This window comes from Drosophila ficusphila, unplaced genomic scaffold (assembly GCF_018152265.1).
Source record: "Drosophila ficusphila isolate 14025-0441.05 unplaced genomic scaffold, ASM1815226v1 contig_791, whole genome shotgun sequence".
In the NCBI taxonomy this organism is placed as follows: domain Eukaryota; kingdom Metazoa; phylum Arthropoda; class Insecta; order Diptera; family Drosophilidae; genus Drosophila; species Drosophila ficusphila.
The window spans coordinates 144932-213264 of NW_025064737.1; the positions used below are offsets into that span (position 1 = coordinate 144932).

General features: G+C 39.2%; 10 protein-coding genes across 11 annotated transcripts; 6 read left to right on the forward strand and 4 right to left on the reverse strand.

The window, feature by feature from the left end:
* Positions 1-6836: 6836 nt before the first annotated feature.
* Positions 6837-10839, reverse strand: LOC108096136 (arrestin domain-containing protein 17). The gene is made up of 3 exons (XM_017197515.2): positions 10656-10839; positions 8823-9872; positions 6837-7229 (listed from the first exon to the last, which is right to left on the reverse strand). The coding sequence occupies exons 1-3, from the start codon at positions 10768-10770 to the stop codon at positions 6985-6987; spliced, it is 1410 nt and encodes a 469-aa protein (XP_017053004.1). The 5' UTR covers positions 10771-10839; the 3' UTR covers positions 6837-6984.
* Positions 10840-11330: 491 nt separating this feature from the next.
* LOC108096137 (arrestin domain-containing protein 3) lies at positions 11331-13541 on the forward strand. Its single transcript, XM_017197516.1, has 5 exons — positions 11331-11492; positions 11636-11785; positions 11849-12057; positions 12502-13096; positions 13291-13541. Exons 1-5 carry the CDS (start codon positions 11381-11383, stop codon positions 13539-13541), a joined length of 1317 nt encoding a protein of 438 aa, XP_017053005.1. The 5' UTR covers positions 11331-11380.
* A 512-nt stretch (positions 13542-14053) lies between these two features.
* Positions 14054-15897, forward strand: LOC108096135 (arrestin domain-containing protein 2). Its single transcript, XM_017197514.2, has 5 exons — positions 14054-14236; positions 14338-14487; positions 14563-14771; positions 14917-15487; positions 15545-15897. The coding sequence occupies exons 1-5, from the start codon at positions 14122-14124 to the stop codon at positions 15712-15714; spliced, it is 1215 nt and encodes a 404-aa protein (XP_017053003.1). The 5' UTR covers positions 14054-14121; the 3' UTR covers positions 15715-15897.
* A 40-nt stretch (positions 15898-15937) lies between these two features.
* Positions 15938-18350, forward strand: LOC108096133 (arrestin domain-containing protein 3). The gene is made up of 5 exons (XM_017197513.2): positions 15938-16225; positions 16810-16953; positions 17013-17224; positions 17290-17860; positions 17920-18350. The coding sequence occupies exons 1-5, from the start codon at positions 16111-16113 to the stop codon at positions 18174-18176; spliced, it is 1299 nt and encodes a 432-aa protein (XP_017053002.1). The 5' UTR covers positions 15938-16110; the 3' UTR covers positions 18177-18350.
* A 463-nt stretch (positions 18351-18813) lies between these two features.
* On the forward strand, positions 18814-21662 carry LOC108096108 (arrestin domain-containing protein 17). The gene is made up of 5 exons (XM_017197485.1): positions 18814-18979; positions 19453-19581; positions 19646-19863; positions 20177-20771; positions 21331-21662. Exons 1-5 carry the CDS (start codon positions 18865-18867, stop codon positions 21513-21515), a joined length of 1242 nt encoding a protein of 413 aa, XP_017052974.1. The 5' UTR covers positions 18814-18864; the 3' UTR covers positions 21516-21662.
* An 11027-nt stretch (positions 21663-32689) lies between these two features.
* Positions 32690-33593, forward strand: LOC108096110. Its single transcript, XM_017197487.1, has 3 exons — positions 32690-33025; positions 33086-33208; positions 33268-33593. Exons 1-3 carry the CDS (start codon positions 32736-32738, stop codon positions 33410-33412), a joined length of 558 nt encoding a protein of 185 aa, XP_017052976.1. The 5' UTR covers positions 32690-32735; the 3' UTR covers positions 33413-33593.
* Positions 33594-39720: 6127 nt separating this feature from the next.
* LOC108096109 lies at positions 39721-40819 on the reverse strand. The gene is made up of 3 exons (XM_017197486.2): positions 40400-40819; positions 40214-40336; positions 39721-39956 (listed from the first exon to the last, which is right to left on the reverse strand). Exons 1-3 carry the CDS (start codon positions 40702-40704, stop codon positions 39821-39823), a joined length of 564 nt encoding a protein of 187 aa, XP_017052975.1. The 5' UTR covers positions 40705-40819; the 3' UTR covers positions 39721-39820.
* Positions 40820-41847: 1028 nt separating this feature from the next.
* On the reverse strand, positions 41848-45052 carry LOC108096138 (serine protease 7). The gene is made up of 5 exons (XM_017197518.2): positions 44800-45052; positions 43811-44194; positions 43639-43747; positions 42872-43158; positions 41848-42212 (listed from the first exon to the last, which is right to left on the reverse strand). Exons 1-5 carry the CDS (start codon positions 44885-44887, stop codon positions 41908-41910), a joined length of 1173 nt encoding a protein of 390 aa, XP_017053007.1. The 5' UTR covers positions 44888-45052; the 3' UTR covers positions 41848-41907.
* A 447-nt stretch (positions 45053-45499) lies between these two features.
* Positions 45500-47110, reverse strand: LOC108096139. 2 transcript variants are annotated; one of them, XM_017197519.2, is made up of 3 exons: positions 46133-47100; positions 45961-46083; positions 45500-45704 (listed from the first exon to the last, which is right to left on the reverse strand). In XM_017197519.2, the coding sequence occupies exons 1-3, from the start codon at positions 46435-46437 to the stop codon at positions 45569-45571; spliced, it is 564 nt and encodes a 187-aa protein (XP_017053008.1). In that variant the 5' UTR covers positions 46438-47100; the 3' UTR covers positions 45500-45568. The 2 variants fall into 2 exon arrangements, with proteins under 2 accessions (XP_017053008.1, XP_017053009.1); XM_017197520.2 differs by lacking the exon at positions 45500-45704 and having other exon boundaries at positions 45960-46066; positions 46133-47110.
* A 7429-nt stretch (positions 47111-54539) lies between these two features.
* On the forward strand, positions 54540-56991 carry LOC108096107 (beta-ureidopropionase). Its single transcript, XM_017197483.2, has 4 exons — positions 54540-54730; positions 55448-55710; positions 55936-56555; positions 56651-56991. Exons 1-4 carry the CDS (start codon positions 54627-54629, stop codon positions 56822-56824), a joined length of 1161 nt encoding a protein of 386 aa, XP_017052972.1. The 5' UTR covers positions 54540-54626; the 3' UTR covers positions 56825-56991.
* The last annotated feature ends 11342 nt before the right edge of the window (positions 56992-68333 follow it).

The window sequence follows — 68333 nt, forward strand, 5'->3', positions numbered from 1 at the left end:
AACCAAAAAGATTCTTCTTCTTCACTAAATATTTTCTCATTAGTTAAAGGAAACAATTAGGAACATTTGAAAAAAATTTGATGACGATTGGTTAACCCCAACGCCTTCAATTACTTCCGTAAAGTCCGAAAACGTGGTTCCGAGATAAACGCGTTTAAAGTTTTGGCTTCCAATGGCCGGTGCAAGGGTATATAAGCTTCGGCTTGCCGAAGCTAACTTCCTTTCTTGTTTTTTTAATTCATTATAAATTCACGTGTACTTAAATGCTAACATATTTTACACCTACCCACGGTACCGAAGGACTGAATACATGAAACATTAAGCAATAAATAATAAATAAATAGAGTGTAATAAATAATAAATAAATAAATATTGCATAAGAAATAATAAATAAGTACGGCGTATATCACATGTTAATATCAAGGTTTCAACTACTTCATTTACTTTACTTCTTTTTGGAATTAATTTTTGGACTGTTGGATTATTTCATTAATATTCACTTCATATTTTGTCTTTGATTTTAACTTAAATCTAATTTGTTTGTAATAAATAAATAGTTAAGCTAAACAAAAACCTGAGGGCCACCCAGCGATGAGTGGCCAAATTTTTTTTAAAAGAAAATTTGTCCTCTTTCTTTGGGTGTTGCTCCCCCTTCAACTTGTCCAAGAAAAATAGATCCGATGTCTTCTTCGGGATTGAATTTTTCATGAAAAATCTTATTAAATTTTGAAAATTTTATGCCTTCTTGATCACCTTGCGTAACCTCTTTAACAACCTGCACTTTTTCTTTTCTTTTCCTCTCTTCGCCCAAAAAAATACTTAAAATTTTCAAACTCCAACCTCGGTTCCTTTGGGAGTCATTCGGTTTAAGGAACCAGTTCCATAATGGACTCGGTTGTCCGACTCCCTGAACTCACGAGTCCATCGTCATCTGGGCCAATGTAAACAACTTGGTCGAGTTTGAAATTTGTGTAATTTAGCACATAACAATTTCCATTTTCTCCGTTTTACCATTCTCCTTCTCTTTCAGCCTGTCGCGCTGCCGATGCCTCCTTAATGTTCATGCGCCGGGGCGCCAACCCTGGCCCAGCGCGTCCCTCCTGGGCAGCTGACCTCCTCTTCCCCACTTCCACCGCATGCCAGGCCGGCGACGGGGACCACGGCACCAGCGGGGACGCCAGTAGCTGGAGGACCGACGATAAGCGCCGGAGCCCCCACTTCGCTCCTGGCTGTTCCGCTGGCCTCGGCCTGAATTGTTGCCGCTGCTGTAGTTGTGCTGCTGCTGTTGCCGTTTGTTGTTGCTGCTGCCGATCCTCATGTCGCTGCTGCTGCTTCTGAAGTCACTCCTGCTGCTGCTGAAGTGCCCGGCCGTTTTTTTTTCTCTGCCACGGCTTATGTATACATACCCTCCTCTAACCCGCTTTCGCGCTCCAATGTACCCTCCTCTGACAGCAGCTTCTCGCGCTCGCGTGTGTGTGGGGGCACTGCATCGATACTCCGTATCGTCCTCTCCCTTTCTTACGAAACGCACGTACAGTGTGCCTCGCAATGACGGCCGTTACTCATTGCTTCCCCTCAGATGTGCCTGGTTTTAACTCACTAATGTGAGACCTTTTTTCCTTGCCACTCAGGCAGTGCCGCAAGTTACATATTACCGGGGAAACAAAATCAACAATCGTAAATGGCCCGTCATATTTGGGGGCCAATTTCGCCGCGAAGCCTTCCACTGCTTTTGATAGGTGGTGCTCCTTGGCCCAGACCTTATCGCCAATCCTTGGGGTCCATGGTCTCCTGGGCAGGTTGTAATGGCGCGCCTGATCCTGCGCCGCCTTTTCCATATTACGCCTTACTAACTCAAAAATTTCTGACAATTTTTGTGCGTTCTCACTTGGTGTTTGCGAGGCTTTGCCGGTCCCGATCGTGTGTTCATCATATAGCGCCTTCGGCAGTCGGGGTTCTCGACCTTGGGTGACGAATGCTGGCGAGTACCCAGTGGACTCCGCCACACTGGTATTAACGGCCAGCCGTAATTCTGGCCATTTTTCGTCCCACGTCCTTTGGTCGGCCCCTGCAAACTGGGCGATCATCGTCTTCGCGGTCCTATTTGCCCTCTCTGTCGGATTTTCCTGGGGCGTATACGGCGCAGTAAACTGGTGTCGCACCCCCAACTCTTCGAGGAATTTTTTGAAGGACCTACTGGTAAACTGCACCCCGTTATCCGTGATCAGGATTTTCGGGACGCTATACCTCGAGACGATTCTCTCCCTTATCGCCTTTTGCAGCGATTCTGTGGTCGCCTTCCGCATTGGCACCAACTCGGTCCACTTCGAGAATCGGTCCACCAGCACGAGCAGCATTGCATTCCCGTGTTTTGACCGCGGCAGTGCACAGTGGTCGGTACCATAGGCCAAAAATCAAAAAATCAAATTTGGAATTTTGATTTCAAGTTTGGCGCATCTGTTTATCAATAGAACAAGGCTTTAAAAGCAAGTATTAGTTTTGTCTTGCTCCACATATTTGCGGAGAAATTGGGGCGCAAAGTGAGCGCGCAAACCCAGCGATCAACTGAAAGTGTGCGCATGTCTTTTGAAAGCGTTAAGTTAATAATTAAAAAAAATATAAAACAATCGTTTAATACCCGAAAGTGAAATGAATATTAAAGTTGAAGGTTTGTAGATTGTGTTTTTTTAATTTTTATTAATTTTGCATGCTATATGTGACTGTGACAATAATTGTTTATCCACCGCAATTTTACAAGTTCTGCAGCACTAAACATCAATATTCTGCAAAGGTAAACTTCTCAATAATGAAATTTTTTTTTAAATGTTAATCAATATTTAATTAGTATTATCTGTGAAAATCAGCTGCGAATAGCTGCGAATCCGTTCAGAATCTTTTAAAGAAGACGAGTGCCTCGTTCGTGTTTTTCATCAGTTTTTGATTTTTTAGAGTAACCATTTCTAATATATATTGAAAAATGTATTTTTTATTACTTTTATTTTACTTTAAATTTACGTTAATCATCGTTTTTTGTTATCTTTTGTTAATTTTTTAACCAAAATTAAGTGTTTAATAAATATAATTTTTGTCAGTTACGCTTAAAAAAAGTGTAGTATGCATTTGGGAGTCAAATTTTGAACATTTTATGGTAAACACGATGGTAGCGGATATATTTGGCTTTAATGGTGCTGATACTTAAAATATAACATTCATACGCTATTATATACCTACAAAAAAAATTTCAACTCGATATTCCTACTGGAAGTATTTTTGGCCGCCTTCTCCATACAAGACCGACCACTGTGCATTGCCTCTCCTCGATTTGCTCTCCTCCCATCGCACCTTCGCCTCGCCCTCGAAAAGTATCTAGACCTCTGAAGGAAAAGAAATTAACAAAATTAATATATTTTTCATTGAATTCAGTATTATTATTATGGTACAGTGGCGGACGCAGGGGGGGGTGTCCGGGGGTCCGGACCCCCCCAAAATCTCAGACTTTTTCAAATTTTCTTACAGCACACGGCTTTTCAACCATAAAAACTAAAATTTTTTTTGGTCGGACCTCCCCAAAGAAACAAATTTTTTGATCGGACCCCCCAAACGTAAAATTTTTTGATCGGACCCCCCAAACAACAAAAATTTTTCGATCGGATCCCCCCCATAATTTTTTTTCGCGTCCGCCCCTGTTATGGTATATAGCATACTGTATTAATTTGTTTAACTTCGCAATGCTCAACCAATTATTCTGTTCCACCCTAACAAAAAAATTTAAATTATACATTGAATACAGTATTAGGAATGTATAAATTATATATACATATATAGATATATATTTAACTTCACAATGTTTAACGAAATTATTATCGTATGTATATATTTGTATTAATGCACATGGGATGCATATTTTGAACAATACTACAAAAACATTATAGTAACAATGCGAGTTAATAAAACGCCCACACTTATGCTTTATCGGTTTCCAGTTTGGCCGGCTGCTTTATCAAACTATGTTACTTATTCAATTGGCAACAGTCAATAAAAATACTGGCTGCTTACCCACTGTATCAAATACTGGTTGCTTTCTTATCCTCTCTCTCTTTTTTAAGTATACATACAAATATGTATGTTCTTTTAAGAGCTTTTTTAGTTGTTTGTTGGAACAGTCCAAAAATTTAGAAAACAAAAAAATTGACAATGCATAGGGGAGGGTGGCCCGATACCGACCCCCTAAATGGCAAAGGCGATAAAGGTGAGAAAAATCAATTTTTCAGTTCAGTTCAAAAATTTACTATGTAGAGGGATCAGTTTACTATACATCTAATTGATTAGTAAGTGCGTAGGTGCTTTGCAGCGTTAGATATTCAGGCAAATATAAAACTCCACTTTTTGGTCGTACTCAAAAGTAGTGGTCCGAAACCGACCCCCTATTTCTTAACAGAAAAATTTAATAACATAAAATAGAATTTAATGATTTTGACGTTTATTAAGAAATATATTGAAGGTTCTTTCCAGAAAATAAAAATTAATGTATGTATAAAATAAAGTGCACTGTAGTCAATTGATGAAGTCTGAGTTGTCCTCTTTCTCATAGTAAGTTTTCGCGTTGTTTTTCGAAAGCCACTCGTTGATGACTGTCTCTTCGCTTTCTTCTGATGTTTTTGATGTTTCTGTTACTTTTCTTTACTGAATCTTGTTTACTTTTTCATATTTTCCTTCAAGAATACGCTATGACATATTAAGCTGCTAATAAATGGGGGTCGGTTTCGGACCATCACTTCGCGGTCGGTTTCGGACCACCACAACCTTTTCTAATTCACTGCTCGCCATTATCTAATGACGCAAAGAGCGATGTAATTCTAGTAGCGTGAATGACAGCTAGGACTATCAACTATCAGAAAACCTCACCCTCCGATTTTTATGCGGAGAAAAAAAACTTTAAAAATATTTAAGCTCATGTTCAGTAAAGAAAAAAAAATGAATGTCACAGGCGTTGAAACAAAACAAACGGAAAAATTGCAGTGAAACAAAAGAAGTCAAATTGGCTATATATCTCCAAAATGTCTGTGTTATAACAGCTTTTCACTAAAGTTACCGACAATTCGGCTAGCATCGCCAACTCTGAGAAACATGGGGGGGGGGGTCGGTATGGTACGACCGGTCGGTATGGGACCACTCTCCCCTATGGTTTGGCGCTGATTGCGTGTGTTTTGGGGAACGAGCTGAGGTCATCAATTGCTTCAATTTCTATGTATTTTTAAAGTGCAATTATGCACTTCACAATATCCAAGCCATACGAATTCTAGCTCTAAATCCGCCGTATATATGTAGAACACCCAACTATGTACATTCCAATAAACCGGCTTAATATTATCGCAAACCACCTGTTATTACCATAGCGATAAGGAGAAATTCATACACCTTAGCTTGTTTGTTGTTTAAACTTACCGTTTACTGATTTCTCGGAGGTTGTGGTCAGAATAGCTCTTCCATTGATCGTTTCACCGCTATAGTAAATCGGTTCGGGGCGATCGAGCTCGAATGTACATTGAGAAGGCATCTGGCAGCCCGTTAAGTAATCAAAACGTTACTTTAATTATGCTGGTGCTAATTATAATTTTAATTATAAGTTCCAAAAATGTATTTAGTATTTGGCGACGAGCAACTAGAAATTTATTCAGCACCAGACGAGCGTCGCACCCAAAGTGAGATATAATAAGTGAGTTGCCGGTTGGCGAGAGCAAGATTGTTTGTGACATCATCACTTTGCGAAAGACAAAGCTCTCTCCCGTTGAGAGTGAAATCGAAATGTGGAGCTTTGGGGCCTGCGCTCACTATAAACTGCTTTGGAGAATATCGCTGTGTTCTCAATTTTTTTCTGTTTTTGTTTTACAACGGTGTTTGCTGTTTTACTACGAAAAACGACTCAAACAATACGAAATATGTAAACAAAAAACAGTTGTAGGCTCCATAAAAGTTTTGTTGGCTTATTAGGGTATTCGTAACATTTTCAGATTTTGTTACTACTTATTTTGGCCATGTTTCCTTATCGGACTTCTCCTGATAAGCAGTACTTTTCTTACGTGCGTTGTTTTTGCAATCCAAACGTTCGAAGATCACTTTTTGTTGTCAAGACTTCAAAAAGCGAAGTTTATACATAAACTGCTGTGAAAAATTCTAAGGAAAATCTTTTATTTATTAAAAGCTAGTTTGTTGAGAATAAATTATGACGTTTTGAAAAGGGTTCCGTCTATGGTTTACGCACGCAAATTTGTAATTCATTGAAAGATATTTAAGCGATGTAAATCATGCCAGGAAATCCCCAGAAATGATCACTAAAATACCTCGTATTGCTTAGTTTAAAAACTAGTTTTTTACAGCATGCAACTAAACCCTATTATTATTATGACATAGGCAACTGTTATTACAACAGCGATAAAGGCAAATGTACAAACATTGTAAACATGATTGATATTACCAGTTACCGACAGCTTGTATTTTGTTCAGAAAGGCGATCGGGTTCAAAATAGCCTTATACAGTAAATTTTTTCTGTAGGGAAAATATCTTTTTAAACTCGCGGTGATTAACAAAATGGTTATATGGCGCCAGCAGGATTATTGTTTACCAAATGACTAAAGTCGCACTCGAAAAAAATATTATCGCAATCTAGTAGCGACAGTTTTGTTTGATAATTTCAGACCGAAAATAGTTAATCTATTTTTGTGAAAGAAAAAATTGGTGTTAAATATAAGAATATTTTTGTCCCATACTTTGAAAGAGTTGATTTTGGCTGTCTTAGCTGCTATCGCAATTTATCGCGTATCACCAAGAAGACAGATTTATATTGTTGTTTGTTTATTTACCACTCTGTAGGTATGTGTAGGTATACATACATATTAACGATTTGGTTAGTACACTGGCGAACCGAAAAAGAAATAAATACTGCCGAGATAAGATATAGTCGTGATTTTGCGCGATAGGCGTCCTCAGATCTGCACGGGCGACTCCACGGGCTGTTTCTCCGGACGTTGCTTCGATTGTCCAGGATCCGCGGGGCGTCGGCGGCGGCGTTTCCGCTTCTTCTGCGGAGGATTCGGGGGCGGGCTCTGGAAGGTGTCCACATCAAAGACCGGGTAACGCGGAGTAAACTGGGAGGCCTCGCTGACGGTGTTCGCGTCCGTGTCCGCAATATCAGCGGTCATGAACATGGCTTGCTCGTACGTCGGAGGGGCTGTAGAAAAAATTGCAATGATCGATTTTTACTAAATTGCTAAGAAAATATTTAAAAAGAATGCAAGAAAGTCATGTTTTTTTTTTTCAATATTTTCATATTTTCAGGACTTATAATTAATCAATTATGTATTGGCCGTTTTGTTCGACCACTAATGGCCATCTTTCGGGCAGCTGCATAATTCCGCGCTCGAAGAACTTTTGCTCTTTTCCAGCAAAGAATCGAGACAAGTGGTTTTCGACAGCCTCATCTGAATCAAAGTTTTTACCATTCAAAGAGTTTTGAAGAGAGCGAAACAAATGGTAATCTGAAGGTGCTCAGTCCGGACTATAAGGTGGATGTGGTAGCACTTCCCAATTCAGCTCCGTTAATTTTTGCCGAGTGACCAAAGATGTGTGGGGCCTAGAGTTGTCATGGTGAAAGATTATACCCTTACGATTAGCTAGTGCCGGCTCCTTTTCTTTAATTTTTTCCGCCAAATTGAATAGCTGGCGACAGTACACATCTGAATTGATGGTTTCATTCCGTTTCAGCAGCTCAAAGTGCACTACACCCTTCCAATTCCACCAAACAGGCAGCATAACTTTCCTCTGATGGATATCGGCCTTTGATGTGGCTTGGGCTGGCTCATCTTTCTTGCTCCATGATCTTTTTCGTTGGACATTATTGTAAACAACCCACTTTTCGTCGCCAGTAATGATCCGCTTCAAAAAAGAATCGTTTTTAATCCGTTGCAGCAGAGAATAGCAGATGTTGATACGCTTAGTTAGGTGAATTTCCTTTAAGTTATGCGGAACCCAAACATCGAGCTTGCTTACGTAGCCAAGTTTCTTCAAATGGTTTTTAACTATTGTATGCGACACACTGAGCTTCTCTGACATCTCCCGCGTTGAATAACGCCGGTTTTCATCCAGCAAAGCCTGAATTTGTTCGTCAAAAACGGCCGATGGTCGACCAGAACGTGGGGCGTCTTTAACTCCAAAATCTCCAAACCTGAATTTGGCAAACCAGCGGTGACATTGGCGATCACTCATGGCATCTTTACCATACATTTCGCACAATTTTTCGCGAGCTTCGACCGCTTTTTTTCCTTTTTGGAAGTAAAAAAGCAAAATATGCCAAAAATGCTCACTTTGGTCCTCCATGTTTAATTTGCTGTAGCTTCCACAAATGTTATCGAATAATTACCAAATTTTCGTCGATAGTACCTAAGACAATAAGCTTTAAAACGATACTAAAAAGTGTGACCCTGGTGCTCGATTAGTCGTAAATAAATTAGATTAAAAACGATTACTAAAAAAACGACATGACTTTCTTGCCAACCCAATAATATAATTCTAAGCAGTTAGCATCATTCTGCGGTCTTGCGTCCATTTTTATGTAGGATATTTTAATATAAGTAAGAAGATTGACTCATTGAACGCATTGAAACACAAATTGATCCTTCCCAGTTGCCTTGCATATGAACGCAATATAAAATAAATACATACTTGGGAAATTGTTAGAAATATAAAAAAATTCTTGCCGAATTTAAATTCGCTTCTCTCCTTAGTTAAACCTTAAAATTTCTGATTAGCATTTGCTTAAACTCACGTAGATCAGGGACGAAGTTGTCGGTGGCCTCCAGCTCATCGTCGCCGTCCTCGGGAAGCTCAAAGTCCTCGAGGTCCTCGGTCATTTCGTAGCCGGAGTTGCTCATCCCAGCGCTGGACATTTGGGCTAGTTCCATGGCTCTGGTGGAGGTGCAGGGCAGGTCGGCGGGGAGGGGGCTGCCGCCGGCGAAGGCGTCGGTGGCCAGAAAGTCCGGACCGGAGACGGCGGTGGCCAGCGGCACGTTGCCAATGGTGATGGGGATGATGACCCGCGGGTTGGCCATCAGCCAGTTCATCACGGCCACCACTCGCACCTCGTACGAGACCCTCACCACCTTGCTGAGATGCTCGCAGGTGGGCGCCGTGGCCGGGATCCTCAGGGTCTCCGTGTAGTTCCTCTGGCCATGATGAGCCACCGGTCCGCACTCCCGCTTCACCAGCATGATCTTCTCGGAGGTGGTGCGCAGCGACGGCTGGTCCGCCGTGTAGGTGGCTCTCAAGTGGAGCATGATCAGGAGTTTCCGGCAGTCGGAACTCGATTCGTTGCGCAGCTGGGCGTGGACCAGCATAAATTGGCCGGGAACGTATCCCTGCTGCTGCAGGGTGACCTTCAGCTCCACGGGCTTCGAGTGCATCAGGCAGAAGTACTCCACCGTCTCGTTGCTCGCCGGTTCCCGGAGCATCTTGGTCTCCTGGTTCAGATCGAGCAGCTTGAGCACCGTGAATCCCACGTTGTGGGTGCGATTGGAGGCTCCTGGCTTGAGGAAGGTCACCTTGGCCAGGTAGCGGATGTGCCCGAAGGCGCCCTCGAAGGACGAGGGGCAGTGGCTGGGAATCGGGCAGGCGAAGGTGTACGTGTACGTCCCGGCGTCCATGTTGAAGGTGCTCCCCTGCTCGGAGCCCATCAAGTAGGTGGTGGAGGCTATGTAGTCCTCCCTGCCGCTGAACTGGTGCTTCATCCGCTTCTTCGGGTTCTGGATGGCCACCGCCCGTCCGTGTCTGCGGACTCTCCACTGTGCCTGCGCATAGCCGCTGATCTGTAGTTTAATTCCTGAAAAAATGATACAATTCACTTTACATTTCCAAATAAATTTATGAGATTTAAAATGATTCATTTCTTTTATGATTCATTTATGAATTCGTTTTTGAGTTTAAACATCCACAATATAATAAACAAATATTTAATAAAGTTTGTCATGTGTCATTTATCTTTTTGCAAACGAGGTTATAATTCTGTTCTACTTAAAACTGGGTTGCCTATCTAGGTAGGTTTAATATTATGATAAGATAAAACTGTAAAGCGGAAACGGTTACTGTTCTTTTTTGAGTAAAAAGTATAAATCCGTCTATCACGAATGTTTTGTTAATAAGATAAAAAAGTTTGTTTTTATTTTTATTTTTTTGCAAATGCAGGAGTGCAAGATTATTGACCTTAACTTTTAGATTAAAAGAAATAACTATCCATTAATGTCTACTGAATACTGTATTATATACAGTAAAAATCTATTTAATTCTTTATGGAGTAGGATCCATATCACTTGAGATTGGCCCAGAGACCATGACTAACTCCCCTGGCATTTCCGCGGAACGGAGAGGTAGATCCCCCAGCCAAAACAAAACTATATCTGCCCTTAAGCTTCGGGTATCATCAATTATCGCACTTTTCGAGTGTCCGCATCGCTATCACTAAATTACCCATTTGAATGGTTTGTTGAAACTTTTGCTTTCGCGAAACCTGACATTATCCGATCCGATAAGATACACAACGCTAGATAACCGGCAGACCCTAGGCTAGTTAATGAAAAATTCCGGAATCCTAGAGGGGCTTACGTACCGCGCAGTTTCTTGGTTTTGTTGAGGTTTACGATCACCTTGCCGGTTATCACTTGGCCGGTGAAGTAGGTGCCATGTTCGTTCTGGTCGAACGTTATCATGCAGTTCTTTGACATGATGTCTAAATAATATATATGTTATCCTTCTCCAGAGCTTTTTGTGTTGCGAGCGGTCCGCACGCACTGGCTGCCGAACGGGAACTGAGGCAAAATGGTTTGCTAATATGGCCTAGACTCTCTTAACCGCTATTTGCTGTTGGCCGGCCTTATCTTATCAGCTAAACTCTCTACAAAACCAACTGCAATGTTTTCTTTTCGAGTGAGTGCAAAGTAATGAGTAGTTGGCAACGCGGCGGATTGAGTGAAGTTAACAATTTCCCTGGAAATTCAGTAGCTGAAATGCCACAATTAATTACATCGCTTTATCACTGCTATCATAGTATTGCGAAACTAACTTCTCATCGATCACTTCTAGCTGCCAATTGCGTATATCTGCTATCAGTGTCAGTTACATATGTAAATAATCTGCTAGTAATGATAAAAAATCGTGTTTAAATACACAAATTCCTATCGCATTGATAAGATAAAATAAAAATGTTGGCCAAATAAATGCTGCAAAAAATAAAATAAAACAGACCCAGTGGGTGACTTCAGTTCGCTGGGAGACACGACGCAGACAGGGCAAAAGTTAACTAGCTGCGGGATTATCAGCAAAACACTCCAAACCATGGTAATCTGTGAGATCGAGTTCTGCAATAACCCCCAGGGGATTTTCTACGCAGGCCAGCTGATTCGCGGACAGGTGGTAGTCAAGTGCGACAAACCAAAACCAGTTAAAGGTAAGAGGCTGATTCATTTCTACTCGTTATCTCCAATCAGGGGGAACTTTATTTGCCGAAAGACTCCAATGGATTTGAAGTGCATATCCAACAAAAGCTAAAAATAGTTGTAAATTATAAACGTATTTTTGTATATTGCATAGCTGTGATTCTCCAAATCAAAGGATATGCCGAAACCCATTGGGGTGATACTCAATACGATCCGGAGGATCAGTCGAATGGTGAATCATTCAACGGACATGTGAACTACCTGGCGACCAAGGCTTATCTCCACGGGTCTAGTTCGAGCATAGGTGTGTTCCAAGATGATAAATTATCGTAAATCAAGAGATAGACAAATCAGAGCTCCATTTCAGAGGTGCTTATTGAACCGGGCACCAGCTCGTATAGATTCGCCTGTCAGTTGCCCATCACATGTCCCTCCTCGTTCGAGGGAACCCTGGGTCGGATTCGTTATCTGGTGAACGTGCGGTTCGTGCGTCCGTGGAAGTTCGACCAGAACTTCAATCGGTGCTTTACTGTACTCAAAGTGATGGACTTGAACACCGAAAGTCTAATGTTGAGGGTGAGTTCTTATTTGTGTTGCAAGCTACATGAAAAAAATGTTGGAATTAAATGGTAATTAACGATAATATTCTTCAGGTATAAATAAATAGTTAATGTTATTCGATTTTTGCATAAGAAAAATTAAATATTGTCCTCTGAGTATTGCAATGAGTTAACAGGAAATTAATATTTTATTGTCTTGCTTTTTTATTTTATTTTATTTTTCACAAAATTTTATAGTCGATTATTATATGGTAGAAGCCGGAATTGATTGTTAAATATTACCAAATTGGTTTAAAAAGGTTCTGGCCTTTACCATAAATTTAATGTTGGACTTTAAAGATTTTTTGGGGCCATTTTCTTTGGCTCATAGTGATTGATATTGATTTTTGAAAATTAAACAAATTATGTCCGAGAATGAAATTATCTTTATCAAAGTTAAAAGTTATTGTGGTTATTTTAGGTACCCAGCCAAGTAGAATCGCAGCGCACTTTCTGCTGTTTTCCCTGTCGCTCATCCCCACTAAGTATGCGACTATCCATACCACTCGGTGGTTTTGTGCCAGGACAGACTGTACCGGTAGAGGTGATGGTCTCGAACGACAGTGGCGTAGCTGTGGAGGATATTACTGTGAAACTGGCGATGGTGGTTATCTACTACAGTCAACCCCCGAGCGCAGACACCAACAAGGATCGGTTCGTGATGGTACAGAAAACAGGAGAGGGAGTTTCAAGCAAATCTAGCAAGCAACTTACATTTGAACTAAAAGTGCCACCAACACCACCAACCTGCTTCAATCTGTGCAGCATCATTCAGATTGGTTATCAGGTGGAAGCGGAAGCCAGGGTCAAAGGTTGTCACGGAGGTCAATCACTTCATATGCCGATTACTATTGGGAGTGTACCGCTAACGAAGCAACTCCAGAAGGAGCCAAGGATTTGGGGCGAGGACCTACAAACTCAGCAGTTTGATGTCAAGACTTTGATTTTGGTGGGGAACGAGCAGTCAGAAGAACCTCGTAGTCCTCCCAATCCTTGGGCTGCAGATCCCTCCATTGGTAAGTTTTAAAAATTAAAAATTGAAAAATTAAAGGAGGGTAATTTCGTTTGAAGTAAAATTTCCAACTAAAGTGTTTGTCTGCCAAGACTATAATATTTTCCTTCGAGTTGTAAATAACGTATCAACCATAAGAATTATATGATCCGATAACAATTGTAAACAGACCTCCATTAATTAGTCGCTTTTTTATAGCTCCACCGATTTATGCCGTAGCCAAGCACATTTTTCCGGATCCAGAGAAAGTTTCAAAGGCCAAAAAGAAGACTCAAAAGAAATCTGTCAAAAGGTCAAATGCTAAAATAGGTGAAGATATTGTGTTCTCTCCGTTGTACGGTGTCTTTGATCTGTCAAATCAAACGGAAGAAATTATTGTGAGACCCAACGCAATGAACGGTGATGGCGGTTATGCCAATGAAGAAGTAGACAAAAGCACTTGGCTTTGAAAAACGACAAAATGTATTTAAATATTCAATAAATTATTTTACAATTAAAACAAATAAAAGGTATATTTGCCTTGTTTGCTAGTTGCAGAACTCGCACTGTGAGAACTTTTCACGCAATGAGCAACACTTGTTTGAGTTGAGCGTTATCTTATCGGATATATATGTGTAAATGTTGCAAAGAAACAAGTGCAACTGAGAGCTGGGGAAATGTATTGATTATGTTTGAGTTAAATGACTCTCTTCGAATTCGAAAGAGTCAGGTCATCATGGGGGGTTTTGTTTATGAGCTGCTATTTGACTATCAGCTTTTTATATTTATCGCTGATAGATTGGCTCACGTGTGTAATTCTTGCGAACTTGACCATAAATGTAAAAGAAATTTCATGGGGTTTTTTTACCAATTACTTTTATTTATGGTACTGATAAGATAAATCGAACTAAAAGCTTTTGCAGCACATAAGAAAGGGATTGAAGCCTTTTTTGCTCAGTTTGCTGGTGACTATTAAAAAAGAAGGAGCTCAACAGTTGACAAGAGCTATAAATTATAAATAATTCAATTAAAGAGTAGTGTTCTGATAAAATGGGGATAATTTGTCAAATTCTATTTAGCAACAACACTCAAGGAGTCTTTTACGCTGGCCAAACGATTTCTGGTCAAGTGAATCTATGTACGGATAAGCCGATTCAAATAAAAGGTAAGTGCCATAATCAGCTTGTGAAATTCGTTTTGATTTCTGCTGAAGGATGACAACCTGAAACTAAAACTAACTACTTCGTTTAATTGTTTGCTTTTTAGCGATCAGACTGAAGGTCAAAGGTTATGCCGAAACCCATTGGACCGAAAGTAAAACTGATTCGAATAATAAGTCCACCTCAGAATCGTATAATGGATTTGAGAAATACCTTTCGAGTAAGGTGTATCTATTGGGCTCCGACATAAGCTCCGGTAAATAAACATATAAATAAGTTGAATTCAAAAACGACATCAATTAATAAATTATTTGGTTAATAATTATTTTAGAAATGACCTTGGAACCTGGAACCAGATCCTTTAACTTCGCTTCTCAAATTCCAATCAACTGTCCCTCTTCGTTCGAGGGAACCCATGGTCGTATACGTTATATGGTGGATGTCAACATCGTACAACCTTGGAAGTACGATAGCCTTTTTTCAAGAGCTTTTACTGTAATTCAAGTGAGGGACATAAACACTTACCAGGGTGTTTCACAGGTGGGATTTGAGCGTAGTTTATGTGGGAATATGCTTATACTTATTTTAGATACACACCGAGTAGTTTATCTTTGAGAATAGCTTTTAATTCATTAATATCTCTTCAAAATTTTATTGTTAAAATCCTTAACATTTATTTTTGAAGGTTCCTGTACAGGCCAAGACCGAGAAAACCTTTGGGGTCTGGCCCTTCCGCTCGGATCCTCTTACCATTGAGCTAAATCTGCCGCAGACTGGCTTTGTACCAGGCCAGACTGTACCCGTGAATGTTGTTGTGGGCAACGAAAGTAAAATCAAGGTGCACGAAGTGAAGGTCGCTCTGTCCATGATGATCACGTACTACAGTGACTTGAGCTCGGGAACAAACAGTGAGCGAAAGTCCGTGGCCAAGTTGAAGGCAGATGGGGTCATGAGGAACTCCAAGAAGATGTACGACTTTCAGCTGCTGGTTCCCTCCACTCCGCCCTCCTGTTTCCACCTGTGCCGCATAATTAAGATCGGCTATCAGATCGAGGTTGTGGCCAAGGTGAAGGGCATGCATATCAATGGAACTCTGATATTGCCGGTGACTATTTGCGGAGTTCCGATAACTCGTCCAACGGTGCCATACGTTCCACAGGGTTCTGGAGTTGGAGTTGAAGTAGCTTATACTTCCCTTGAGGGAGCTAGTGCTCCATCTGCTTCGGAGTATCCCTGGTTAGAGGGTACAAACTTACGTAAGTTCTTTGTAATAATTTAACCCTGAACATGTTTGTATTTAAAGATAATTACAGCACCACCCAGCTATGCCGAAGCCACGCATACTAATTCGGGTTCAGATTCATCGGAAGATCCGAAAGAGAAGTCCTATAAGCCCCTTTATCCTGTATTCAATGTGCCAACTCAAACTAAAACTGAGGAAAAGAAGGAAAAGGCTGTTTTGAACAAGGAGGAGAATAAGTGAAGATTAGCGAGAAAAACAAACTAAATCTTTACTCAAGGGGACATCCAATGAATTCCTGTGCTCTTCCCAAAATTCATTGGGTATTTGCTGCGCAGCTGCATTTGGCAAAATTTATAATTCAAAATTGTAACAGCGATAAGATAAAAGTTGGCCTGGCGTTCGCTACCAACATATAGAACCATCGCAATGCTTGTTTTATTCTCAGTTCGGTTCTGGCAGCCAAGTGGGCATGTGGTTATTCCCGCCGCAGAAATCAAATCCAATCCGAGTGGACTTCTGGGAAGTTGGCCAGTAATAATAATCGAACATCGGCATTAAAATCAAATCATTCGTGTTGGCACCGACATCGGGGGTGGATCGGTTAATAAACACCCAATTACGTGTATAATTACAAGTATGGCTGTTACCTGTGAAATCGACTTCGATAACAATCCCCATGGCACCTATTTTGGGGGCCAGGTTCTGACCGGCAGAGTTACTCTGAAACTGGACAAACTGAAGTTGGTGAAAGGTGAGGGAGTTCACGCGGGACACTTTGCGAATTTGGCTACATGGCGTATGAGTCATGCTTATCTTATCGACTAATTTTTAAGTGCTGTTAAACGTTTTGCAATGAAGATCGGGGCCAGTGACTCATATAATTTATAATGGTGGGAACCACACGTGCAAGATCTAATGTCCACACAAAGGTGTTCGGTGAACATACACAACTGCATCAGTGATAAATATTTGCCATCGATAAGATTAAATTATTTTTAAATAATCAATGATTTTCGCATTAAATGATAGCAAGTTTTGCTAGATACACATTTGCTTTCTAGTGGAGAGAAAATATTGATATTTTGGATAAGCATGTAAATAACAACGAAACAATAATTTAAAGTGATTTTTCAATACATAGCATTTAAAGCGATCTTTAAACGGTTCAAAGAAAATGTAACTCATATCTAGTTTCATAACAATTTTAAGGTAATAAAGAAATTAAATGGAAAAAAAATTCCAATTGCGAATAAACACTGTGCCCCCTTGAATAAATGTTTACTATACGTACCATGTTTACCAAATTCGTGTTTATCAGCTGAGTTCTCTCCGCAGCCATCACCTTGAATATAACCGGTTACGCCGAGACGCGATGGAGCGAAAGGGTGACCACCAACAGGAGGAGGAGACGTCGCACGTTCTACGGAAGGGAGGATTACATTGCATCCAAAACATTTCTGGTGGGATCTAATCTGAGCAGTTCGTATACGCTACATTAAAAGTAAGGAATATATTTCAACTAGTACCTTTTTTAACAGGTCAAGTCTCCATCGAAGCTGGCATTCACACGTACAACTTTGTGTGCCAGATTCCCACCGAATGTCCTTCGTCCTTCGAGGGCACCAATGGTAGAGTGCGTTACATGACAAACGTAACTTTGGTCAGACCCTGGAAATTTGATCAGAGTTACACGCGTTGTTTCACGGTTCTCAAAGTAATGGACCTCAACCTTGATAGTCCGCTGCTAAGGGTAAGTTATTATATTTTATAGTAATACCAAAGATAATCTAATAAAGATAATATATCTATCTTTAGGTACCGGCCCACAGTGAGACCTCGAAGACGTACTGCTGCTGGCCCTGCAAATCAGATCCGTTGGCTCTCCAACTAACCGTTCCACAGACAGGATTTGTGCCTGGCCAGCAAATTCCCCTCAGTGTTTTGGTGACCAACGACAGCCACATTCCCGTGGAGCAGTTGCTGATATCTTTTGTTATGCTGGTGACCTACCACAGTAAACCCCCCTCGATGCCTAACAGCACCTCTGAAAGGTTGGTGGTAAACACCTTGAAGGGCGACTCCGTGCAGAGGAACTGCAAGAAGCTCTTCAATTACGAGATCAGGGTGCCCGCCACTCCGCCCACCTGCTTCAACCTGTGTGGCATCATCCAGATCGCCTACCAAGTGGAAGTGGAGGGCGTGGTGAAGGGGTGCCACCAGAATGAGCAGGTCGCCATTCCCGTGACCATCGGAAGTGTTCCTCTCTCCCAACATGTGCCAATCCAACCACGTGGTTTGATCAATCAGCCTTTAGATGCAAATGCCTTAATGGCCACGGCTCCTCCTCCAAATGCCTTAAGTCCTTGGGCAGTGGATGACTCCATTCGTGAGTTTATTTGAACTGTAGTATTATTCAACTATTAAATATTTACTTCCGCTTTTCAGCTCCCCCCAACTATCAAGAGGCTCTTCACATGCGCTCCACAACGGACACCAAAACCGACGATTCAGACGAACCGGAGCCAGTACAGCCCAATACTCTTAATCTGGATGGCACTTCCTACAAGCCACTCTATCCAGTGTTCGACATTCCAAGTCCCTCAGCCCCACCGCCAGCTGATTACACGCAGAACTATATGGCAGAGATAGCCTTTGCAAATCCGGCGATGGATGCTGACAAGGAGAAGGGAACTTGGCTATGAAATAAAGACGATACTATGCAAATCTACTAGGAACTAAAGAACGACAAAGTACATGTTTACAATAAAGCACACGCTGTATCACACATAAAATGTGTAGGTAATTATTTGAAAACAATCTGAAACCAATTTTTAACAAAAAAGATTTGATCAATAAAGAAAAATGATGTAATGAAATTTTATTTTTAAAATATTTTGCTTAAGATTCATAGGGTAAATATTTTACATCTATCTAAAACTAATGTTTTTCAAAGAATAAATATAGCGAAAATTACAAATATTTTTACACAATTTTTATACAAAAATTTGGTTAAGGTTCTTTGTAAATATGTTTCTATGATAATAAGCGGAATCCTCTTATCAAACACAAAACATGAATGCTTGGCACTGAGTTCTCCAGGGCCAAGGTCTCAGTTCTGAAGACCGACAAATGGAAAAACCTCAAGTGAACCCCAAAGCGAAAACGATCGCAGGGCTACTCTTATAAAATTTGGACCCCGATTCCACATCGTTCCCGGAGAAGCACGACTGCACATTCGGCTCCAAGTTGGGGGCTCTTATCGCTTATCTAACGAGGCGGTCGCACCGCAAGCAGTCCAGAAGTTTTGTACTTAAGTTAAGTTAGTCGCAACTCGTTGTCGCAGACCATCGGTTTTGGCAGTTAGGACGCTCGGACTTTTAATCTGGCAAAATGGTAGTTACGTGTGAGATCAGCTTCGATAATAACGTACACGGTACTTTCTACGCCGGTCAACTCGTCAACGGCTGCGTGACCCTAAAATGCGACAAATCCAAGGATGTTCAAGGTACTAAAAATAGCCCAATAATTTTGCAACGCCAAAACAAATCCAATAGCGCTGGTAATTGTTTAAATATAGCTTTGCCCAGCCGAAGTATTATAAATATTTTCTCGATAACGCTATGTAGGTATGTTCGAACTTCGAATTGTATATTTTTATGACGACATTCACTTTAGCGGGCATTCTTCGGGGCGGAATGTATGAAGTTGATTGATAACACCCCAAATGAATTTTGCTTTGGTATTATTTTAATAGCAAGATTGGGATAACCCACACCAGTAAGGTTTAAAAATTATATAAGGATTAATAATTTGGTTGCTTGGAATATTTCAAGTGATTCGTTATATTAGGTGCAAGTTAAGATTAGCACTGTATTAATGATCTTAACTTTATTATCTGATAATATATGCTTAAAGATAATATTACCTTTCCAACTTGCTCTTAAGTAGATTTTCTCACTGCTACGCTCTTTTTTCCAGCTGTTCTACTTAAGGTTGTGGGCTATTCTATAACCAAGTGGAGCGAGAAGAGTCTGGGATCGACGAAACTATATGCGGGCCGTGAGGATTATCTGGCATCCAACACTTATCTGTTGGGTTCCGAGCAAAGTGAGTAGAGCCAGTGGAATGCTGCGAGGTGTTTGCACTCATAAATATTTGTATCTGGGGACAGACAACGTCAGACTCACCATTCAGGCTGGGGTGCACAACTACAACTTTGCCTGCCAACTGCCCTACCAGTGTCCTTCGTCCTTCGAGGGCCGCCATGGATGCATTCGCTACATAGTCAAGGTCCTGCTGATTAGGCCGTGGAAGTTCGATCAGGCTTATACAAAGGGCTTCACGGTTCTCAAGATGCTGGATCTCAACTTTGACACGCCACAACTTAGGGTGAGTTTTTATTAAAATAGCTCTTTTGGGAAAATGAAATAGTAGCTATTAATCTTCAAAAAATGTTGATAAAATTAAAGTTAATTTTATATTGCATTTAATTTTATTTCAACTTTATTCGCTTGCTTTATATTAATACTGATTATGAAATTTATAAACAAACGGATTATTGTACTGAAATGTAATTTACGTTTAATATTTTGGATTGAAGTATAAATTTGGATCTATTGCATTTATTTATATTTATTCGAATTTATTTACATTTATTTTATAAAGTTATTTTTTCTTATATTTATTTATTTTGATCCCGTAGTCCGCCGCCCACAGCGAGGGATACCGCACCTTCTGCTGCGGTCCCTGCAAGACGGATCCCCTAAAGCTGGAGCTGCACCTCCCGCAGGCGGGCTACGTGCCCGGCCAGAAGATTCCGGTGACCGTGGTGGTGGTGAACAACAGCTCTGTGGCGGTCTCCGAGCTGCGGCTCTCGCTCGTGATGCTGGTGCGGTACTACAGCGTCAGTCCGGAGCACTCCCGCGTGGAGCGGATCATCATTTCGCGAGCCAAGGGAGATGCGGTGCTGAAGCAGTGCACCCGATCCCTGACCATCGACCTGCCCGTGCCCTCCACTCCGCCCACCTGCGTGGAGCTGAGCAACCTCATCCAGATCGCCTACCAAGTGGAGGTCGAGGCGCTGGTGAAGAGTCTCCGCGAACAGCAGCTGATGGTCATGCCGGTCACCATTGGAACGATTCCTCTGGCGGTTTCCGGAATTGTGGTCCAACAGCCTCCTCGGCGTAGTGCCCACTATGAAGGTCCCCAATCCAGAAGGGATCCTCCTGATGAGCTGCCCATGGTGACTGCTCTTGGTGACTTGCCCAACGACTTGACGCCCAGTTCAGCTGATTCAGGTAAGATCACGAAATAGTACTTCTTTGTGGAACAAATGTCTTTCATAAATCTACATACATGCCAATGAACCTCTCCTGATTAATTGCAATCTTATCAAATCATTATTGTAAGAACCGAGTGCGCAGTTATCTGTAGATATCGGAAATACTATTGTCAAAACATTGTCCAAACGCAAATATAAGCAATCCTCCCTACACTTGACAAAGTAATCGATTAAATTACAGCTTTTATTATTATCAAAAAAAAAAAAGAAGGTCAAACAAACTAGTTAAAAGATAACAATTTATTCTGGAGTTTTAAAATGTAAAAGCATTTTTAATTTGTTAACCGAATTTTTGCGACCAATACACCCAGATACAATTTAATGCGTAAAATGAGAACAATGGCGATAAGAAAAAATTTTACAATTGCACGGCTAAAGCAATTGAAATCATATAACCAATCAATATATACACAAATCAAAATTTTTAAAATTTTTGATGATATCTGAACAGCTGTTCTACTTGTAATAATCAATAATTTGTAAGTGTAAAATGTGCTTCTGTTTTGTGTTTTTAGCACCTCCAAAATATGAGGAGTCGCGGCACACCCAGAAGGGCAACATCAACGAGGAGGAGCTCTACGCCTTTGGGGTCAACGAGTTTGCTCCCCTTTATCCCGTATATAGCATACCCAGTCCAACACCCGTGCTTTCCGCAAATACTAGGAATGCGGGATTCGTCAACCAAAGTTTTGTCAAATAGTGCACTCCTTATTTGGCATATTTTAAAGTTTGTTATTATTAAATGCGATAAACGAGAATTGTTACTTTAAATTAAAGTAAGATGTAGTAAATGTAACCAACATGTTTTGATAACAATCAACTTGACAAATATACTTGTAAACACAAATGTTAACCACTTTTTATTGTAAGCGGTAGCTGGTATTACACCTTTCTCTGTCGCTCTTAGCGAATTTATTACTTTCACTTTTTCTGAATTCGTTTTATTACAAAAATAAAACGTTGGTTTTCCATGTTTAAATTATTATTAATAAATTGCAATAGAAAAAACGGCATAGGAGTGTCGTTTAATGACTTGGTACATTTTTAAATGAATATTTAAAGTGGCGTCAGTTAAAATAACGGCAAGGATTTTAAAAGAATGTGGTAAGACTGAAAAACAATTTTGAACTCTTTTAATTGTTGTCAATTGTCCAATTGTCCACATCGTTTTTTTTAAACTTTGTAAAAAATTTTCGATGTTTATCAAAAGTAGGATCAGTAGGATCATTTACAGTAATAAACCACAAAATTAAAAAAAAAATGTTTAAGATTTCATTATTTGTTTCCTTGATTGCTTAACCATATAGAAGTTTGTTCAGTGGAAAAATTAATGCAGAGCTTGCCAGACCGTCGATTTCAATCTTGGCGCCTTTACCTTCTTTTCAAATGTTGATTCCTGCCTCCGGACTTTTCACCGTCCCCTCAAAACTGTATGGGAGGCAACACTCATGAAAACAACCCCACAAGTCCTTTATTTTACATACAAATTTTTGTATTTTACTCCTGACGAAAGTGCTGTTACATGCTGTAAAGATTTTATAGAAAACATTTTATATGTATATAACAGTTAGAAGGATTTTGGGACATAAAATGCGCTAGCAAGCGTCCAAACCGTTATAGTAAGTGTAATAATTATAGCTGCAAAAAATGTATAAATAAATCTCTTATACTTCCCATGAAGGCACACAGAGCTTCGTTAAATCTGTGAATGTCGTAAAAACTAAAATTTAAGGACATGTACCAACTGATGTTAAGTCAAGCTGTTGATAGGTCTAAATATATTGTGACATTTGTTTTCGTTCGACCATCAACATACTGCTAAAGTGAGAGTTTTGCGGGTTTCGAAGCACCAAAAAAATAAAATCTGGTGCACGTCTATTTGCTTTAATATATGGTTTCAATAATTTATAGCTATAATTAATTAAGCTTAAGACAGGTTCTTACCTTGTGGGAAAAATAAATCGACTTTTTTTGGCTTATTGTGTAGATATATATTCCAAAAATGTGCTCAAAAAATTTCAGATCAAAACAAATCGTCATCAATTTTTTTTTTAAATGTTCCTTACTTTAAGGCAGGGGCTCACCTTGTGTCGGAAAAAACATCGAAAAAAATTTTGTTTTTGGCTTTTCGTATAGATATATGTTTTAAGAATGTGCTCAACAAATTTCAGATCAAAATTTGAAAAAATACAAGAATAACAGGCCTTTACATGGAGCACATGTCGAGCACCGGCCATTTGAAGCCAAAACTTTATCTCGGAACCACGTTTTCGGACCTTACGGAAGTAATTGAAGGCGTTGGGGTTAACCAATCGTCATCAAATTTTTTTAAATGTTCCTAATTGTTTCCTTTAACTAATAAACTAGGATTATCCAAAAATATTAAAAACTGTTTAAATAAGAAAATAATTAGTGAGAAAAAAAAACGCAAAAATCGAAATTTTTTTTCAAAAGCTTATAACTTTTGCAATTTTCATTTTTTTTTTCTGATCCTAGTTCATTTTATGCACAGTACTGTACACTTTAAGAATCTTTTTGGTTTTTGTGTTTCCGATTACCCTTTTTTTGCTGAATCACTTCCGTAAGCGGGACACCTTTTTGCCGAAATGTTGCAACTGAGGAACGCCCCCTCCCGCCCCTTTTTTGATTTTTCAATTTTGAAATTATTTTCGCAAACTAAATATGTTTTCAAATAAATAAATAAAAATTTCAGCTTTTTATCTTTAACCAATATTTCAAAACAATTTTTTTTTAAGTGCCATTTTTCGGCCCTACAAGGTGAGAACCTGCCTTAATTTTTTTGATTTTTTTTAAACATTTTTTTCTCAAAATAAATGTGTGTTCATATCCAGAATAAATTTTCAGCTTTATATCTTTAACCGTTTTCTCAAAAAAAAATTCTAAAAAAGTGCACTTTTTCTGGTGAGAACCTTAATATTTTCATTTGGTCTTAGTAAAGAAATAAAAATGCCGATCTAGGAAAAATACTAAATTATAAATATTTTAAGCTAAAAAATGATTTTATAGTTATTTTAAAAGCTAGATCTAAATGTGTCTTTTCGTGAAAAGGCACAGTCCAAAAATAGAAAATATCGCATTTGTGTGGCTTCATTGGAACATGATTTCCTTTCAAGTTAATTTTAAATTTGACCAGACAGCTTCAAAGGTCGCACGTCTAGATCTATTATTGCCATAGAAACGATAGGCGAAAATGAAAAGAGGCCATCGAAAAAAAACATAACCATAAATATTTAAATTCCTTTGAAAATAACAGTCAGTATTTGCGCGCATTATTAGTTGTCTTTAGTTTAGTGAGTTGTTATACCATTGCAGAGGATATTATCATTTTAGTCAGAAGTTTGCAACATTGTAAAGGAGACACCTCAGATTCCATTAAGTTCAGTAGAATCCGGTTAGATTTTACGTCGTTATACCCGGAAGACGAACTAACCAAAAGGAGCAATCGGAGTCGTTATAACAGGAATCTACTGTATATATGTTCTTATGTTCTGTCCGGGTGTCTATTTCTATGTAAGCCAGTCTCTCAGTTTTAAAGCTATCTTGATAAAACTTTACCAAAAGTTGCATAGTTGTTGTCCGCAGTATTTAAGTCGGAACTGTCGCGCCATTTTTTGAGATCATATCGCTGTGATTTTTTAAACCTACTATTCAATTTCGAATTGAATTTTATTGAAATCGGAACCCTATATCATATAGCTGACATAAAAAATATCAAGACCTTTGGATTTCGGATAAAGTTTCATTAAAAACGGACTGTTATATCATACAGCAGTCATAGGAAAATTCCGTGAAAAATTATATAAAAGCAAGAATGGGTTTGAACTCCATAAAGTATAGGGTATACTCTTGCTTAGCATCGTCTGGCAGTTGATATATTGAAGGTTGAATTTAAAATTTCTTTACCCTGGGGTGAAATCGTAATTGAAGTTTATTTCTAATCAATTTTTGTATAGTTAGGAATTAATTATCTTTTTATTAAATTATACGGAAGGGAAAGTATAAAAAACCCGCCGCTCGGTGTTGAATAATTTATCTTAACACTTACAAATTGCATTGCATTACTAGGAACACATTTTGAAAAAACAAATTAGAATGAGGTAGAGAAGTAAATGCTTTATAATAATTTTTAAAGGAACAAATTATTTTTGTCTCCTTTATTTTTAAGCAAACTTATAAAAACATTGCCACGGATGTCAAACAAAAAACGAATTTGAATAATACACAAAAAAATTTACTCGATGTACAAACAGAGGTATTTGGATAAATTTACTCATTTTCGCGGAACCTCTCGTTTTCGAGATGCCAAGGACGGTCACCGTAAATGCTTAAATTGAGCTTCTGGCACGCTCATGGCGCCATTACCCAGAATTTAGCCAGAAAGAATTTTCGGGGTCGGAAAACAAAACACCAACCCACGGACATGTTTAGTTTTTATCATTCGCGCATTTGTTCGTGAACTCGTGCTTGCGGATTACTCACCTCCTCCATTCTAAACTTTCAGGTATTCAGTTGGATTATTCCTTCTAAAGTGTAATTTTTATTACCACCACTTCGCTTTTCGTTTTGTATACTCAGTCCAACTTCTAATCTAAGTGTAAGCGGAATTTAGCAAATTGACACGTGGAAATTAAACATTAACTGCATTTTCAAAGCTCACAACATGATGTTTTTCGACTAAAAGTTTATTTTAATTGAGTTAACTTCAATTGCAACTCTCCATTGAATTTCAGGCATTCATGCAATGTAAATAGAAATTAAAAGATGAATTATGATAACTGTTTACACAGTTAGTTTAGTATACCAAACAAATGTTTGCATTTTAATGTGTGCCTAATTAATTAAAAAATTCAATTCAATACTCATTTGTATATATCAATATTTAAGTATAGAGTTTTTTTTTTCTTATCTATTTTTTTTAGAATGTACATTTTAAAAACTCCGTAAAATAAAACATGTGAAGTATTTGTGTACCTTTCTGAAGTTTATCTTTTTACCCTGAAAGAGCTTAAAATGGTATCGATTGAAAATAAATGTATAATGTGCACTGATCCAGAACGAAACATTTGCTCCAGTGCAATCACATTGAGTAGTGCATCGAAGCCAGACTCCAGTTGGCCAAATACGCCGAACTAATGACCGCATTAAGTAATTTTCCCCGCACATCGCCCCTTCAATGAGCCAGTCTAGTGGGAGTATCAGGGTCTGGGTTCTCGACAGACTCGCAGTTACGTTGGGGAGCTGTTGTTGGCCCTCTGCATTTAAATGGCTTACTCAATGGCGCTTTCGTGGTAATTGGCATTTGGCTTTGGCATGTCCGAATGCCAAGCGGGCTAAACTAAATGCATAACTAGTTTCGGCTTCTTGTTCCGTGTGGATTCTAATGCTTACCCGGTTGTTGCTGAAATTTGCTTTTCAGATGCCTTTTCCAGGGAGAGAGAAGCTGAGAAACTGGAAAAACCGAATTAGTTCAGCTTAGCCCGCGGCAGAGTGAATGCAGAAACATTCAGATCGTTAGGCAGACTTTTTATTCTGATTTTTCTAAGCTGGATTTAGGATACTCAAATTGTAAGGGAGCTAAAATCAAACGTAAATTGCCCTGTTAGAAAGTAGAAACATTCGAGTTTTTACGACTCTGGCGCAAACAAATCCCGGGGCGTTGTTGAGATTTTTATTATTTAATTTATTTCGGTGTCAGTTTAAAAGCCATTTATTCATGTGTCAAGTGCCTGCAATTGATTCTGCCTAGGCGGCTAATGGATTATAGATAATGCCAATGTACGTGCCGCATAGATAGACATGTTTAGCCCAATTTGCTGGCCAACATTGTACATTACGGACCAGCTAGAACGCACAAGAGACCCAAATAAAATTAGCATTTTTTGTGGATTCGATTTGCCGGTTATTTTCTTGGGTTTGCGTTGAGGTTAGGGTTTTTGGCATTGGCTTTGCCTTTGGGCCAGGCTTTTTCCCCCTGCCTGCTCGGTGGAAAGCTGTTACTGTTTTTCTTTCTTTTCGCTGAGTCGCAACGTGTTCTTTGTTTATCCCGGCTGGTTTGCACCTTGGCTCGAGTTGCTTGTCTTTCGCTCCCAGTGTGTTGGCTGCGGCTTTCATGGGTATTTCACCGTTGGTTGCTCCAGCTAAACCACCACCCCAAACCAACCACAACCATCCAAAAGCACCCACAGCAAGTCGAAAACCACCCAGAAACACCCACGCCGCATCAGCAGCGCTTCTGCCGAACAATCGCAAGTGAATTTCGCCCCGCAAACGAATTTCAGCGGCTTTGACGGCAGCTATTTGAGAGGTTCGCAAGCCCCAGAAATCCTTGTCCTTGTATTCAGTATCCTTGTTTGGCTTCGACAGACGCTATTTGAGCTCGAGTCGAGCAATAAAGATGATTGGGCACTTGTGATTAGTGGCGGAAAAGTGGAAAAGCAATTCCCCCACACAACTGCCGAAGGTGCTCTGAATAAATCCTCCAAAACTGCCTCTGCGGATAAAGCTTTTCTCTTATTTTCTTCCTCTTCCGATTTGTTTACGACGCTGGCCATTATTTTGTACAAGTTTCAAGCAAGACTCATTACGGCTTCATTAACAGGCAGCACGCCTCGCTCTCTATAAACCGAAAACTTTTTTCACTCTGGCTAATGGCGAAAACTCGTCACGCACTCTCAGCCAAAACTAAAAACTTTATTGTCACTTTTCCGAAATATAGGAAAACCAGACGCACACACTCTCGCCCACAGAAAAAAAAATAGGACAAGAATGGGAATTGACAAAATTTAAGCCCGGGCTGACTGAAGTTTTGTGTCGACAGTCTAAGCCACTTTTCCCAGCTGCAGAGACAACGGCCAAATGCAACCGAAACTTTTCCGATTCCACCTCCCCGCCCCCCAAAAAGTTGCAGAGCAATGGGGCATGCCGTGAATCCTGTTTAATAGACTCCAGGTGGCCACTTTAAAAAAAGGTTATCGATTTCGAAATACATATCTATAAATATTATTCCCCTGTTGATATGGCGCTGATGAAAATTTAATTTTAGAACGCAATTTAGATAAACTTGAATTTAATGTGGAAAAGCTCGAACACAAATGAACAACAAATATTTCAATAATGGTAATTACTTTGTATGTATCTTAAATGCAAGTAGTTTGTATTACTTGCTTTTAAATAAAACTGAGAGATGTGTTGCAAATTCATCAATAAACTTTGGGCTAAAGAGCCTTTGTTATTTTTCAGAATGTAACATATCAAGTGTATTGTTATTAAAAATGTTCTACATTATTTTCGCAATAAAAAATCACTTTAGATCGATTTTATTTTTCCCCTGTGCAGGACACACACATGCCCGGGGCGTTCAAAAGTTGGTTAGTCAAGTCATTGACTGACTGGAAATCAAATCTTCTCCGCCCTGAACCCGAACCCAAAACCTAACCCAAGCCCGAACCCATTGAGGATGTTGGCTGCTGTAAAGAGCCGGGGCTGATGCTCGGAAAATTTCATAAATCAAAGTGCCGCCAGGAGGTGCGTGCAGCAGGACTCGCCCGAGTATCTGAAGGAGCGGCAGGATTCAATGCACGGCGCTGTAATTGCTTTATGCTCTGGAGCGTGATGCGGTCAACAACGCAACGTGAGCGAGCCATTTTTGACATGGCCCAGAAGCGCTGCTCTCCATCCACATCTCTTTTGGCCCGCTTCTCATACACATTTAGTGAAATGGAAAAGTTGAAAAGTTTTACGATATTTTTTGGTTAGCTGGATACTCGATGCTTTGCCCGCCAGAGCTTGAAAGTCGGACATAACTTGTCGCATTGAGGTCAGCAGACACGATACTTTTATCCGAAAACTTGGAGACAACTATGTATTTCCATACGACAAGTTCGCAAAACATTGAGAGATAACAGTTTAAACGGTTTCAGTAGGAGCGGTTTCGAAGTTAAACAAAGTGATGTAAGGTTAAAAAAAATGCTACCTTTTTGTATGTGAGACTAAAATAAATACAATAAGTTTATAAGTAAAGATAGCGGTTATCCAACCATTTAAAATCTCCACAAATTCATCCACATTTCGTGCAAGCTTGTCCCCTTTGACAAAACTTTAAAAATTGCATGGGAGCGGGTAATAAATTATGCTGCCGTCATGTTTTTATACGGGCTCTAAAAAAATGATGTATATGCGGATGATAAAAAGGAGATTGCAAAACATCAAGTGGAACACCTCTGGCCAGAGTGCATCGCACTCGAATGTCAAAGCTAATAAGCAGCTTCGGTGGGAAGTATTTTTCCCGGGGGAAAACTCTGTTTTTTTTTTTTTTTTTTTTTGCGCATTTTTTGCCAGCTCTCCAAATACGTGGCAGATTTATGGGTAAGTATAAAGCAAAGGTGATGACGTTGAATCTAGGCAGGTGGCAAAACTTTAGGGCCACACACATGTGGGCGTGTTTCCCTGTTTTAGCTTCCAAATTGTGTGGGCGGGTGAAAAAGAACAACAAAATGTGCTGCATACTTTGATGCTGGCTCTAATTAATGAAGGACTTTGGCTTTACCTTTCTGCCACTGTCGATGCATAAAGAAATTTTGCTAATTAAAAATAATCGCAATAGGAAAGCCGGACTGCAACTTTGTCTTTGCCTCGGAAACCCTTCGTTCGTCCTCTATTATGTCCTGGGAAAATTCCCCGAGCTGGTCGGCCATTTCTTGTGATTATTTTAACAACTTGGCCATGTTGCTGCATTCGCTAAAGACCCAAAGGGCCGTTCGCACCGTTGAGACACGCAAAAAAATATCAACAAAAATAGGGAACAGGTCTTAAAATCTTATTTTATGTAAATAAATAGAACATGAGCATAAAATTATAGAATACATTTTTAGTTTACTTTATTGGAAATATAAAACTTGACTTACATCCTTTCTCTAAAAATGTTATGAGGTAGTCTTTCACTTACTTAATTAAAGAGATTCAAGTCTTAAATTGAAAATTATTTTTTTTTTAGCTTATAGATTCAAAAAACTTTAAAATATTGTTTGTCCATGTTTTTTCTGCCTGTTAGAAGCCGTACAAATTGCTCGCGGGCTGCAAGTAATTGTCTCTGGCTCGTTGCTTTGGATTTGGATTCGGATTTGGCGGCTTTGGATGGCAACATCATTAAATGTGTATATAATGGAATTGCTGTGATTTGTTCCTAGCTGGAGATTTATTATCGCCCTGCCATTTTCCAGGCGAAAAAATCGGCATTATGTTCCGCATGCCTGGTGACAAAGTGCAGCCAGACGATGGTTTCCATTTTCTGTTTCTCGGCAACGACAATCGGGGTCGTTTACATAAACACTTTGGAAATTTATTGCTCTCAGTTGGCGTGTGTGTCTGTCAATTGCAAAACTTTGTGCATTTCATTTGTGCGAAATTTGCTTACAACTCAAATTGAATTAACCTGATGACTCGCAGGAATGTTGGGCGGTTCCGCCCAGTGGCTTCGACCCAAATTCGACTGAACCATTTAGTACTGGCTGATCTCTAACTTGAGGACATCACAAGTTGGAGAAATCGTCGTCTGAGACGCCATCGTTTGTTGTACAAGTTTGCCCATTTGCATTTGCATTTAAAGTTTTTGCTTGACACAAGTTTTGCCGTGAACATATGCTCGAAACCCTATTAGGTCTCCATCAAATTAAAATATGTCCGCCTTGACGTGAATAATGCTCGGAGCCAGGGCAAAATTAATTGCCTGCAAAACTATACAAAAGTCATCCTGGCTGGCGTTTCCTCAACCAGGGAAGGTGCGCAATTTCGCAGTAATCAAATAAATTAAAAGTTGACCAAGGACCCAGAAACAATGGAGGAAGCTGCAAAATCTCTTAAGTCTCACTTGAGTTGTTCAAACATCTGTGCAAATGTGTGCGGGTTTGACAGGGATTATATTTGGATTGCTGGATTTGGGGACATTGGAGCGAGAGCTTTGAATGAATTTGTGTGACAAAATGAAATACTTGTGCATAAGTGAAATTGTTTTACTTTGCCATTGCTTTGTTTGTAGGTAACGAAGTGGAATAATGGCCAAGTGTACATACATATTTTTAAAATATTGGCAGAGTGCAAAGTAAACTTAATTTCTTTATGGACTTCGCAGCCAGTCGGAAATCAGTTTGTGGCTCTGGTATAATGTCAAGTCAGAGTGGCATATAATTACATTTGTAATCCCCTGGCATGTGGCATTGGACGTTGTTTACTTTCGCGTTGACAATCGACATTAAAATGTTTACTGTTTGAGTACTTTTTATGAACGACATTAATATCGATAATATCGGGAGCAGGGAGATGATTCTCTTAAATAAAATCATCAAAGCTTTGCATTTAAAGCAGCACAGATTGCAGAAACTTGTCGCAGATTGTGGCGACATTCGATATTACCAAATTGACATGCGGTGTATCTCCAGATTTGATCTGTTATTTTGGGCGTCTCCCTGTTGGCAGATTGAGTTTGCATTTAATACCTTTTACGTGTCCGGTTTGCTAATTAATGTCCATCGCCGGCCGTTCGGTGTAATAAATTGGATTTGCTGTTAACATTTTAGTCAGTGTTTTGTCATTACTCGCTGTGGGAGTTCCTGTCGGTTTGGCTGTGACCGAAATGCTGGCCAAAAAGCCAGGGGAAAACACCCGCAAATTTGGTGGCCACTCTAAAGGGAAATCTCCGCTTTAATAGTCCGTGTGCGTGATCAAACTTCAGCCAGCCAATTGCCGGCTACTCATGGCCATAAATAGTTCATTGCATTTCCATTAGGCACTTTGTGGCAATCCGGACTGTTCGTTGACCTAATGTGTGCAATTCATTATGTGCAATTAGAGTTCAATTCAGAGGCGCTGCTCTGGCCAGGCAAAGTTCAAGGATCGCCTAGGCCGGCCTCTTGAGGCCATAACACATCATTAATGGGCCTGTGCGGCCGGGTTGCCAAAGAAAAGTGTAACAATAATGGGCTCGTTTGTTTTCATTGCACACGTGCCCAAGCCCGGGCTTTGGTTAAATGTGCTCTTAATAGACCCAGCTTCTGGGCCATGTTTTTGCTGGGCAAACATTTGGCCAGGTCTCCTGTCGGCGGCACTCGCCCATTCTCCTATGCCCCTATTCCCCTTTCAATGGGCCACTCCTTCTGTGGTCAAACTGATGGCTCTGATCCGTCAACTCGCAGCCGCTCAAAAAATTAAATTAAACGCGCGAATACATATTTAATGGTGCGAGAATGTGTGGCATCAGTTGGTTTTTCTACAAACCCAGTTAACGGGTGGATTAACGATTCTGTTCGAAACTAAATGTGTTTTATATTTGCTTTCCATTAACTTAGTTTGGTTAAACGTCGCAAAAGCGACAAACTTTTTGTGTAACACTCACGAATAACAAACAGGTGACATATTTTAATCAAAAAAAGTAGAGAAATTAGTGCAGCTTCTGGTTCCGCTACTGTCTATGGAATAAATATTGCAAATATTTTTTTCCATACACATCTCTTACCATAATTGCATGCATATTGGCTGCATTAATTGCACGCGATACTTTAACAGAGATTTTTCATTTTTATTCTTCTCTGCAGCAGTATGATTGTTGAGTTAAATAATTAATGCGTGATTTTTGAAATGCCTATGTGAATGGCTGTGTAAATAAATTGCAGCAATCTCTCTCTCTTATTTCCAGATATTGTTTGATAAGTCCGCGCGATATTCTCGGCTATATTCGTTTTTATTAATTAACACCAGAGGCTTAAAAGGAATCCCCATGGATACACGTTCGCTGTTGACAGTGACAACTATGCGGGATATTTATTAAAGCCTTAATTGTGCGATCAAATGGGCCCGTTTAAGTATGCCATTTAAAATAATACAAGCACAGCAGTGAAAAATTTTCAATATGTCGATCCCCGAAGTTTCATCCGGCTCCTCAGTTGCGGATTCGCTGCGCGGCAGGAAGGTGCCCCTTACGCGTCTCACCCAAAAGCTGAGGGAAAAGGCCGATGGGGAGGCCAAGAAGGTCCTGTCCAGGGCCCAGTCCTTTTCGCAGATTGCAATGCGAACTTTGGGCACACGGTTTGAGTCACATCATCTTCTTGAACTGGACCAATGGTGCAAACCCAGAACTCGATTCCATGATGAGGCGGATGTAAGTCTGCATCCCAGCTATGAAATAAAGCAGTTCTCTTAGTAAGTTTAATATTTGTTAATAAATTCTGACCTTGCCATCTAATCTCCCCGTTTTTGTAGCGATCTTAATTGCTTTGTGCGATATCTGGAGGCAAAGGTTAAGTATGACAAGCAGTTCATGAGGGAAATGGCACACATCATTGCCTATCAACCCAATATCTGTGAGCAGTTTTTTCTGAAGCAGTAAGTTCAAAGTTTAAAATGAGAAGCAAAAGTTTACGTGGATTTTCCTGGCTTTGCAGAATTCTTTGCTATAAAACGCGCTGGCCTCCTTTGCATACGAAACGGGAACTGAACAACTTTGTCTCCAAATTCTTCCAAATGACTCCGAAGGAGAAGAAGCGCGTCGAGTTTCTCATGAAAACAAATTTAAGCCTGGGTTGCTAAAGTTTATCCAGTTGCAAACTAAATTGTGCTATTAATTCCATTTGGCAATGGTTTAATTAGCAAATTTAATTTGCAACAATGCTTTGCAATCCCGGCAATTACTTTATGAAATAAAACAAGACATACATTAAACTATTTAATGTATGGTTTGATTTCTCTATTCTGAAATTAATTGGATAAACAAATTTGCGCACTCATTACATAAACTTATTAAATTTTAATGAGATCTCTCTCTTTTTCGAGAGGCAATATTGCTACTAGCGGAGAGCTTAATAGTTCTGAACAAAATCCGCATCTGTTTTCGTTTTTCCACTAAATTACATTTCAACAAACTGCCGTTTGTGCATATTAAATATTTGAGATGCAGTCATAAATAAATTCAAACAATGAATTGTTTTATTGTGGGTCTGTGTAACTATGTGCAAAATTCATGTTTAAGCGCGGGGCAATTGTTTCCATTTTCCATTTTCCATTCTCCATTTTTTTCAACCTCCCGATAAAAGACAAATGTGAGTGTGTGTGATTGTGTGCGTTGACAGGAAGTGCGTCATTTGTCAAAAGCGATTTTATGGCCATTTTTTAGCCGTTGAGTAGAGTTTTGTTTGCGCTGCGTAAACACCTGAAAAAGGTCAACTTAACAAATGTTTACGCAGTGAACAATGGCAAGAAAACGTCATGTAAATTCTGCCATTTAATTTAGTTATGCCCGTGGCTGAAGTTCGCCTTCAGAATAAATCAATACACTTCCTTTTGTGGTTGGTGTTTTGCATTTGCCGCAAAAAATAAACATTCATGAATAATTGGCCAGCTGAAAGTAATCTACAAAGGCTTTACTATATGAAATCGAAGCTGTGAATGCAGTCAGGCCTGTCATTGAATTAAACATTTGTTTTCGATGTGGCTTAACAATTTATGGGCATCGGAGTATGGTGCTTAAATCGTTTGAAAAAGTCTAAAGAGTTTTAGATGTTTTTATTTAGTTTGGAACTGTGAACAGTTTTTGAACGCACTCATCGAACACATTCCGCTCCAATTAATGCAACACCCGATTTTACAAAAAATTAAGACTTTCTTCCCCTTTTCTCGGCGCAGTCTAACAATTTTAAACTGCCACAGAATATAATTCACGCTTGAGTGGGCTTTCAACCTCGATAGCCAACTTCAATTAATGCCAAAGTTCCACCAATTTTAAAGCCGGTTCCCAGAAGAAAAGCCCTCGCACGGGTAAAAAATCACGGCAGAAGCTCTGGCATCCGCAGCTCAGAGCTATAAATTATAATTTCCGCATGCTGAGCTGCCCCCAGTCCCCATTTACGCTGCCCCATGCAACCATACCACCATACCACCATACAACCATACAGCCCTACCACCTTACAACCATACAACCAATGGCCTGGACTCCGTCCGGTCAGTCATGGTTTTATGATGCTTATAAAAAAAGAACTCTTGCCACTGCATGGCTGCAAGGTGTGCGCCAATTTCCGGCACATGTGAGCGTGTCGGTGTCTGCGCTTCTTTTTTCTACATATAATTTTAAAAATGTTTGGCCGACACCCATGCCGTGCCCATACATACATATGTTGCCAGAACAGGCGGAGAAAAAATTATAATTAATAGCGCTTGAGAAGAGAGTCACAAAAGAAAATAAGCCAAAATCATGCATAACTTAAAGCCAGCCACAAGCTGCCCATCGTGTAGCAATGGGCTTTTATTACTCATACGCACTGGGTGACCAGTGGCTGAATGGCATTAGCATTACTCACCCAGTTAAGTGAAATGATTATTACCTCTGGCCTCTTGGCAGGCTTTTATTAACATGGCTGAGCCTTATTTATAGGAGTCATGCATCATCCGTACGCACTTTCTAATCAAACTAGATTTATGATGTTTAATGGGCAGCGGATAACCCTTGGTGAAATAGGATTTACATCCCTACAGAACACCCCCACATTACATTTTATTTTATGACTCATTTGCATTGAGTAGCCGTATCCTTGGTAAGTTAACACTCCAAGGATAACACTTAGATACATTTGGTGAATTTATTGCCCATACAGACAGGGCAACCCTCATTTCAGCGAAGAAGATTTAACTCGAACACGGTGCAAATCGCGATTCCATCACCCGTTTAACTTTAACCTTGCGGCGGTACCTTTCGATTTTTCGCCACAAAGCCAATTCACATAAGCGATCCTTCATTTCTGCCCCATTCCCTCCGCACAATTCCACTTGCCGGTGTAATGAATGTTGTTTGTTTGCACAACATATTTAACAACAAGTAGCAATGCTGAGCAATCATTGCTTGCCAACTCGTTTGTTTTACCGACTGGGGTATTTGCACTGGCTGAGGAAGTTTGCCTTGGGGAAAGTATGATTAAGTCCTGCTGGGGACTTGAGTGTAACTAATGTACATCTTGAATGCTTGGAACACGTTTAAGTGCATAAAAGAGTATTTTGTTTTGTTGATTCAAGGCGACAAAGGGTTGAATTCTCTCAAGCATTTATTGTGAGCCACCTTTCCTTCCCTGGATACCAAAACTGTTGCCAGGATTGCTTTAATACTTTGAAATGTTCCTAATTATTTTAGAATGTGTTGTGTGAATACACTATAAATATTTACGTTTAAATAAATATTCTTCTTTACGATTGCTTCTGCTCGCTCCCTTGGCTTACTCTAAATGAATATTATTTAAAAAATGCAATAGCCAGAGTAAATAAATTTCCCATGATTTCCCTGATTACGTAGTCCATAACTTCCGACATCAAGATTTCGTGGCGCACACATAAGCACACACCCGCACCCGCACACACACACGCAGTTGGTGGGGTGTCTGTGTGTGCTTGCGGTCTTAGCACGCTGGTCGTAACTTCCGCTCAGAACGCACACCACTTGAGTTTTGTGTAGCATTGCAAAATGCATTTTATACGCAATAAAAATACACTTACGGGGTTTTTTACAGCTCGCTCGCTTTGAGCCAGCCCGCCACCGCCGCCACGCCCCCTTGCCCTCTACGCCCACGCCGGCAATTTCATTTCTTTTGGCGCCGTTTTCTACTATAATATTTCCTACTTACAAAATAAAACCAAAAGTCAGTTGGTCTGCCAGTGGCTTGTTTGTGTTCTGTTCCTCTGTTGGTTAAGGAAATTTAATGAGCTACTTACTGCCGTCGTGGTGCAGCTTTCTCTGCTATATGTATGTGTGTGTGTCTGTGTGTGTTTGCCTCACCCCTCGCAGTCCATCCCTCTCGCGTTACGATTTTAACAAGTCGGTTGTTAAATAAATTTAAATTATATTGTCGCTCCCTTTACAAGCCGTTTCCGCGGCTCGCTGGTCATTCGTTTGCCGTAGAACCACACAATTTTCCCGATTGCGTTTGCGTTGGAAAAGCTTGTGCTACAAGTTTATTAATACTTGGCCTGCCAGCGAACACTTAATCATCTCAATGCTGGAAGGGTCTGGGGCAAGGACCCTGTAAAATATATCGACAAAAAAGTGAAAAGAACTCGGGGAAAAACGAATGCCGAAAATAAACATAAATAAATTGCCTCATCATCGCATTTACCTGGAGGCCATATTTTAGCCCAAATGATTCGAAACTTTTGAGCCCAGGTAAAAGGCCTTATACACTTATGAGTAACCGAAAATTTCTGCCCTTAGAAATAAAAATTTAATCAGAAATTTCACCATCGGCAGTGCGGTTTCAGCAAGACTTGCCAGAGGTCGTAGTTTTAAATTTCCCATATTTTTGCAGCATGTCAAAAATGTTTTTCGAGTATTTTCAGGCATTTATTTGAGTTGCTAGCAAAACGGCTGAGATTGCAAGTTCAACTTTTACTTTTTTGCGCACACAGAACTGCAAAAAAACTTCTGCGACAAACTTAATTTTACCAGTCAAAACGAAACTAAAAACTCGGCACAGAAGGGTTCACTTTGCCTTTCAATAAGAGCATTCTGGGCCCTTTGCCGTTTGATTGGCAGCTTGATTATAATTTGCTGTCCCAATTTGCCAGAAGGAGTACGTATTTCAGTTGGAAAATTTGCTGAAATGCCCTTGGTCACTATGTAAGTGGATAGCTTGAGCCCCCCTTTGATTTCCATTTTGAATTAATTGTAGCATTCATTGTTCGGGACCAAATAAACATAATGGTAGCACAATCAGCAGACGTAAAAATCAACTGTCCTTTGGCATTTCGTGTGTTGTGTGTTTGCCCAGGCAATTGGCAATGCAGAGCATGCAAAATAGGAAATGCAAATGCTAAGTAAATAATGTCATTGGAAAACGGCAAATGCAAACGTAAAGCGGCAAGCGGCAAGCGGCAGGCGGTAAGCGGCATGTGGCATGCAGCAAAACGGCAAAACGGCAAATGATGTGGCCGAGGCACAATCGGCGGTAGCAATCAGCAGGGCAGGCGCAAATCGCATTATCCCGCACCCGTGGCCTTCAGTTATCCCGCCCACAATTGTAATCGAATGTGCTGCATTCGCAGGCACTGCGGACCTGCCGAAATGGATTTCCAATACTCCATTTTTGGCGAACACAACTAAAATTTACCGGCTCCTTAAACTCTCTCGCTTTTCGGCCATACAAATTTTCTAAAATGCATAGATTTTCGGGCCATTGAAAGCCATTCAAAGGCACGCGAGAGCCCGCGAAATCGACTTTGGCATTTGTGACGAGTGCATCCAGGCCAAAGTCATAAATTGCGCAAAAATCGGGAATTGCATTGGAGAGGAGGAATATGGCGGCTTTGGTATCGGTTCAGCCCGTGGGTCTGGTTTTTGGGTTGTGACAGTGCCAGTTTGGCTATGCATGTTAAATGAAATTATTGCTATTTTTTGGCCGGCCCACATGGCGTATGCGTAACGCTCGCCCAATTCATCAATCACTAAATTTAGCAGAATGTTCATGTTTTTTGTTTCTTTGTTAAAAAATGGTTTAGATTTATGCGATAGAAACGACGTACATTTTTTTGCGTGCAACAACTTGCTGTTTTGCTTAAAAATTCTTTTCGCTTTTGTTTTGGCCACTTAAGCTTAAATTTCGTTTTCAGTTCGGTAAGAGGGGCAAGTGTTTTGCTTACAAATCGTCGGCATTTAATCCAATTTTGTGTTCTGCCACTGCGTTACAAGTACTGTGGGAAATTTCAGGTTGGATGATGGCGCAAAAAATTAGTTTACATAATATAATGGGTTTAACAAGCAGCAACCGTGGCTTAACAAAACTAATTTGCTCGACTGCTTTTTAATCATGAAATGATTTAAATAAATTTACTTTTTGTTTAGGTTACGTAAATTGCCACGCACTAAATAAAAACTAATGCATTTAGTGCGGTAGAAGATAGTAAGTTAATGGTTTTTTGACACGTTCTTAATTTACGCAAATATAATATTTATGAACGGTTTTGCCCAGTTGCCCGGTTGTTTTTCCTGTCATGGTATTTGGGCGGATCGTTAGCGCTGCTGGCCATTTTAAATGCTGCGAACACAACTCAATTAAGCCTGTAACTGACGGAGGAGGCCAGCCTCCCACTTAGCCATTTCCATTCCATTCCAGCCCACCGAGCAGCTGAATTTCGCACAGCCACAGAGTTAGAGTGCGATTTTGGGCACACTCCATGCCAATCGACGGCAGCCGGCTGAAGTGGTAACGGTCGTGGTGGTCTTGGCCGAGTAGGGTTGTATTGGCCAGAATGTAAGGGTCAATGGGGACACGATGGGATGGGATGGGATGGGAGAATCTGTCTGCCCGTCTGGCAGGTGTACAAGTCGTTTTGCCACTCCATTGCAGTGGCTATAATGCCTGTGTGTGAGTGTCCGTGTGCGTGTTAATTACATTTGGCTTGCATTTGGGCAAAAGTTGCCCCTCAAAATTGAATTACAAGTTTTTCGCTCGCCAGCATTTAGCAAAAGTGTTTTTTGTTTTCGTTTGCGCAATTTGACCACACATTGCCAGAGAGTTCAGAGAGTGGGGAAATTTTCTCTTTATTCCATTTTGCCAAAAGTTTGTGGCCAGCGATTGCAGAAAGAAAATAGTTTAAAGAACCGATACTGAAATTAACTTAAGCCTCTTTAAATCATTTAAGGAACATTTAATTTTCGTCGTTTCGCTACTTTTCTACCTTTTAGGGTAAAGAGTTCTCTTTTCGATTCGAGAGCGCATTGAAGAGAAAATGGTACCGCGATAAGGATAAAATCATCGCTAATAAAACTATTGCGCAACCTTACGAAGCATATAGTAATTTATGCTCTCTCGGTTACTTCGTATGATTGTTATAAATAATATTGTGTAGGTTGCAAAACAGGCAAGTTTTAAAAGTAAGCTTTTATTTGATATTACATGTTAAATTGTTCAAAAGTGCAAATTCCTTTGCGGTAGGAAATATTGAAAATGTTGAGCTTCTCGCATTTCATGTAAAATTGGTTGCCATAATTTTGTTGTAGCGATGCTGCTCTTTAGGAGAAAGTTTGCAAAAGTCCTTTTCAAACATCTTCAGCTCCTTGTGTGTATGAAGCGGCGGCCAAAGTGAGGTATAAGCCATGGTTCTATAGGAAAACAAAAAATATATTTTATTTCTGATAAGTTATAAGAAAAAGCTAGAACAAACTGTGGTAAAGAATAGATCTTCCTAAAAGTCCATCATTTAAACACCTTTACATATAAAATTACTTTTCTGCATCTTAATATTGGGTCCTAAAAGATCTACCAATTTAAAATTGACCTTTCACCTTTATAAAATTTTGGTATGCGGGTTAAGTCTATCCTTCCAAATAGCTAAACTTCCAAATTTTGTTCAACTTACCGAACGAACTGCCAGGCGTTCTCTGCCGTGGACTGATTTTCGATCAATAGATTAATCTCCCTTTTAAACTGGCGGGCGTATTCCCGCCTAGAATTGTGGTAGCGCTCGATACATCGGATTTGCCTAATATGAGGAGTAATGACTAATTAATTTTTCCAATACTTGTTAAAATTGTTGTGATTTTACAGAGGTATGCGGTGCGTTGAAAATGTGGGCTCATGCAAGGGGTCCCTGTCGTCGTCGAATTCGGTTTGGTAAGTAGGCATGTATATATCTTGTTCCATATCTGCGTAAACGGCATCAACGTATTGCTTATCATCCTTGTGCCGCTTTGTCATGAATTGGAACCAGTTTTGTGGCACGTCGCTCGGACTGTAGGAACCCCCCACAAAGGAAGCGAAGAAGGAACGCATTCCCATGCTCATCCTCTTGTCCTCCATCAGCTTTCGCTTTTCCTGCATTGCGGTCTTTCGCTCAACTGTTTGGCTCATTTTGAAGCTAGGTTTTAAATATATTTTTATTTCTGTGGACGAGTTTTAATATTGGTTCTGTTTACTGAACTATTTTTGGTTTGAATCTAATCAATTGTATTATTCGACTGATCTCAAAGCTTATGATTGTTTTAAACTATGCTACGCTGATGACTATGATTTTTTCTTAACCTACTATTCTTATGGAGTAAAAGTGAGTTTGTAGTCAGGTTTTGGGGCGTATATTTGAGTGGGTTTTTTTTGAGATGTATTAAGAAATATTTAATTCAAGCAGAGGAGCAAAATCGGGATATAGAAGATAGTTCCATTCTCAACAGGTCCGTTGCACAAATTAGGTTACAGGAGGAATTCTTTTTCTACAAAATTCAAGAATACTAAAGTACATATATTGCTTTCAGAAATTACATACACGATTTAACAGGAAGAAGCTGAACTGGAAAAAAAGGAGTTTTTATCAAATTAAATTTTTCTTCACGGTAATAACAACCAGTTCAAAGATTTTTTTTTTAAATTTTCCTTTAAAATCAGTGAACCCGTAAGATTGGTTTTTAAAATTGTAGTTGTTGTGGAACCTTATTTCAAGAAGCATTTTTTTTTGTATACCCCCTTAAATTGAATGCTTCATGAACTATTTTCAAGGTTTGGTTCAAACTGTTTAAACATTTGTTGGGGAAGTTTGGTCAAGAAACACAAGCCCCGAAGCCGTCCCGTTCCTTTGTCCGTGCTAACTGGTTCCTGCAGGCATCATTAACCTTTCCACACTCCACAATTAATGAGCCAAGCCATTGTCTACTTTGTTTTCCAGCCTCGCTGCGCCTGAAACGCAATCAGCCAGCAAACAAGTGCAAACTTGCAGATGGGGAACGCGGCAAAACCAGAAAAGCGTTGCTTGCATAATAGAAATTCATTGCCAAATTGCATAGAAAATCGTTGAGGGCGCTAAGGCGCTAGGTGCCGCTGGGCAAGTTGGCCGCATCTCGAAAGTTATTCCGCTCCACTCTTGCCAACGGAGAACAGCGGGTTTAATTACCGCAAACGGCGCTCGGCTGTAAGCGCATTACGTATACGCAGCGTGGCAACAGCAGCTGATAAAATCGCATTGAATGCAAGTTAATTAAAAGATGGGCGCCCTGGCCCGAAAAACACTCTTGACTCGACTTTAATTAAAAATTATTTGAACAAAAGCGGCCTTCGTTTCGCTCCTCAGGGTCGAATCGTCTCCTGGATCCAGTCCATGTAGTCGGACACCCGAGTATAGACTCCCGGCCATCCCTCCAGTCCGCAGCGGTTGCCGAAGGAGACCACGCCCTCCTGGAACCAGGCCTGGTCGTAAGCCCTGCGCATCAGGGGACCTCCGGAGTCTCCATCGCAACTGTCCCGGTAGAACTCCCCGCCGACGCACAATTGCGAGCTGATCAGCTGGATGTTCCGAGTGGCAAACTTTCGCGCACACGAGTCGTGATCGTTAACCGGGAGGTCCAGCCGCTGCTTGATGGTGCTCTTCCGGGCTGCCAGATAAGGATGAAGGGATGAAGGATTTTATTTTAAAATATTACAAGCCCAGGATTACAATTTATGTATTAATTTAGTTATTTCGAAAGATACATAAAGAAAATGACATAATGAATAAACAAATAATTGATTAAACAAAACAGTTTATGAATGTATTTTTGAGAAATTAAAAATTGTTTCCCGGTGACATTCAAATAAAGCTTCGTTTCGTAAGTAACAAAATTTTAGCTTTTATAATGACAAGTTTAGGATGTGTCAAAACTACCAATTCTTTTTCCTTGCACCATTGAGCTAATAAGTTTTAAAGCAATAAGCTGGCAAAATAATTTATCCAGTCATTGATACTTTTTAAGGATGAATATGCCTCACATAAAATTAGGGTACATTTAATTATTTTAACCCCTTTAATAAATAATCGATTTCAATTGATCTTATTTTGATATGGAAGTTTGATATCTTAAGTACTCTTTACTCTTTGAGGTACAAAATTCTAAAAAGATGTCAACTTTCCTATTTGCAAGCTTAGCATGTCTATAAGTTTCTAGTGTAGTTCTGATGATTGTAAGCTAATATGGAAACTATACATGTAGTTTTGCAGCGATTATCTTTAACTCAACTGAGCTTGGGCTGTTAAGTTGGAATATTTAAAACTCACCGGTAGTTGTACGTCCCCATCCGCTGACTACCAAGATTTCCCCCGTATTGATGGCCTGTCGAGTGCTGACCAAAGGCAAACACACCGGTTGGATATACTCATTGAGTACGACGGGCCGATCAAGTCGCAATAAGGCGATGTCATGGGTGCGGTCCTTGTTGTTAGGATCATATTGGGGATGTACAATGGCCTGTTCGATGCCCATTTCAAGGATGGGCTGGTTGCAGTAGCCGTCAATGCAATCTATGTCTTTGCTGGTGTCGTACTCTCCCAATCGAACTGTAGTGCTGCAAGAAGGCAAACAAATGAATTAATTGAAACATTTTAAAATTGTCCTTTTTTTTTTTAAAATAATTAAATTAAAAAAAATACTTCTTTCAGAAAAGAAACTTTTTGTTATATTCATTATAAACTTAAAAAATGTATGACCGTGCATAAAGTTTATATGCAGCGTAAATTTATTATAAAAAATGGTTCTTAAACTGAAAATTCAAGTTATGACAAGTTTTTGTTTGAATAAATCTTTAAAATCTTAAAAACCTTATTTTTAAAAGAAGCAATCTTAATACAAATATTTATTTTATATTATTTTACCTAAGTAAAATAAAAAGTCGCAATGGTAAAGATAACTTAAGAAAAAGATGATTACAAATGGCTAAAAAATGAACTGAAGACTTTTGACTAAAAGTTTTTTCTGGCGGGTTTCGTAACACTTGAAAACAGAAAAAACTATTTTCTTAGCTAAAGACTGTGAAAAAACTACTTACAGGCGACCCACCGCCTTTTCCACTTCTCCAATGACGCAATGTGCAGCGGTAAGAACATAACGACTGTTGATCAGACTACCGCCACAACTGAGCTCTCGGCGTCCTCGACCTTTAAAAAGGCAATACTTTCATTTAATATTATGTTATTATTATGTTTTAATATTCAACTCACGATCCACATACTCCAGCAAAGCCATCCAGTTGAACTCGTCCACCGCTGTGTCGTTTCCATTGTAGACCTTGTCGCTGAAGGAGTGCGGACCACATTTTGGGGGAGAGGGCAACAAGTTGCCCTCACCTTGCTGGCCCTCTTGACCCTGATTAAAAATGGAAGGTGTCACCGGAGGAGCGGTTGAGGATGATTCCTGAGGCCCAAAGCTCCGATCATTTGTACAGCAAACATAAGGAGTTCGTCCCACACCATCGGAGCAAGTAGAGCTCCGAAGGAAATTCCTGTCCTCCGAACTGACGGAATTCTGCTGAACCACCGCAAGTAGACTGGGGCAGTCGTATATAGACCTGCATATTCCCTGGTTCTGGTTGGGATTTCTACAACCTGTTCAGAAAAATACAGGAGAATTTTATGACAGTTCATATTTGAATAGCTTAAAATATTGAACTGGGTGGGTCAGTGCTTATAATTCAACTATCCATTACTCAGCTGTTGCATAAAAATGTAAACAACTTAATTGAATCGGTTGTTAAACTTGATTTGCGAATATATAAAACAAGCGATTAAATATGAATCAGACAAAAATGTAAATATCAATCAGATTTGTCGCCCTAAGAACTAATGCACTTTTTATGTATTTTCGCTTATTATTTTGCATTGCAAATGAATTATGATGGAGTCAGCACAAGTTATGTTTGATTTAAAATTACACTATATGTAAAAAACAGCTCACTGATAATATTAAGAATATTTCATTGCCAACCGAAAAATGCGTCGATAATGTAATCTGCTGCGCGATGATCGGACCCATTAAATTATTCAGTAGTAATTAAAAGCACACGAGTGCAAGTAAGTCGTTGGCATGGGAAAGATTGTTGAGTTCAAGTCTGATTATCGCATTGAATCTCAGTTAAGCTACTGAACTTGGTAAGTACCGGTAACGGTTAATGAGTCAGCTCCGCGTGAATCACATTTAGCTTGGTACTAACTTCCTTGGGCCTGAACACTTTGAAGAACGATGAACGGCAGCAGGCAGGTGCTCAAAAAAATCCCAAATACTTGGCGTGTTGACCTCATCTCACGGGATATTTCCCACAATCCGTAATATCAAAATTGACAGCTAATCCAATCTAAAACGCGTCTTTGCGATTACGCACGTCGACCTCGAGCACAGAATCACAAAATCGGGAGGGAATCGTATAGTATAGCCACCGTTAAAACGCCGCGAGAAATGATCGCGACTTGCGAACGAGAGACCTTTAAATGCGATCGGAGATTATAATCCAATCGAGGTAATAAAAGTGAGAGCCGTGAGTAGAGCTTTCGAGCCGGTCGAGAGACTCAAGCTTGACTTGTCCCAGCTGATAGAGATCGTATTAAAGCTTTTGGGAGGCGTATTCCCATTGTGCTCACGCTGAGAACTATTTACAATTCTCCAAAGACCAAAATCTCTGTGCATCGTGAAGATACAAATGATTGGTGTTTTGTTTTGAGCAAATAAAGGTAACCGATATTTGCTAAGCCAAAAATATTATGGCCCTAAAATGTTTGCAGAAAAGGGTAACAAATTGTTATGGTCACATAATTGACCTCTTTATTCACTTTATTCGCCTTTAATACTTTTATGAAGTACTGCCATTTCAGAATTAACATTCAAATTAAAAAAAAATTGCTATAAGAACAAAAAAATATTTTTTTTACAATTTTATTTTTTTCTTTTTTTATAAAATAGTATTTCACTTGTTACGCCTCGAGATGCTAAGTAAAATTTGTAGCCATTATTTTATTATAGCGACGCTGCTCAGCAGGAGAAAGTTTGCAGAAGTCCTTTTCGAAGTTTTTGAGCTCTTCTCTTGTATGCAGCGGTGGCCAAAGTGTTGTATAACTCATCGTCCTGTTAAAGAAATTACATAAATATCAGGAGAAATCAGTTTTTGTATATCTTGTATTTCGAAGAATAATTTTTGAGAGAAAGATTTAAAAACCAACCAAATTCAATTAACATATAACTTTGCTTCAAGACTACAAGACTTAAATTTTAAATTATAAGAAAATCGTCCTATCCCATTCCAGAAATCGCCAATTACTTAATTCTTTGAACATATCTAGTTTTAGTTATATTTTATGATAAAAAAATTAAGTGATCGTACCTTACAAATTGCCAGGCACTTTCCGCAGTTGACTGATTGTCGATCAGGAGTTGTATCTCACGCTTGAACTGATTCGCATACTCCAGTTTTGAGTTGTGGTACCGCTCTAGACATCGAATTTGCCTAAAAAATTATATTAAATAATTTATTATCTTATCTTTTTTGCACTTACAGTGGTATGCGGTGATGTGAGAAACTTGGCTCACGCACTGGGTCCCTGTCATCATCGAAAACGGTTTTGTAAATGGGCTCGTACGTTTCCACAGCTATATCCTTATAATTACTATCCACGTAATCCTTGTCAGCCTTGTGGCGCTTACTCATAGAATTGAAGGAGTATCTCGTCTCCCCATTCGTTTGGAACATGCTTCCCATAACAGAAGCACAGATGGACTTCATTCCCATGGTCATTCTTTTGTTTTCCAAGAGTTTCCTCTTATCCTGCATCAGGGTTTTACGCTCAATTATGTCGCTCATATTGAAGCACTAAGTTATGTATATTTCTGTGGATGTTTTTTTTTCCCCGATCTAATAAATCGAGTGTTTTTGATATTGTCGTGTTTATGTGATGTTGTTGACTGATCTTTAGGTATGTGTACACGTATTTGGGTACAAATTTAGGACAGGACAGTCTACTTCGATGGATGATGTTTGTTTTATTTAGGATACAGTAAATTTTGAGGTTGGAAAAAATGTATAATTTTGGATATATCTACATATATTTTGACACTGAATTCAAAAGATTTTTATGCCAGGAAAAAGTGTGTTAATATGTAAAAGGCAGTCTAGGAATTGAGGTTAAAGAAAAGTTGATGTTGTTAAATTGAATTATAAACATTAAGTAGGTCGTATAATATTTCGAAACTTTGGAGCCTAGTTTCTTTTTACCGAAACTGCTGAAGCGATCAGAGAGTTCGCCATGAAATTTATATGCTGAGCCAAAAGGAGTTTGAATCCTTGCAGATTAACATTTGCATTTCATGCGCTGCATCTTGCCATAAGAAGTGATGTAAAAAACAGGAAAGCAGAGGACGAACAGGACCTCCACCAAAGTAGAACACAAATCGAGTACAACTTTTGCGAAAGTTGTTTTCCTTTGCCTGTCGGCATCGAAGCGTAGTCCTCGGATCCCGTCCAATCCCATTCCAGGAACTCCCCACTTCACCTCCACTCTGCTCATCCTCCCCCATCCTGTTTAGCTTCAATGAATGCTCCAACGCTCCGTGAACCCCCTTTGGCTGCCTTGGCCCCCCGAATCCCCCGTAGCCCCCCAGTAAGCCGTTCCACTTGGCCCATTCACGATGTCTATCTGCTGTTGGGCGCTTTGTTTTTGTGCCGGCCTATTCATAATTCCACAGCCGGCTGCTGGCACAAATTGAAAAGCAAACACGTGGCTCTGTAGTTGGCCTTATCACTGGCTACATTGGGATTTCGTTGCTCTGAGCCACTGACACTTCGTCATGTCCATCCATCCGTCTGTCTGCCCGGCTTTTTGGTTTGGGTTTGGGTTCAGTTTCAGTTTCAGTAGCAGCCGGAGTCGAACTCGGGCCCTCGGAATTTGAGTTTTTGTGTTGAGCTGCTGTGACACTTTTTTGTTGTCTCGTCCTCTGCGTTTGTTTGTCTGTACGTACATATGTATGTATGCTGTATGTGTGTATGTGTGTTCGTGTAGCGTTACCATTTTGTTTGTGGGCTTAGGTCAGCACTTTGCCATTTCATAGCTGCATGCACCAGGGTCCTCATTGTCATCATTGTCGACCCATCCCAGCATCACTCCGTCTTGCAGTCCTTGGGCATTGTTTAATCATTTTCCTGCTTAGGGCAGGAAATTCTCTACCAGCCGCACAGACTTGTCGGCACTTTTTTTAAGCCAGCGGCGAAACTTTAACTAAAGCTTAACCCTTAATGAGGGCATTATGGCTGGGGAGCTCTTAAGCCGACGATGGGGTATCATTGCTAATTCCCCCGGTCAGTGGCGAAAGTTGAAGGAAACTTTAAGGTGTTTACTGCCGGACTTTCAGCTGCGCCCGCTTTTCCAGCACTTTCCTGCAACTGCAGACGGAGGACGATGGCTGCCCATCAAAGGCAGACGCCACTCGAGATGATTTCCGCCCGGAGCCATTGAGATTGAGTTGAGTTCTGGTCAAGGAGCCGGGTCACTTGTGTGTCGATTTCAGTGGCTCTGTACTTTTGCTCTCGAGAGCCTTGTATATTAATTGAAATTAAAAACACTTTCGAGTGTCCGGCAAGTGGCTCCCATTAAAGTTATTTGAGATTTATGACCGCAGCAGGGTAAAATTAACTGCAAGGACGTGAATTTCGAGATTTAACATTAATATGTTCATGATATAAAAGAATTTCAATTATTTAAAGTTAAGTATTTACATGTACTTCAATGATGCCATGATTCTATTTATTTCTCGGGACTATGAGTTGGCTTGATTTTTAATTAAAAAAAAAGTTGTTGGTACGTAGTGTAACAAAACGGAAAATGTATATCTTTGAACCTGTATAATTACAAAAATTTTTAATATATTTTAATAATTATTGATTACTAATTAAATTGTGTGACTTTTTTGACATTTGATTGACAATGTCTTTAAATTTCGGAATGTTGAAAACAACAACAAACAACAACAAACAACAAAATTCAACTGTCAAAATATTTATCCAATTTATTTTACGTTAAAAATATTTGCGTTTGCATATTTATTAGTTAATATTCGTGGCTAAAGCAATGTATAAATTAACGAAGAAAAGAGATGGGAATGCAACCGAATTTATGCCTCAATTTGTGCGGTGTCCCCCGATGTCAAGCATAAATTCTACGACAAACAAGCAAAAAATTTAAATTAGCTGGCACCGGGGAAATGGGAAAACTCCCGTGAAAGAGAGCGAGAAAAAAAACAGTGCCGGGTAGAACACAAATGTAGTTGGCTTTTAATTTCCAATAAACCCTCTCCGCTGCGGATCTGCAATATTAATGAACTGTAAAGAGGTAGAGTGGAAACAAAAACCAAATGCAAAAGGTGTACTTTGTGTCTGTGTTTGCATGACCCGGACACATGTTCAATTAGGAAAATGCTCGTTCTGTGCGGCATTTTTACGGTTTGGTCAGTGTAGCGTTTTCCATATCCACCATTCCATGGAGCAACTTGGCGGACGGGAATGCAATTCATAAATCGCTCCCTGCATGCATACGGCTAATTAAATTAGCGATGGAAGGTGCAACGAGTTCCACGAATTTTCCAACGCCTGGCCGCGTTGCAACGAAGGTTTTCCACGTGCTCACGGCGGTCATTTAATTAAATTTCAATTAGCTGCGCACTCTCCTGTAGGTTGCACTGAATGCACTGAAATTGTAAATAGTAAATAAAAAATTACAAATTAAGTGAAGCATTTATGTCTACACAAATAACTTACAAGCCAACTTAAATGCCCAAAATATTATTAAAGAGGATCAATTTTCACAGGATATCTTTTTTACCCAAACTATCTGAATCACAAAGTATATATTATTATTTTTTATAGTGTACCTACCTGACGTGTTTCACATGTTAATCAGCGGAGCGTGAGAAGAAAACTGTTTCCATTATTATGCGGCTAGAACTTTGTTGTTCCTTGGCCAAAATGTGAGGATTTTTACCATGACCGAAAGGCAATCAAACTTTGCCTCGAACTTGGGGACTTATGAACCGACTTAAGAAGCGCGTGGTATGCAATTTGATTAGCATTTCGCACAACCAAACAATTCGCAGTTGTCGCGCATGTGGGTGTTGGTTGAGTAATGAAAAGGGCAACTAAAAACCCATTAACCCACATTCTTCCCCGCTTAAATGCTCAGACGTGCCCCACTCAGCTGTCGCCCACACTGTCCCCCTCTCGACTTAGTGAGTGTGTCTGTGAGGGGTGCAAACAACAAACAATCAACAACAAGTGCAACAATGGCCAGCGGACTTGAACTGCATTTCCCCCTCCATTCCCCAGCCCGCTTTCATTTGGCAGCGCAAATCCCTAAACAGCAAGCGGCGACTAGGAAACAAGTCAACACCGCCTACCAACAAAGCCAAATGTTTCATGTGCCACCCGGCACAAAACAAACTCAAAGCCGTACACTTAAAAGGTTTTTTTGATATTAAGTTTCTTTGTGGCTAAATGGAAAATAATGGTATGAAAAGAGAATAAGGTTCATATGCCAGGACTTATAGAAGCATGAACGTGTTCTTTTTAATATAGCTTTAGCAGATTTCATGTTTCTGTATTTATATATTATATATTTTAAACATGACACTTCAAAACTTAATTCTTATCCCTTGTATCATATTATGTTTAAAATGTAAATTTATGTTTGTTATAGCTTTATCTGCTTAAATATTTTTTTAAAGAAGTTTTTTGGCTTAGGATCTTACAGAAATATTCTTTTTATCTTTAATCCAACAAATAAAGACATTGCATTATTTCCATACCATCCGTTTTTATGCTTTGGATACGTTCAGGAATAGGTCTTATTTGTGGATCGCCTAGAACTAGTTGGAATTTCTATAATATTACTCATAAAATATTTTGCAAGCTAATACGATTCTGAATTTTTTATGAGCAAATATGCTTTTGAGTAGAACAATAACTGTAAACTTAACCTTTATTTATTTCTTATCTTTTTGTTTACTAACTAAAAGCAAGGATTGTTGTTCCCAGGAGTCACAAGTGGCTATCGTCGGGAAAGCTTTCGAGGTGCGAGCAAGACAGAAATACTTGCTCTATCTCGTTTTTGCGGCGCAAGCAATATATCCCCTTCGCGCTCGCACCGCTAAGAGAGTCTGCAAAGGCCAGAAAGTGAAGAGAACGAAAGCTTCTACGAAGCCGAAGTCTCTTCGGTTTCAAGTCCTTTCGGGTTTGCTCGGCAAAACGCTCGGGTTTCCCAGTCAACGCACAAAAGCGGGCTACACTTTTCGTTGCGGAAACTTCAGAAACTTTGGACGAGTTCGAAGCAATGACTCTGAACTCTGGCTCAGAATGTATTGACATAGTTGCCTGGCTGGCTCGAAAGTCATTCAGGTGCAAGTGGCGAACTTTCTCCGCCAGTTTGCAAGAGCCAGTTCTTGTATTTATTTTTATCGCTGTTCATTAGTTGGCAGTTGCCATAATTTTAATTTTATAGTTTCACCAGCATATTAATTTACGCAGGCCGCCCCTTTAATGCACTTTTTGGGCGGAAAATTTTAGATTGCTTTTGGCCGCTGATTGTCAGGCCAAAAACAATCGCAGTGAAAATGAAAGGCAACGCTGTTGACGCCTAGCTGCCAATTTATCATGCATAATACGACGCACTGAACCAAAATAAATCAATCGAAATTTATTTGACCCCATTCTATGAAAATATAATTTAGCAAAATCAAATTAGATGTAAGCCGATTTCCTGCGAAATTCTTCGACAGCCCGTCGAATTGTGTGTGCCACAAATGGGAAGCAGCTACTGGGCCCTTCCGATATTTTGGCCATTAACGCAAATTGAATAGTCGAGCAGTGCTCAGTTTACCCCATTTAATAACTGAGTTTCGATAGGCAAACTCATTTGCTTGCATTTTATTTATTTTTTTTTTCCAATTTAACTCTTCGTTGCGATACGTGCGGAAAATGTTATATTTTCATATGTTCCAGGTGAGGGTGTGGCCAAAAAGTTGGCAACATGCAAATGCTGGCATCCATAAATTTGCCGCTTTCCAGCTAAAAAGTGGCCAACAGTTTTGTTTGCCACGTGCAGGTTCTTCTTTTCTGGGTGCCTAAAATTTTGCATGGTCAGAAAGTGAGTAATGGCAGTCGGGGAAAGTCGGCTGATCCTTCTGACAGAGCCAGCAATTGCAGCATATTTAGGTGCTTGTTTTCAAAAACTCTATTTAATTTGGGTTCTGGTTTCCCCTGACTCACGACTCGGTGCACTTTTGCTTCTCATTTTTCAAGTCGACTGCGTGCGGCGCGATTTCCTTTTTCTTCTCTAATGTTTTCCTCGTAGTTTTCCTTTGCGGCTGTCCGGAGTCCACCCGAGATGGCCATTGCCCAGCCGATTTTGCAGCATTTAATTTAAGTTACAGCACAAGCTGGCGCGATTTATTACGGACCCTGCTGCCCCTTTCTGTGTCCCTTTCCCATTTTTTCTCCATTTTTTAGTGGAAGAGAACTGGCCGTGGACACGGACACAATGAAGGAGTTGTAATTTTTTGCCTCCTGTCCTTTCGACTGTTATATTTTTTTATTGAAAATTACACAGAAAATAAGTTTTTGTGAGTGCTTTTATCACGGTTGAATTAAGATGCCTACATCTGTTTAACAGTATGGGGTTAAATTTTCCTTCACCTTGTTTTTTCGTAATAGAACAATTTGTTTAAAGAGGACTGCTTGTTATTTAAATGTATTACTTTTAAAAAAATGTAATTCTTTTTAAAGGGATATGTAAAGTACAAAACAAATAAGCTTATAAGTTTATTCATGACTAAAAACGCAAATATTTTAATTGAATTTTACAAATTACTTTGTCTTTTCTTGTTAAGGCATGGTTGATAAATGAAATAGCCCAATTATCAATCAATTTAAATTTGCCAATTATATTTATTTTCGTTACCAATGAATGCAGTTAGCAATTCATGGCAAAAAGTATTTTCAGGCTAAAAGTATGAACTTGATTTAAGCTCAATTCAATTAACGTTCTTCAAAGAAAATATTCCATAACTTTTCCCTTTTAACATTGCTTCAGAAATCACAGTAATTTCCATTTATCTTTATGCAGCCTGGTTTTATGAATAAATTGATGTCATCAAACTGAAAACTGAAACTTTGTTGAACTTCGGCCTTGGACCTCCCATCTTTTCCCGCCCATTCGAGTCGTTCATTTCGAGCAGTGCAATATGTGCCTTACTGGGTGATTTTGACCCGGCCAGAAGCCCATAACCAATCTCAGTACAATAAATTAAACCTAAACAATTCATTCGGCCGAGCGAGGTTCGGTTTCTGTTTCAGCTGCTAGGACATTTTGGACGCAGGATGCTGGTTAGCGGGGAGGGGATATACCATAGGGTACATAGGGACTATGGAGGATTCTCAGGGGCAATAAGGCAGAAAGCCACTTCTTAGTTTGCTTGCAGCTCAAGCGGAAACCATATAAATGCGGAAATGATAAAAATGCCTGCGAACATGTTTCCAAAGCGTATGCGATAAATTGCAATGGCAAGAAGGTCCTTGGTCCTCGATCCTGTGGCCCCCAGCCATGGTTTTCCCACTTCCACATGGTCGTTGCAGCCAGACAATAAAATAATAATAAAAATAGAACAAAACCGGCGAGCAGACGACATCGACAATGATGAGGTTCCATTTTGCCCGGATCGGTTTGGGACCGAGCTTGCTGCCACTGTTCAATAAATGAATGTGGCCAAATGAAGGACACTGGGTCCCCATGAAACTGTTCGGCAAAGCAAACTCAAACGCAAACACAAACACACACCCGACGAACGTTGGGTGCGCGGGAAAGAACGCAACGACTGTCAATTTAATGAAATTGTTTTACACTCAATTGAGTTACCAACTGGAAAAGAAAACAAAAAGCGTACCAAGAAGCACCAGAACTAGGCAAACAAACTGTTTTCGCCGGAGAAAGATTTCGGGTAATTTGCATTGCCTCCAAACACCAACGACCCACATTCGGTTCGAAGTTAATCTTTTCTAATACAAAATGGCCCAAACGCTGTCGGCTTTAACGCAATGTGGGTGACATCGGAGATGCTCGGTTTTGATTCAATATTCACCACAGTTTGAGAAAAATTAACTCGCGCGGGATTTCTTTGCATTCATAGGTAGTCGATTTTGTGCAAGGATAGCTTTAATGAATCTACGAATATCGCTTTGGAGAAAAGGGCAGAAATTAAATAATAAGAAATAAAATATATCTCCTTAAACAGGAATTACAGGAATTAAATAAATAAACTTTCTTTAATTATGTGCATACTTTTTGATATCACATATCCTTTAAAGAAAAAATTTCGAACTTTATTACTTACCTTTACAATCGAATAGGAAATACAAGAATATGAAATTCAAGTTTGGTTCTTTCCGGATAAAATTATACTATACTGGTTTCTCGTTAATATTATTTGTTTTGATATCTATAATAAAAAAACATTTGGAGCATTGATAAGAACAAGTAAAAATTTATGAATATTTTTTAACCTTTAAAACTAATTCTATTAACAATTTTAAACGCAGTTTTCAATAAAGAAATACTTTTAGAAGAAATTGTTGATCTTTTCTATTTAAATGACAATGAGTGTACTATAATAAACTCACTATTTTTGTGTACGCGAGAGAGAAAATCTCTGAGTTCTTTCAAATGTTGATTGAATGAAAATGAGAGAAAATCTCTGAGATCTTTCAAACGTGTTCAAAAAATGAAAATGAGAGAAAATCTCTGAGATCTTTTAAACGGAAAGAAACACACACAACGATAGACAATCTCTGAGATCTTTCAAACATATGAAAACTGAATGAGAGAGGAATACTAGATAAGACCTACAGAAGATCGTCGAGAGCCGCATTCCATTTAGTGCGCTGGACGCAGAAAGTTGTTCCTCCAATTAACCTGAACCATTCAATTCAATTTCTTCTTTATTAATTTAATAAACATGTCGGCATTTGAACTGAATAACTTAAATGAATGTTTGGAACAGCATTTACCTGAGGCTGAACTCAAGGAGGTGAAGCGAATTCTGTATGGCGTTGAAGAAGAGTGAGTACAGTTGAAAAGCGATTGTGATAAGAATGCCTGACAAAGTACGAACATCATGTGGGGTGATTGTAAAACAACTCGAGATAGTTCTAAATATATTTTAATCTTAATCTTTTGGCAAACACAAGAGCACCACATACAAAATTTCCAGTTGTCCCTATATTTACGTTAATTTATTGAATGGTATACATATATATATGAGAAAGTTTAATTTTAGAACTAATAAAATGTATATCTTGGTGTTTGTGTGGACATGTGTAAATATTGGTGTGAACATCTGGTGATTTGAGTGGAACGATCGGTTATTAAACAAATCAAAACAATAGAAAACAAGATAATGGGAAAGCATTAATAAAAAACATTGCATACATTTTATGAAAATAACAAAGTCAACTTGTGTTTAATTATTTTGACAGATTTATATTTTATAAACTTCAAAATTTTTTTAAGCTTAAAATGTTTATTTGGTTGACAGCAATGGTTGTGTTACTGAAAAGAAACCGGCTTAAGCCAGCTCGACGATCATTTTCACACGCCAAAGAAAATGTTTTTAATGGTCAAAAAGTCTAATCCATGCGTAAAAAATTATTTTATTAAACAAAAACAATCAATAAGTTTTCTAAATTTAAGATACTAGTTTACGCTTCTATTCTTACCACGATTTTATTTGCTATTAATTGTTTTAAAAATGTGAAATAAAAATTTTTTTTTACTTAGCCAAACACTGGAGCTACCTTCCAGTGCCACAGATATCGCTCAAGAGAATGGATTTGACATCAAGGGCTATCGCTTCAAGGCGCGAGATGAGCAAACTCGAAAGCGCCGAATAGTTAGGGTTGGTGCCATTCAAAACTCGATCGCGATTCCCACTACAGAGCCCATTGAAAAGCAACGGGAAGCTATTTGGAACAAGGTCAAGACCATGATCAAGGCGGCAGCGGAGGCCGGATGCAATATTATTTGCACACAGGAAGCGTGGAGTAAGTCCCATAATAATAAACACAAAACATAGTTGTTTAGAAAACCGAGAGTTCTAGTAATTATATGTGTTTATACGATAACAACATAAAAGTTGTCTTGGCTAAGATGTTTTTTTAAACATTAACGTATAGTACGAGCGCAATTATAATATAAACAAGAACTAAATAATCGTGGATAGACCTTCATGAATACTTAAAACTGATTTATTCTGTTTATTATTTTAGCTATGCCATTTGCATTCTGCACTCGAGAGAAGTTTCCCTGGTGCGAGTTCGCTGAGGAGGCCGAAAATGGTCCCACGACCAAGATGCTTGCTGAACTGGCCAAGGCCTACAATATGGTTATAATTCACTCGATCCTGGAGCGTGATGTGGAGCACGGCGAGACGATCTGGAATACGGCAGTTGTTATTTCGAACAGCGGTCGTTACATGGGAAAGCATCGCAAGAACCACATTCCCCGGGTGGGTGACTTCAACGAATCCACTTACTACATGGAGGGCAACACCGGTCATCCGGTCTTCGAGACGGAGTTCGGAAAACTGGCCATAAACATCTGCTATGGACGCCATCATCCGCAAAACTGGATGATGTTCGGCCTGAATGGAGCGGAGATAGTCTTCAATCCCTCGGCAACGATCGGTCGCCTATCGGAGCCACTTTGGAGCATCGAGGCCCGCAATGCTGCCATTGCCAATAGCTACTTCACAGTTCCGATAAATCGCGTGGGAACTGAACAGTTCCCCAACGAGTACACCTCCGGTGATGGAAACAAGGCTCACAAGGAGTTCGGACCCTTCTACGGATCCTCGTATGTCGCTGCTCCAGACGGTTCAAGGACACCGGTAAGTTCAATAAGTTTTAAAATAAATACACAAATATGACCTTTGTGAAAGTTATGGATTTCCTAATAATATAATATTCGAACTATTCTTTGCAGAGCTTGTCCCGGAATAAGGATGGCTTACTGGTCGTCGAACTCGATTTGAACCTCTGTCGCCAGGTGAAGGACTTCTGGGGTTTCCGCATGACCCAACGAATTCCTCTTTACGCTGAATCTTTTCAAAAGGCTTCGGAACATAACTTTAAACCTCAGATCATAAAGGAAAATTAGTAATTCAATTTGTACATAATTATAATTGCTTAAGCAATTTAATCAACTGGGAGAAAGTCTTTACAAGAAAACTACCGTTTGTGTAAATCTTTTAATAAAGGTAAACTCATCTTTGAAAATGATAGAAAATTAAAAATATTTTTTTTAATAAAGTATTTTCTACTCCATTTAAGAATCAGTGTAACTATCAAAGGTTTTTGATTATAATAAGGCATAGCCAAACTTATTTAATTTTTATGCCCAAACAAAATGTTTTATATTATATCGACGCATTTCCGCGACTGTATCGTATGTAGAAAAATCAAATTTTACAGGAGAAGCTTTTTCTTTATTTTTGTATTTCGGTATTTTTGTGCGATTGCAGTATTTCCATGCAAATTTGTATGGACATACGATAATTTCGCGCGCACATTGTAACATACGATAAAATTGAAACCTAATTTTTATCGGAACTATAGGGCTTTCAGTTATAATATTTCACAGGGTAGTGAGACATTAGGTGCCTAACAATTTTGCATTAAAATCTCAATTTCGAAAAAAAGCGACATACGATACAGTCGCGGAAATGCGTCGATATGTTAACGTTGATTTTGTCGACATTGATTTTATACCCGTTACTATAATACTTAAAGGGTATGCTGGATTATTGTTTTTCGGTAAGTAAAAAACATTTATTTTAAAGATCTCATTAATTTTGGCTTAACTTTTAGGAACCTTGCAAATTAAGCTTTCCTACGAAAGTTGTTAAAAGTCATCCTTGAATCCAGAGAGCATCTCTAGTATATCTCATTCCCCGACGACTGCTTTAAAATGTTCCCTCCATGGAAAACGCTCCAATCTAGCATTGAGCTAAGCTTTGACTTTTACGATTATGTTACGGATGAATGGGAACCGGGGATGAGGATGGAGATACAGATGGGGGAGAATGTGGCAGGGGATGTGGGTTCGAGTGTGGGTCCCGGTGGGGATGGGATATAATCTGTTTCTATTACGTTTGCTTATCTGCATGCGACTCACATGTGCGTTTCTTTGCCGACTCCTAATGCAGTAATAATCGTTTGTGCGTTGCCGAAATGACTCGACTGACCTTGTGGAGCGTTTCCAGAAATTGGCCAGATTATTCTGAATTGGTTTCCCTGCTCTCGGCCTGACCTTGTGCGGCAATGGAGTTATAAAGCGAAAATTGCTTGTCGAGAAACGCAACACAAATGGAAATTATAAACTTTTATGCAGCTGGCAAGAGCAGGAGATGGGAGTATGCAAATTGAATTTCGGCAACATCCAAGTCGAAAAGATACAAAGAGACAAATGTGCGAGTTTTGTTATTTTGCTCATAGTATAGGTCACAACAATATTGTCAAGTTGAAATGCTTGTATTGCTTTAATAATTTCTTTTAATTTTACGTGGTACCGCTAGCTCTTGAAAATTTACGAAACTAATTATTTACAAAAAAATATTAAAAAAAAGAAACAAAACAAAACAATTGTAAGCAATTTTTTCAACAATTTACAATACTTCTTCAAAAAAAAAAAACCTGTTACATCTGCATGTTTTTTGTTTACATATTTATACAAACAAAGCTAGACATAGAAACATATGTTATGTTTTACACGAATATTGACTGCTTTACATATATTTTAAAATAATTAAACATGATTCCTTTTGTTCTATTGTTTTGACCAATGCTGTACAAGAAGTGTGGGCATGAAAGTCGGATTTCGTGTGTGTCTATTTGACAAAGGTCACCCGAAAATAAATCAAATATTTACGCAGCACATTCGTTTATTCAAATTGAAAAGTCACTTTGGCACACAAACTCTTGGCGAAAACTGATTCAGGGCCCGATTGCATTACCCATTCGACATGTAGCTAATAAATATGTTTTCCGGGGAAAAGCCAAATAAAACCCAAAGTGACAGAGGCCTTCCCAAACGAGCCTCGCTGGGACATCGGGGAATAGCCAATAAAATGTGGGAGCCGGTCGTTTATGGCCGTAGGTTATCTTCGACCAGACGAGTATATATTTAATTCAGTACCCGAGTTGATTGATTAAGCCCAAGATAAATTCCCAACCGTCGGCATGCTCAAGCTTCCTCAAGATAATCCTCTAAATATCGGATAATAATTTTCAAGCCAGCCTGCAGCAATTACACTAATCATTTCTCTCTCTCCTCCGCTCAAGGGGCAGATGGCAATTGTGACAGCTATCAGATATCAGAGCGATTTCAATTAAAAGCCAACCTTTTAATTAAAGAGATAAAGTAGCTATAAAACGGGGGAAAGGCCAGCTGGTCAGCAGGCTAAGTGGGGGAAACTTGATTATAAGCTCATATTTAATTAAACATAATATTTAGAGCTAAGCAGCTCCAACCGAAGACGCTTAAGTGCTCGTTAAGCGTGTGTGTGGTATACATGAGTATCTATGTATGTACGTAAGTAACTGCCCTAAAGGCTGTCAGGACTCGAGACTCCGGGACCGTAATCAGGACTCCGGCAGGATGTGTGTGTGCATTTTGCGGCAAGCTGGCTGAAAAAATGTCGAGGACGTGCATCAATCTGAATGCATAATAATGGTGCCAGTGTGGCAATCAGTTACTCCCAAGGCGGCATTAACCACCAGTCAAATGCATATTGAACAGGATGTTGAATCCACATAGAGCAAATGTATATTCTTTGCAAAATTCAGGGTTGCGAATTCAAAATGTCATATGGTTCTTTTTGGTAATTATGAAGATTAAAGGTAAGTTTGATTTTGCTACAACTATTATTTCATTTAAAATAATAAATACTTTAAGTATATTAAAAGCATTATTTAATGTTATAATTCTTTATTTCATTTTTAAATTCCACAGGATCTTTTTAGTGTGGAAAAGATAGTACAGTGGAGTTGGTTCGGTTCAGCTCAGATTCTTTTTTGCATCCCTGTTTAAATCAGCAGCAGAGCCGCACACGATATGAATGGGAAATCTTAAGCCGCGTACGTGTGCACAACAGTGGCGAGAAATGAAAAGGAAAGGAGCTGAAAAGGAGCACACTCACCAGGAGCAGAAGAAGAAGAAGCGGCAGGCACAGGCGAGGAAAATTGGAAAGGAAATGTGATGCCGGGCGGCATTGTTGGTGCTCGGTTGGAAATGGAACGAAGTAGGAGATGTGGAGGCGCCTCCGACTGCGCCGCTCATTCTGGAGGCCCTTCCATTAAACAGGATTATTTATTTTATTTCGTTATGCGCGGCAAACAGCTTGTGTAAAGGATTTAAGCGGCTGCTGAATGTGGCAAGCGGCCACCCAAGCCCGATTCTTATTCCCAATCCCAATTCCAATTTCAAACTCCCTTGTAATGAAATACACGAAAACTTAAAACCAACAAACCAGCGAGGAGAACAACAAAGGAGCTCGTGATATTAAATTCCAGCCGCACTTGCACTTGTTAGAGCCTGTAAGATTATAATTCTGCCACAAGGATACTCGCAGATAACTGGCAATGAAAGTGGGCCGTCCGGGGGTAGGAGTCCTGTTGTGTGCTGCCAGGACAATGCAGATAGGCGTTGGGGATAATAAAATATTATGCAACTGGGACTCAAGACGGGGTTGGGGTTGGGGATGGGGAACTGGGGCAGGAAAAAGGCGCCAGAGCGGAAATGGAAAGCTTGAATGCAAGATGGGAAACGGTTACGTTAGTATGGGTGCCTCTTTTATGGATTTGAGAGAGTGTGTGTGCCGAGGCATAAAAGTCAATTCCCTGAAGGGGGTTCAAAGTCTGGCCTAATAATTGTAACTTGGTGATTGGAAAACCAATTTGCGGAGTAGTCTTAAAGAAACCTTAAAAGTGTTGTGTAGTAAAATTACCAAGTATAGTAAATTACCAAATTTAAAGAAATTATAATAAACGCATTATATTTTACAGACGTATTATGACACAAAATTCCTTAGCTTCTCCTTTAGAAGGAAAGGAAATTCAAACTTAATTGGTCACTAATTAATGGATGAAAGTTAGGGCAATTAAAAACCCATTACTTTATTAATACAGATTGAATTAACCTTTTGGTTGCTCTTCAACTATTTTATTACTGAAAATTTTATGTATTTTCCAAGCTCAATATTGGCTTACAGTCACATATTAACCAGCCAAATTTATTCAGGGGTAAAAGAGAAGCGCAAAGAGAAAAATATTAATTAAAATGGGTATTTGGTACTGTGAAGCTCACTTTAATTGCACTTCGGTTGGGATCATATCTGTGTTTTCTCATTACGAAGCGGTAACTGAGAACCTTTGGTTAACGCACCACAATCCAAGCAGAAAAGGAAGTGCAGTACGCAAGATGTTCTGTGTTTATGACCAGAGCCCCATTGGGGCTTTATAATTAATACCTGCTCGGATTAACGGCCGCCAGGTGAAAATTTTCGCAATTGTAATGATAATGTGAAACGGAGCGTTGAAGGCCATTAAACTTGTGCACGAGGAGCGCTCGAATTAAACAATAAAATATTTAAAAATGTTGCCCAACATGAAGAACACACTGCTCCTTTGGCTGATTTTTTCTTTATTTTATTATTCTCATTACTTTTTTCATTGTTATGAGCGAAAAGACAAAGGAGCTGAAACCGAAACTGTTACTGTAACTGTAAGTGTAACTGTAATGGTAAGTGTAACCGGAGTGGCTAGTGAGTGGGTGAGTGGTTGGGTGGGTGTTATGTTGGGCTGGAAGGGTCCTGCTGCGGTTCTGCTTGACTGCAGATCCTGCGGCTCCCTGTGAAGTGTGTGCCATGCTCGACTTCTCACCTGCTTACCGCACCAATGGCAATAACAACAACAGCAGGAGCAGGAAAATCGAGAAAAGTGGGTTGCGGAAAGGAAAAGCTGCGGTCAATGCTCCTGCTCGGACACTCTCCTTTTACGAAAGTCACAGGATCCAAGATTGAGTTTTATGCGCATGTAAACTGTTATGATATGGGACAGTTAATGTGTATATGAATGACCCTTCTAATGGTCACTAAATGCGGAAGAATGGCGTGCGAACTCAGTAAAATTATATTACGTCCTGTGAAGACTAAGCCTTTTGCTGTTACATAAGTTAAATACAAGGTTTTCAATTTAGTTCAATATGGTAGATATGATGAGTTCAGTATAATGTTTATAAACTTTATGAAAGTGTAGCTTCAAAAACATGTTCAAATCTAATATACCTTTTTTAATGGACACATCGTTTCAGCATTTAAATAAAACGTACTGTTGTGTTTTTGTTGAACAGAATGTAGTGCAGAGTAATATGCTACTACCTTCTCTAAATTTTAGTATCAGCTTCCCCATACAGCAAAACGTTTTCAGCTTTAGAAGAAACTGGCAATTTGATGAAAGCTTTTCCTTTTTCACAAGCAAACAAAACAATTTTCAAATTAATTCAGCTAACACCTACAGTAGCTCCACATACCTCCACTGACTTTCCCCACACACCACACCACCCAGCTTTAGCCCACAAGTGCCGAGGTGCTCCGGTCAGGCAAACGCATCAGAAAGTGCCAACCCAAAGACAAAACCATAAAAATTAATTATTTCTTTTTGTTGAGCCAAAGCAAAGGAGAAATGTGTCGAGAAGGGAAAGAAAGCCACTGAAGAGGAGTGAAGACAGCCAAGGAGTGAAGTGCAGTCAGGACGACTGATGCATGAGCAAATTTTGCTGAACTCACCAAGCGTTTATTGTTTAAATTTTCCACATTCTCGCCCGCGCATAAACACACGCGCAAACACATATGCACGTTAAAAAATAAAGAAAAATTAAAACAAATGGAGGCTTGTATTTTCAATTCCATTATTATATTTATTAATGAAGTTTTATTTCCTTTTTCTGTTTCATCTAATTTACTTGATGTATTTATTATCTTATTTATTGATTTCAATTTTTATCTTTCTATTTAAATAAATTTATTGGAGGGTTTATATGGTATTTTATACTAAAATGATTATTTGATATAAATTTTCTATACAGATAAGTTAAGTTTTGCTAAGTTTGACTAAGCCCTTAAAGGGATTTTTTTTTCTCACTGCCGGGAAACTCCCTCTTGAGCTTGGCCCTTTAGATGGGTTCAGGCCAACACAGCTGGTGGTTGGCGCTTCCGGCAACTCATGCATTTTCCACCAGCACAAAAGCAACAGTGTTGCAGGGGCAAAAAATAGTAAACAAGAACGGCAGCAACGGCTTAAACAAGAATGTGCAAAGGGCAGTGACAATGGATTTATGCCTAATTGCCGGCGACATGGAGACGTCTAACACATTCTCCCTTCAGCGATTCTTTCTCCATGGAGCAGAACCATTGCCCAGAATATTTCTCTGTCACTGGGTGCTCGCATTGATCTGCTTTGAATATGCCAATCTCCTGGGCGTGTTTTCCGACCCAACTGGGAGTTAATAAAGCCCGACAGTTGGGTGGCGGCAATTTGCACTCCGGTCTCCTGCATCCGCAGCCACATGTTGATGGTGTTGTTATTGCCAGCTGCCAATAACGTTAATTACGGGCTCGGCTGTTAATTAAGTTTTAAACACGCAGACGACTTATTAACTTGAAGCCAAGGACGCGAGACTCAAATGCAGACAGACAGCCAGGCTGCGATGGAAGAGCTTTGAACTTGGCATTAATCGGCTATCAATAACTAAGGTGAAACTAAGTGTTAGGTGTCTGATATTGACTCTTAAGGAATTGAGCAAATGATGGCTTGAAACTGTTTTGAGAGGCGATAGAGAACTGGGTTGCAATGTAACAAATGCATTCAATTTAATTTCACAAAATAAATATTTTTAAGAATTTAAGTCAATGTTTAATTTTTTTTCATACTCACCTTAAATTAAAAGTTGTGCAATTTATATTCCTTTATCAGTTTTTGAAAGCAAAATATGGAACTTCCTAACTTATCACATTAAATTAAATGATTTAAATTGTCAAGGGGCTTCTGTGACACCATTGGGTAAAATATATTCAGGTCATATAAAAAATGGAAACCAATTCTCACGAAAACCACAAAGGGCTGGTTTCTTGACCTTCTACCAAAAAGGTCTAACCTCCTGATGATGATTACACCTTATATGTTGCAAAAAACGAGTCACGCCAGCAGCTGCAGAAATCAAGTAAACAATAAGGGATGCCTCGACTCTAAAGTGGAATACCAAACATTTTTTCTTTGTATGCCCTTATTGAAAAATTGCTTTGCCCAAATCGATGCCGCAGGGGAAGTGGATGCAAATGACTGAAGACCGAAGGCGGGAGTGCTTGAAAAAAGATAAAATTAAATGAAATCCGAATAAGGGGATCTGGCCTAGTGCGGTGCGAAAAATCCATTAGCCGGAATTGATTTTTCGGTTTGCTTTTCAATCAAATTAAATCCTTGCGGCTGCCGGAAAAATGCTGCGGACCCATTTGACCATCAATCATGATCCGCAGTCTTTTGTGCGACAAGCAACAACAATGAAATAATCAAACGAAACAAAATAAATCATTTAAATTAATGCCAAATTGGACAGTGTATAATGGCGAACCATCAAAAAAATGCAAGAAATTATATACGGCATAAATATTTGACAACCTTTCAATGTCGCTGCTTGGCTTTATTTTTATCGGGGCACAAAGTGAAGCCGGGGACACCACTTAAAGCCTTAAAAAAAGCTTTTAAAATGAAATTTACATTGCATCATTTCAGCCAACTCGCCTGAAAATTGCCGACGCCCCGGGAAACAGGACTAAATAAAAGGCTGTGAAAAGGAAATCTGCACATATTGGTCATTAATAAAAGTTTTTGCATATTGATACAAAAAGCAAATATTGATAAACAAAAAATGAATGCGGCTTACATTGCCATGGGTGCGGGAAAAGCCGAAAGAGCCAAGCGGAACAGAGCATATAAATAAATAAATAAAGCGTGTGTGAAAAGGCAACAATAAAACACGTCCGACAGGTTCCATAAAACCAGAGATGGCCACGTGCCGTGAATAAATCGGAAAGAAATGTCACGAGCTGCAGATTTATTCCTTTCCGAAGAATTAAAGGTGCCTGAAAACGAATGCCGAGGAGTGCCTGATGTCAATGCGGTTTTATTTGACCTCATATGTCAACTGCGCACAGCACTGACACATAAATCCAAATATAACATATTACACCCATCTGGGAACAGCACTCTTTATATAGCAGCATCCCTTTCGCAGTGGATGCGGTAAAAGCGGTCGCGATTTCAAGTCAATTGCGTCGTTATTTATCAGACAACATAAATGTATAGTCTGTATCTGTATGGAACATAAAAAATAAGAAAAAATGCAAGAGTACTGTGATGTTTTAACCATCGAACAATTGCTTAACTTGGGTAAAATCTGATGGATGATTGTCTACTGTACTCAACCATTCTTATTTGAGTGAAATATTTAAAAGGTAAACAATCTTATTTACTCCCAAAGGGTTATCTGAAAAAAATAAAAATGAAACAAAATTTTCCTTAAAATCTTTAAAGTTGAATATGCAAAATATAATTCGCGTTTAATTTAGTTTATACAAACTTTCCAACCAGGAACCACTAACTCCAAAAGCCAAAATCCACTTTAATAAGGCACTCTGAGCTTCTGCATTTTAAATTGTCTATGTTTTTTGCCTTTGTGTGTACTTGATTTATTTTTATTGGAAATGTACTTTAATGGTCGCCAATTTCCGTTGTTCATTAAGAGCATTGTGCATAAACAAACGAGATATTGTCATGAATGCGCTTTGCGGTTTCGCTTTTATGACTGTGATTATGTCTTTTGTGCTCGATGTGTGAAATCCCGATACCTGTGGTAATTAATTGATTTAATTTTTTATCCTAAAGTGCTTTCCGATCCGAGAGGAATTTTATTATACCTTAAAGCATTAAAAATCTTTTTCTTTCTTTTTTTTTCTTGAAAAGATTTCTTTAAAATATATGTTTCAGAATATCAGTTTGTTAAACTGTATATTATTTTAATTTAAATTTTTTAGCTTTTTCGTTCAATGTGGCAGCTAATTTTTGCAATTAAAAGTTCATGATGAAAAGACTAGTTTTAGCCATAAGATGTATTACTTCATTCTTTTTGGTTACTTCATATCCTAGCATTGGGGGAATATTGTTTTATTTATCTTTGCTGCTGTAACATAAATGCATATAGCTTGGAATTACTTCATCCGTATTTAATGTATTTATTTTAAAAATGTTCTGTTATATAGCAACCACAATCGGTATTACTATTTTGATTTTAAATTTAAACTGACGACTTAAGAAAACATATTTTTAGTAAAATAAGTTTCAAAGCAAACATGACTTTATAGACATAATTTGTATATATAGGTATGGGAAATATATAATTACTTAATCGAAAGGGCTGCTTTATGTAATGAAATTGTAGACACAACGTTACTACAAGTGCATTCTCTGATTTAACGGAGTATCCGGTAATTTAATATTTTCTCATCAAGCCAACTGGAGCCCTTGGTTTAATTAATGCTCACGGGTGGTATGAGTGATGTGGCACGAAATGTATCTGCATAACTCATACGTCATGTTGGAGGTCCTGCAGGAGAAATACAGGCATTCTCTGTCTGCGTCTGTGTCAGTTAGTTTGTCCTTCCGGAATCTTTGTGGGGAGGTTTGCGAGTGTGGGTGGGGAAGCAGTTGCGCTTAATGATTTTCACGCTTGTGTTGCACTTAAGTTGCACTTTTTTTTGGGCTTGGAAAAGGCGTTAATGGCAAACAGAAGCGACAACAGCTGGCTTACCTAAAGTTATAGAGAGCATGAGGATAGAAGCCATGCACACATGCTCGTTTGGCTGGCGGGCTACAAATTCCGGGTCATTAGTCGTTGTCCCGTCTACTCTAACTGGAAAAAACTACTCTGAAAACTAAATTACAAGGGCTGCAAAAACATTATACGAGATTAGAGGAGCGAGAGCGCAAAAACAGTGACAACTTTCGCCTGAGGAGAGATTCTCACTTACGGTTTCCTCCCTTGATTAATTTTATTCCACATTCACAAAGCTGTTACACTTTTAAACGAGAAAGAAAGCTAGCTTCGGCAAGCCGAAGCTTATATACCCTTGCAGTCATCAAATATTTCGAACAGAATACACAAAGGCTAAAGAACATCGAAGCTACGACGACTTTTCTATTAGTTTTCCATATTTTTGACTATTGTTCATATGGCAGCTATATGATATAGTTGTCCGATTTTGATGAAATTTTATTGGCTATTCAAGAGTCGTTAGAAAACTCTATATTCCAAAAATCATGATTTTCTGATGAGAAATAACGATGTTATCATTTTATTTCCGTTAATTCTATATAGATTTTTCGATCTTTCCTATGGCAGCTATATGATATAGTTGTCCGATTTTTATGAAATTTTTTTTATAAATCAAGGCTAGTAAAACTTGATACTCAAAAAATCATGCTCGTGGGATAAAAAACAATGATGCTATCAATTTATTTCCATTAATTCTATATATATTTTTCGATCTCTCCTATGGCAGCTATATGATAGAGTTATCCGATTTTGTTCAAATTTAATCCGAAATTCAATAACAGTTAAAAAACGCCATCTTGAAGAATTCAAGTCGATCTGATCAAAAACAACGGCGTGAGAATTTTTTATTTCCTTCTCTCGTATAGGAGCTATCCGATATAGTCGGCCGATCCGGCTCGTTCCGACTTATATACTGCGTGCAATAACTACACAACTTTTGGGAAAGTTTCAGCAAGATAGCTTCAAAACTGAGAGACTAGTTTACATAGAAACCGACAGGAGGACAGACGGACAGACAGACAGACGGACAGACGGACAGACGGACAGACGGACAGACGTACATACATATTTCGATTCAGATGGTGATGCTGATCAAGAATATATATACTTTATGGGGTCTGAGGTGTCTCCTTCACTGCGTTGCAAACTTCTGACTGAAATTATAATACCCTTTTGCTCTGCAAGGGTATAAAAAGAGGTGTACAAATCTACAAATTACGAGAGTAATTAAAAGATTACTAGAGTATTTTGCGAGGCCAACGATTCAACTTACACATTTTTAACACATAGACATTTCAAAATATTACAATTTTTTTGTATAACATTTTATTTAAATATATATTTTTGTTCCATTAATTTTATTTCATTTTTAAGTACTTTCTTTTATGGACCAAAAATTAAATGATAATTGATCTTCATATCAAACAGCTATACAACACCTTTATTTATAATTTCTGTGGATCCTTAATTAAAACGCAAATAAAGAAATTCCTAAAAAAAAAATAAAGAGATCATTTTGTGCATCCATGGTACTCTTATCTGTTACCTTTTTTGTTTCCGCACGTAAGAAACTTTGGTCGAAAGTGAGCAACAAAACATGATGGGAACACACGGGATAAGGGCCCTCGTGCTGACAGCTTGTTCCGCACGCTCTACACTGCTCAGCATATTTCATAAGTCAGAAATGTTTCCGGACAGGCTTCTGCTCCTTGCCACGGCCATG

Coding starts and splice junctions, on each gene's coding strand:
- LOC108096138 (XM_017197518.2), bottom strand. CDS start 44,887: ATGAGGTCAACACGCCAAGTATTTGGGATTTTTTTGAGCACCTGCCTG. Junction 43,748..43,810: donor TTTGCTGGAGTATGTGGATC/GTGAGTTGAATA, acceptor GCCTTTTTAAAG/GTCGAGGACGCCGAGAGCTC. Junction 43,159..43,638: donor GAAAAGGCGGTGGGTCGCCT/GTAAGTAGTTTT, acceptor GCCTTCTTGCAG/CACTACAGTTCGATTGGGAG.
- LOC108096107 (XM_017197483.2), top strand. CDS start 54,627: ATGTCGGCATTTGAACTGAATAACTTAAATGAATGTTTGGAACAGCAT. Junction 54,731..55,447: donor CTGTATGGCGTTGAAGAAGA/GTGAGTACAGTT, acceptor TTTTTTACTTAG/CCAAACACTGGAGCTACCTT. Junction 56,556..56,650: donor CAGACGGTTCAAGGACACCG/GTAAGTTCAATA, acceptor TATTCTTTGCAG/AGCTTGTCCCGGAATAAGGA.
- LOC108096137 (XM_017197516.1), top strand. CDS start 11,381: ATGGTAATCTGTGAGATCGAGTTCTGCAATAACCCCCAGGGGATTTTC. Junction 11,493..11,635: donor CAAACCAAAACCAGTTAAAG/GTAAGAGGCTGA, acceptor TATATTGCATAG/CTGTGATTCTCCAAATCAAA. Junction 11,786..11,848: donor CGGGTCTAGTTCGAGCATAG/GTGTGTTCCAAG, acceptor GCTCCATTTCAG/AGGTGCTTATTGAACCGGGC.
- LOC108096109 (XM_017197486.2), bottom strand. CDS start 40,704: ATGAGCCAAACAGTTGAGCGAAAGACCGCAATGCAGGAAAAGCGAAAG. Junction 40,337..40,399: donor TCAACGCACCGCATACCTCT/GTAAAATCACAA, acceptor TCCTCATATTAG/GCAAATCCGATGTATCGAGC. Junction 39,957..40,213: donor AACGCCTGGCAGTTCGTTCG/GTAAGTTGAACA, acceptor GTTTTCCTATAG/AACCATGGCTTATACCTCAC.
- LOC108096110 (XM_017197487.1), top strand. CDS start 32,736: ATGTCGATCCCCGAAGTTTCATCCGGCTCCTCAGTTGCGGATTCGCTG. Junction 33,026..33,085: donor GAAATAAAGCAGTTCTCTTA/GTAAGTTTAATA, acceptor CCGTTTTTGTAG/CGATCTTAATTGCTTTGTGC. Junction 33,209..33,267: donor GAGCAGTTTTTTCTGAAGCA/GTAAGTTCAAAG, acceptor CTGGCTTTGCAG/AATTCTTTGCTATAAAACGC.
- LOC108096136 (XM_017197515.2), bottom strand. CDS start 10,770: ATGTCAAAGAACTGCATGATAACGTTCGACCAGAACGAACATGGCACC. Junction 9,873..10,655: donor CAAAACCAAGAAACTGCGCG/GTACGTAAGCCC, acceptor TCATTTTTTCAG/GAATTAAACTACAGATCAGC. Junction 7,230..8,822: donor CAACTTCGTCCCTGATCTAC/GTGAGTTTAAGC, acceptor TTTTTTCTACAG/CCCCTCCGACGTACGAGCAA.
- LOC108096135 (XM_017197514.2), top strand. CDS start 14,122: ATGGGGATAATTTGTCAAATTCTATTTAGCAACAACACTCAAGGAGTC. Junction 14,237..14,337: donor TAAGCCGATTCAAATAAAAG/GTAAGTGCCATA, acceptor TTTGCTTTTTAG/CGATCAGACTGAAGGTCAAA. Junction 14,772..14,916: donor CTTACCAGGGTGTTTCACAG/GTGGGATTTGAG, acceptor TTATTTTTGAAG/GTTCCTGTACAGGCCAAGAC.
- LOC108096139 (XM_017197519.2), bottom strand. CDS start 46,437: ATGAGCGACATAATTGAGCGTAAAACCCTGATGCAGGATAAGAGGAAA. Junction 46,084..46,132: donor TCACATCACCGCATACCACT/GTAAGTGCAAAA, acceptor ATAATTTTTTAG/GCAAATTCGATGTCTAGAGC. Junction 45,705..45,960: donor AGTGCCTGGCAATTTGTAAG/GTACGATCACTT, acceptor TTTCTTTAACAG/GACGATGAGTTATACAACAC.
- LOC108096108 (XM_017197485.1), top strand. CDS start 18,865: ATGGTAGTTACGTGTGAGATCAGCTTCGATAATAACGTACACGGTACT. Junction 19,582..19,645: donor TCTGTTGGGTTCCGAGCAAA/GTGAGTAGAGCC, acceptor ATCTGGGGACAG/ACAACGTCAGACTCACCATT. Junction 20,772..21,330: donor GCCCAGTTCAGCTGATTCAG/GTAAGATCACGA, acceptor TTGTGTTTTTAG/CACCTCCAAAATATGAGGAG.
- LOC108096133 (XM_017197513.2), top strand. CDS start 16,111: ATGGCTGTTACCTGTGAAATCGACTTCGATAACAATCCCCATGGCACC. Junction 16,226..16,809: donor CAAACTGAAGTTGGTGAAAG/GTGAGGGAGTTC, acceptor TTCTCTCCGCAG/CCATCACCTTGAATATAACC. Junction 16,954..17,012: donor GGTGGGATCTAATCTGAGCA/GTTCGTATACGC, acceptor CTTTTTTAACAG/GTCAAGTCTCCATCGAAGCT.